The sequence below is a fragment of the Furipterus horrens genome, unplaced genomic scaffold, assembly GCF_987537825.1.
Source record: "Furipterus horrens unplaced genomic scaffold, mFurHor1.1.pri manual_scaffold_2, whole genome shotgun sequence".
Lineage (NCBI taxonomy): Eukaryota > Metazoa > Chordata > Mammalia > Chiroptera > Furipteridae > Furipterus > Furipterus horrens.
Genome location: NW_028327172.1, coordinates 6,084,734 through 6,148,773, shown reverse-complemented (window position 1 = coordinate 6,148,773; position 64,040 = coordinate 6,084,734). Strand labels below are relative to the sequence as shown.

The 64,040-nt window shown below is 53.7% G+C and overlaps 2 protein-coding genes and 1 long non-coding RNA gene across 6 annotated transcripts; 2 read left to right on the top strand and 1 right to left on the bottom strand.

Annotated features, from left to right (window-relative positions):
* Positions 1-3,312: 3,312 nt before the first annotated feature.
* Positions 3,313-14,265, bottom strand: LOC150017562 (uncharacterized). 2 transcript variants are annotated; one of them, XR_016507610.1, is made up of 4 exons: positions 14,097-14,265; positions 11,575-11,772; positions 3,549-3,663; positions 3,313-3,447 (listed from the first exon to the last, which is right to left on the bottom strand). It is a non-coding gene; the product is annotated as an uncharacterized LOC150017562 (long non-coding RNA). The 2 variants fall into 2 exon arrangements; XR_016507609.1 differs by lacking the exon at positions 14,097-14,265 and having other exon boundaries at positions 11,575-11,829.
* On the top strand, positions 11,901-25,819 carry CCDC88B (coiled-coil and HOOK domain protein 88B). The gene is made up of 27 exons (XM_090259255.1): positions 11,901-12,021; positions 12,312-12,454; positions 12,586-12,697; positions 12,783-12,852; positions 12,928-12,986; positions 13,075-13,158; positions 13,238-13,381; positions 13,604-13,749; positions 13,893-13,974; positions 14,109-14,267; positions 14,866-15,012; positions 15,159-15,267; positions 15,468-15,604; positions 15,688-16,809; positions 19,958-20,085; positions 20,164-20,281; positions 21,006-21,101; positions 21,182-21,322; positions 21,872-22,128; positions 22,377-22,520; positions 22,681-22,867; positions 22,997-23,142; positions 23,422-23,520; positions 23,703-23,869; positions 24,413-24,619; positions 24,778-24,846; positions 25,700-25,819. Exons 1-27 carry the CDS (start codon positions 11,962-11,964, stop codon positions 25,753-25,755), a joined length of 4,389 nt encoding a protein of 1,462 aa, XP_090115381.1. The 5' UTR covers positions 11,901-11,961; the 3' UTR covers positions 25,756-25,819.
* A 2,160-nt stretch (positions 25,820-27,979) lies between these two features.
* On the top strand, positions 27,980-38,521 carry RPS6KA4 (ribosomal protein S6 kinase A4). 3 transcript variants are annotated; one of them, XM_090259240.1, is made up of 17 exons: positions 27,980-28,128; positions 28,232-28,303; positions 28,976-29,194; positions 29,285-29,400; positions 29,931-30,038; positions 30,238-30,318; positions 30,401-30,504; positions 30,597-30,747; positions 33,012-33,176; positions 34,900-35,028; positions 35,224-35,357; positions 35,481-35,574; positions 36,014-36,187; positions 36,264-36,458; positions 36,820-36,958; positions 37,154-37,317; positions 37,609-38,521. In XM_090259240.1, the coding sequence occupies exons 1-17, from the start codon at positions 28,074-28,076 to the stop codon at positions 37,801-37,803; spliced, it is 2,295 nt and encodes a 764-aa protein (XP_090115366.1). In that variant the 5' UTR covers positions 27,980-28,073; the 3' UTR covers positions 37,804-38,521. The 3 variants fall into 3 exon arrangements, with proteins under 3 accessions (XP_090115366.1, XP_090115360.1, XP_090115374.1); XM_090259234.1 differs by having other exon boundaries at positions 36,799-36,958; XM_090259248.1 differs by lacking the exon at positions 27,980-28,128 and having other exon boundaries at positions 28,237-28,257; positions 36,799-36,958.
* The last annotated feature ends 25,519 nt before the right edge of the window (positions 38,522-64,040 follow it).

Sequence of the window (64,040 nt, the reverse complement as noted above, 5' to 3'; positions counted from 1 at the left end):
TGCTGGCCCCAAGGGAACACACTCTGCTGGTGGAGTTCGGGGTTTGGCCACACAGGCACCCCGGAGGGACAGCGGAGAGAGAGGATGTGTGTGTGGGGCCACACGTGTGTGTTTGTATAACAGCTTCTGGAGAAGAAGATAGGGCTGCATCTGTGTGAGTGCACAGGTTCTTGAGGTCGATGCCCGTCTCCCCCTTCCTACACATTTCCAGCTCCTGCAGCCGTTAGTCCTGCCGAGGCTGCCATTTATCAGCCCTCCCTGCTTTTGCACCCACGCGCACTGCAGCCATCATGGCCCGCTGCCCAGCAGGCACTCAGCGCTTTGTGAACGACACAGTGTGCTGTCCCCGTATGCAGCCGATGATGGACTTGGACACACAGATGCCCAGGCCAGGACTCTCCCCGAAGAATGGGTTTGCATTTAAGGGCCACACCAGTTAGACCAGCCTCAGAAAAGAAGTGTTTAAAAACAGTATGGCCATGCTGAAACCATCAGACACAGGACAACGTCTGGCAACGTCAGGGGAAGTTTGTCTACACTCAGGCTGCAGTATTTTCAGCAAACGTAATTGGACAGGGGGCTAGGGCACGCTCTTTTGGTGGCGTGGGACATTTGAGCCGCCGAAGCCAAATCCAACCTTCCATGCTATTCATATTTGCACCCACTCTCCTGCTTGAGCTGGGAAGCATATGTTTTTACTTCACATAGGTAAGATGCCCTACTCAGGATGGGGAACACAGGAAACACTCAACACATGCTTTGCGAAGGAGTAAAGAAGTGAAGGAGGCTCAATGGATTGATTGCCGGCCCGCGAATCAAAGGGTCGCTGGTTCGATTCCCAGTCAGGACACATGCCTGGGTTCTGGGCCTGGTCCCCAGTTGGGGGCGTGCGAGAGGCAACCACACAGTGATGTTTCTCCCTCTCCCTCCCTTCCCCCTCTCTAAAAATAAATTTAAAAAATCTTTTTAAAAAATGAGAGACTCTGGGTTCCTCGGAATGAAGAAACTACTCAGACACTCACCATCTGAGGAAGGAAGGGAGGGGGCTTTTTCTGAGGAAAATCACCCCCGTTTCTTTATTAGCCAGGGTTTTTATCTACTTTCTACCTGGGAAATGCATAAGAAAAATGTGCAGCCCTTCCCCAAATAGTTGGGAGTGATAACAGAGGGAAATGCAGACCAATACAGGGTTGAGGCGCCCGGGTATTTTACACAAGTTCAAAAACATTTACTCAATCATTCTGTTTTTCACACTCTACTGACAAGAATTTGGGGCTCTTCAGAGAAAAACAGAGCAGGTTCCCTTTTCCTTAAATGCCACTTTGTATTTCTATTCTGTCTTTCAAACCCCCGGAGGGTGGGATTCATAGCAAGCATGAAAAACAAAAACCAGCCAGTTAAGACCCAGGGCGGGCTCCACACAGCGGTCAGAGTCTTTTGAACCATGCCTGCCTGTCCCCCACAAAAAAAGAGTACAGTTCAGTGGTTTTTAGCCCCTCACCCGGTTATGCAACCACCACCACTACAAAGATGGATTTACTATCTCAGTGACTTCTCCCAAGTTGAAGCTGCTTATCTCTCCTGAGCGCTGTGCCGCACATCCTTATGTAGTTATGAAAGGCGCATTCAGAACTTTGGGGTTTCCGCTTGCCCCCCTGTACCCCTACAGTCACACCGGGTGTCTCGCATCCCACAGCTGTTTGCCGACGGTCATCTCTGTACCAGGCACTGTGTCTGGCTGGGCCCCGGGGACACAGTGGTGGATACGCCGGGCATAGGCCCTGCCAGCACCCATGCGGGGCCAGCCCCAGCGTGTGTTCTAATGTGCCGTGGTTTCCCGTTCCATGTGCTCACAGAGGCGGGCGGGCCCTCAGCCCAGGGCCGCTGTGACATGGAAGCCTGCGGAGGAAGGACCCTGCCCACACCCCTACACCCCATGGAGTACGGAGGGAGAAGACGACTCCTAGCTATGACTGAAAAGGGAGTAGTTGGTAACCAGCTAAGCAGAAGGGGGCTCCAGGTAGCAGGAACAGCCGGTGCCAAGTCCTAAAAGTCTGGACTGAGCAGCCCACACGCCACAGCTCATTCGGGTTCTCTTTGGTGGACGTCTGGGTGTCTCCAGTACAAGGGGTGGCTTCAGACACATTTCTGTTTGTGTTTCCTCTTGGATTTCTTCCTCGGGGCATGCTCCCAAGTGCCAGTATGCTGGGTCACAGGGCTGGGGCAGTGTTTTGGGGCTCTGGAAACTCTGAGGCCATTCTGAGGGCTGTCAGCATTGTGTGCGTGAGTGTCTCTCCCCATGGTCTGCCCACCTGAGTTTCACATTCTGGAATTTATGTATTTATTTTAAAATTTTTATTGATTGATTTTAGAGATAGACGGAATGGGCAGGGGGTGGGGAGTGGGGAGATTGATTTGTTGTTCCATTTTTTCATGCATTCGTTGGTTGCTTCTTGTACGTGCCCTGACCAGAGATCAAATAGGCAACCTTGGTGTATTGGGACAACGCTATAACCAACTGATCTACCTGGCCAGGGCCTGGGTTTAATTTTGCTAGTTTAATGGATACTTAATGATACCTTGGAGCTGTCTTTAATGTGTATCTTTAATTATAAGGGAGACTGGCAACCTCAGGTCTTGGTGCTGGGTCCAGCCTTGCTCTCCCACCAGATGGCAAGAAGGCAGTGGGAGGAGAAATGATGTAGCTCTCAGGGTCTGAGGACTGGTTTATCCCCAGGACCCTTTAAACTTCACTTTCCTTATCTCTGAAAGAGGACTTCATTTGTTCAAAACCAGTAATTGGCTACCTTCTGTATTTTGGTTCCACCTCTTCCAGGCTGTGTGGCCTCAAGCAAGTGACTTAACCTCTCTGTGTGTCAGTTTCTTCATCATAAAAGGGGGATGATAATAATAGCACCTGCATTTGATAGCTATGGAGGGAATGAAATGATTAATGTATGTGCAGAACAGATCTGGCACAGGTAAGAAGCCAGCAAAGGCTGGCACTCTCACAGTCTGGCTCAGCACTGTGCTTGTGCCTGGATTGTTCCGTGGGCCACCCCACAACATCCTTGCCCTCACGGGGCTTCCAGTCCAGTGGGGAGCAGATGAAGGGAACGAGGGAAGATGCAGCGTGGAATAAGGCTGCATTGTGTGAACTCAAAAAGAGTCTGGAGGCTTTGGCTAGAAATAAACAGTGAAGATTTTTTTAAAGGCCTTAGGGTTTGCAAATTGGAAACAACACAACTAGGTAATACCTAGAGTGTTTCAGGAAGAAAGAGAAGCTCAGGGTTCTAGTGCAAAGCACTTGTGAAGAATCAGTCCTGCATTCTTAGTCTCTGGATTGGTCCGAGATAGTGATCCTCTGGATCACCGGTGGTCTGGGTCAGGTGGTCTGGATAGGGAACATTCTTTCCTCAGTTCTTCAGGGGGTAACCAGAGGGTTATCTGGAGGTTTGATAATATATTCAGGTATTGGCGCAAGGCTGGAAATTTCAAGTTTACGTTCCTAGATCAGTTAAAACAAGAACAGAATTGTTTCCTCTTACCTCAACCTACTTGATTTTGGTAATCTAGCAGCTTGACTATAGTGACTCCATTTTATTTCTTCACTCCATTCCTCATTTCTTCCTTTGGATCGGGATTTTTCTCTCAGAAAACATCCTAGATCAAACAAAACACTTTTAAAAAGATTTTACTTCCTTATTTTTAGAAAGCGGAGAAAGGAGGGAGAAGGAGAGGGAGAGAAACATCAATGTGTGGTTGCCTCTCATGCACCCCCAACTTGGGACCTGGCCCACAGCATAGGCATGTGCCCTGACTGGGAATCGAACCAGCAACTTTTTGTTTCTTAGGCCAGCACTCAATCCACTGAGCCACAGCAGCCAGGGCAACCAAACATTTTAAAGTCCCTCAACACCAAGGTGGCAGTGTGTCCCTTGGGTCTGTCATATTCCTTGGAGGGAAGACATGGGCCAGAGACACACTTGCCAACTGTGGGTCTTATAACCAGCTCAATATTTGTGCCAACTTTTAGTCTGAAGCATGGGGAAAGGACCAATAAAGAAATTATTATTTTCCCAGTCAAGGCACATGCTTGGGCTGTGGGCCAGGTCCCTAGTTGGGGGCGTGTGAGAGGCAACCACACATTGATGTTTCTCTTCCTCTCTTTCTCCCTCCCTCCCTCTCTTTCTAAAAATAAATAAATAAAATCCTTTATAAAAAAAGAAGAACTTATTATTAATGGCCATCATTAATAAATCAACAAACAAGTGCTGGCGAGGATGTGGAGAAAAGGGAGCCCTAGCACACTGTTGGTGGGAATGCAGACTGGTGCAGCCACTGTGGGAAACAGTATGGAATTGCCTCAAAAAACTAAAAATGGAACTGCCTTTTGAACCAGCAATTTCGCTGCTAGGATTATACCCAAAGAATCCTGAAACCCCAATTCAAAAGAACCTATGCACCCCTATGTTCATAGCAGCGCTATTTACAATAGCCAAGTGCTGGAAACAGCCTAAGTGCCCATCTGTGCATGAGTGGATCAAAAAACTGTGGTACATTTACACAATGGAGTACCAGGCAGCAGAAAGAAAGAAGGAACTCCCACCATTAGCAACAATATGGATGGAACTGGAGAGTATTATGCTTAGTGAAATAAACCAGGTGGTGAAAGACAAATACCATATGATCTCACCTAATACAGGAACCTAATGAACAAAACAAACAAATGAGCAAAATAGAACCGGAGGCACAGAAACAAGGAACAGGCTGACAGTGACCAGAGGGGAGGGGTGGAGGGGGAGAAGGGGGGAAAGAAGGGGAAGGGTCTAGTCAAGGAACTAGTATGACTGACCCATTGACATGGACAACAGGGTGGGGATTGACTGTGGGAGAGGGAGTTGGTGGGCAGGACAGGGGAGAGCAATGGGGGAAAAATGGGACAACTGTACTAGAACAATAAATTAAAAAGAAAAAAGAAATTGTTATTATTACAGGTTTTACAAACCAGTCTCAGTCTCGAGAATAGATCAGTTCAATTAAACAATGGTCTCTCATTTCAGGTGGCCACGATGAAGAAGGCTCCCCAACTTAGGCCTATGGTACAAGCAATCAGGTATTTAATAAGAGACAGCTCTATGGAAACAAAAGAAAAACAATAATTCTTTTTATTTTAAAGATTTTATTTATTTATTTATTTTTAAGTATATTTTATTGATTATATTGTTACAGTAGTCCCAATTTTTTTCCCTTTGTTCCTCTCTGCCCAGTACCGCCCTTCTCCCAGCAATCCACCCCTGACCTTAGTTCATGTCCATGGGTCGTGCATATAAGTTCTTTGGCTTCACGTTTTCCTATATTATTTTTAACTTCCCTCTGTCTGTTTTGTATCAACCAATTATGCTTCTTAGTCCCTGCACCATTTCCCCATTTCTCCCCCTCCCCTCTCCCAGCTGATAATCCCCCAAATGATCCCCATACCTATGATTCTGTTCCTATTCTGGTTTGCTTAGTTGGATTTTGTTTTTATTTTTTAGACTCAGTTGTTGATAGTTGTGAGTTTGTTGTCATTTTAGTGTTCATAGTTTTGATCTTCTTTCTCTTAAATAAGTCCCTTTAACATTTTATATAATAATGGCTTGGTGATGATGAACTCCTTTAGCTTTACCTTGTCTGGCAAGCACTTTATCTACCCTTCCATTCTAAATGATAGCTTTGCTGGATAGAGTAATCATGGTTGTAAGTCCTTGCTTTTCATCACACTGAATACTTCTTGCCAGTTCCTTCTTGCCTGAAAAGTTTCTTTTTGAGAAGTCAGCTGATAGTCCTATAGGCGCCCCTTTGTAGGTAACTCTCTGCTTTTCTCTTGCTGCTTTTAAGATTCTCTCTTTATCTTTCACCTTTGGTATTTTAATTATGATGTGACTTGGTGTGGTCCTCTCTGGGTCCAGCTTCTTTGGGACTCTGTGTGCTTCCTGGACTTGTATGTCTATTTCCTTCACCGGAGTTGGGATGTTTCCCATCTTATTTTTTTACATAAGCTTTTGATTTCTTGCTCTTCCTCTTCTCCTTCTGGCACCCCTATGATTTGGATGTTGGTATGTTTAAAGTTGTCCCAGAGATTCCTAAGCTTCTCCTCATTTTCTTCAATTCTTGTTTCCTGATTCTGTACTGGTTGACTGTTTATTTCCGCCTTATGTTCCAAATTATTGATTTGAACACCAGTTTCCTTCCCTTCACCATTGGTTTTGTGTGGGTTTTCCTTCGTTTCACTTAGCATAGCCTTCACTTCTTCTTTTATGCATTTGTTGTACTCAAGCATATCTGTCAAGTCTGTGAGCATCTTTATCACCAGTGTTTTGAATTCTATGTCTGTTAGATTGGCTATCTCCTTGTTACTTAGTTCTCCCACTGGAACCTTAATCTGTTCCCTCTTCTGGGCCATACTTCTCTGTCTCTTCTTTCTGACAGGCTCCTGTGTTTGTTTGCCTCTGTGTCCCAGGTAGAGCTGTCACTCCTGTTACATTGTAAGGGGTGGCGCCTTAGATATTCGTCAGTACAGGATGACCTGTTTCACCAGGTTGTGGCGCTGTATGTGGGGGTGGGGTCCAAAAGGGAACAATGTCACTTGGCCAGCACTCGCCCCTTTTCCAGGCATCTCTCCCATCTCCGCATGGGACCGACACCCCTCTAGCTGTTGCCCTGGCCATTGTTCCCAGAGTGGATGGGTCTGCGGACATTCTAGGACCGTGGGGGCCCTTTGAAAAAGTGGACTCTGCTGAGAGACTGGAAGTTTCTGCCTCTGCCCCAACCTCCCCTGGTTTGCACAGTCAGAAGCAATGAGGCTTGATTTCCCTGGTGCTGGAACCGGGAGCTGCCGGGTCTGGTCTGGTGCTGGGAGTGCTCCCCAAGTGTCCCTCCCGACTTATAAATTGTGTGACTGTGCTTTCCACCGGCCTGCTGCTGCTGCAACTGCCACCATCACACCATGTCCTCTTCGCCCCGGCTCCACCCCTCCTACCTCTTTGGATGAGTATTTCTTCTTTATATCTTTGTTTGCTGGATTTTCATGCAGCTTGATTTTCTGGAACTTCTGACTGTCTCTAGTTTTGAGGTAGTTGTATTCCTTCTTAGTTGTGGAGGGAGACCCAGTGTGTCTGTCTAGGCCTCCATCTTGGCCGGAAGTCCTATTTCTTTATTTTTAGAGAGAGGGGAAGGGAGGGAGAAAGAGAGGGAGAGAAACATTGATGTGAGAGAGAAACATCGATTTGTTGCCTCTCAAACACCTCTAACCAGGGACCTGGCCCAAAACCCAGGCATGTGCCCTGACCAGGAATTGAACTGGTAACCTCCTGGTTTGTAGGACCACACTCAATGCACTGAGCCTCACCAATCAGGGCACTAGCTAATAATTATGGTTAATTATATTTGACTATAATTCTAGTTTCTGAGTTCTGAAGGCAGCCAGTCGAGATTTTTAGATGTCTGGCTCGAAGTATCTTCTGATGGAGGGAGGGCAGGCAGTGACAATCTGGTAGATGCTCTTGGTTTGCAGTTTGAATGTCTCTGGTGACTTTTCTGAAACAGGCATGAAGATTGTCCATGCATAAAGTTTTGTGGTGATTTCTCTGCTCTGAAGTTGATACTGCAGGTCATGGTGAGAGGCTGGAACTTGATTCAAAGTACAGGGAGAGGCCACTGGAGGGTTTAAGGAGGGAAGGGTCATGGGCCAGTTAATATTTTCAAATAACTCCTTGGGCACTGGGTGGAGGCTACTTAGGGAGGGCGGGTACCAGTGTCCCAGCTTTGGTAAGAGGCTCAGGGTGAGGCAGAGCAGGTGCCCCCCAGAGGTGTGGGAGTGGCCTGAGGAAAGCAGGAAGGGAGCGCTGGTCAAGTGCAGGGTAGTGGGGGCGGGACCTTTGCAGTTGCTAGAGCCCAGGCCTTGCAGGTCGCACCCTGAGTCCCTGGGCACCTGGCCTGGCACTGGGCACACGGCCCTGGCCCCGCCCTTCATGGCATTGGCTTCCCACTGCCTCCTCCTACCTGGGCAGCTCATTTGGGCTACTCGGCCAGCATATCTGCTCTTGTCCAACTTTGCCTCCACGCTTTGCACCCCCAATGGTAGGTGGGAAAACCCATCCTGTGTCAGACACTTAGGTGGGGAAGAAGGAGTCCTTCAGACTCAACACCAGAGACCTGGGAGCCAGAAGGCCCTGGAAGCTGTTTTTGTTTTCAGTTCTTAAACCAGCTGGTTCAGAAGCTGGGCCCCCAGGCTGCTGGCGGTGCCGGGCGGGGCTCTGGGCCTGCTGAGCCGGGGAGAAAAAGCCACTCTCTGACTCAGCCCTGGTTGGTCTGGACCTGGCCACCGCCTACACTGGCCTCCCTCCGGCCCTAGAGCCCTCCTTCTCTGGCCTTGGGGTTGGACCAGGGCTCTCCAGAGAACTCAAAACCAGAAGGGCACTGGAAGATAGAGTCCTTGCCATCTCCGTGCTGCGCAGATGGGAAGCTGAGCCCCCAGGGGAGGTCACTGTGGGGAGACAGCAGTAGCTGTCTGCTGTCCTTCTGTGCTCCTCACCCACCTTTGGGGCCCCATGCCACCAGCAGTGGGCACTGAGCTCCCTTAAAAACTGCCAGAAAGAGCTCTCCATGAAGGACAGTACTATGGCACTGTGGTAATAGCAAAGGATGCAAGTACGCAAAATATTTGTCAGCAGGAGACAGTTTAAATGATGATGGCATAGCAATGTGAGAGAAGACCATGTAGCCATTAAGAAGGCCAAGGCCAATGATCCTGTGCAGAGTGGAGGCAGATTGCAAAATATATTGCAGAGCAAGGAGGTGCACAGCTGTGGGTGTGGTTGCATCCCCGTTAGAGATGGACATGGGTAGCCGCATCTCAGAAGGACACAGAATGTGCTAAGAGGAGGATCGGGGACTGGGGGTTGGAGGTAATGAGGGGAAGACTTGATTTTTTTCCCCTATACCCTTATATACTCTTGACATTTTTGATCATGTATCTGAAAACTTCTTCAAAGGAAAAATGTATCCAAAGGGAAGGGCCCATGGCCAGCCTCTGGCGAACATCCCCCAACAGCCAATCCCAGGATCCCTGTGTCAGCGGGTGAGGGAGCCCTTCGCAGCCTCCATCCCTGCCCCCAGCCCAGGCGTCCTCTGCCCGACTCAGCTGAACCAAGTCAGAGAACCAGACGAGCTGCAGCCAGGCATGTCCGGAGTGACGGATGTGAGAGCAATTGCGACATGGTCCCTGCCTCTGAGGCCGCGCGGGGGGCTGTGACCCGGAGACGTGACAGGGGCCTCACGGGGAGATGAGGCCTGGTCCTCACACTTGGCCAACCCCAGCAGGTGCCCTGGGCTGGAATCCTCGGTGGTGCAGGCAGGGGGGCAAATGGGGATGGACCCTCAATATAATTAATAGTAAAGATGCCCCTGACCGGGTGGCTCAGTTGGGTGGGGCGTTGTTGTGCTGCGCCAGGGCTGTGGGTGGGTTCCATCCACAATCAGGGCACGACAGGAATCATGAATGGGTGGAACAGCAAGCCCACGTTTCTCTCTCTCTCCCTTCCTCTCTGTCTCTAAAAGTCAATTAAAACAAATAGTAAAGACAATCAACACCACAGGGACCATTTAATGAATGTATGAGCCAGGTACCAGCTCATGGAATCCCCGTAACAATGCTCTGAGGGGATTATGCTCATCTCGGAGGCCTCTCGGGAGGCTGAAACAGCGCTTGTGCTAACAACCCTGCGTGGCTTCCCATGGCCCGGGCAGACCGGGCTCACCTTCATCACGAACAACTCTGCACCCTGGCTCCACTGCCTTCTTTCGGTTTGTTCTACTATTCAGTAGACTACTAGGAAGTGTGACTTTGAGCAAGTAATTAACCTCTCTGAGCTCCAGTTTCCTCCTCTGTGAACTGGAGATAATCTATAGTCCTTATTTCATAAACTTGTCCAGAGCAAGTAAGTTAGTAAGCGGAAAGTACTGGTAACCATGACTGGTTCATGGTGTGCCACGCTTGTTCTTATAACCTCATATTTTATCAAATCTAAGATGTCATCGATTGTAAAAGATGCCACGAAGGAAAACAAGAACACAGTTAACTATGTCCCAAGGCCCTTTTATCACTAGAATCTTCATTTTACACTTCCCGGAGGAGCTCTTTTTGATCTAGATGTAGAGTCTCATCATACTCGTGTATAATTCTGATGCACACATAAAAAGGAAAACAGAAGCAAAATAAATTGTTTACGGTGTTCAGAAAACTCCTTCACATTTAGAGTCCGACCGAGGTGTGATGTCTGTGTGTTTCACAGCCATCTCCTCCCGTGAGTCCTCAAGAGTGCTGGAGACCAGCCCTGGCTGGTGTGGCTCAGTGGATAGAGTGCCAGCCTGAGAACCACAAGGTCGCCAGTTCGATTCCCAGTCTGGGCACATGCCTGGGTTGCAGGCCAGGCGGTCCCCAGTTGGGGGCATGTGAGAGGCAACCAATCAATGTGTTTCTCTATCAGTTTCTCTCCCTTCCCCTCTCCCTAAAAATAAATAAATAAAATCTTAAAAAAAAAAAAAAAAGAGTGCTGGAGACCAACACCCCTTCCAGCACCTCTTCCGACAATCTTCCGTGACTCAAGCATACGACCATCAGCAGCCATCTGTGTTGGCTCTTAAATCAGCTCTGCAATAGACCTCTGCTTTGGAAGTGTTACTGACAAGCCAGACAGCAGCTCTGCCATGTCGCTTGACTTCAGAGATTTCAGTGTGAGAAATAAAGTCTTGGAATTGATGAAACACGAATAATTTCTGAACTTTACATCGGCCCTACTTCCACCTGCTACAGAGCCCTGCACACTCTGTTCCTGCCGCTTGGAATGCCCTTCCTTTCTCTCCGCTTTATCTAGTTAACCCAGTCTTCCCTGATTTTAGCTCCATTGTCACTTTAAAAAATTATTTTTATTTGCTTTTCTAATTTATTTTTTATTTTTTTCCGCTCCATTGTTGAGCCCCCTCCTGATGCCCTTCCTGAAGTCATATCCCTTCCCTACCCATGCACCTAGTATCGCTGCAACGTTACACTTTGAGTGTGCGTGTGATTTTTGGGTGGCTGTTTTCCCAGTGTACTGTTCATCCCATTGGGGCAGGGACCATATGGCTTATTAGTATATCCCAGTACCCAGCACTGTGTCCTGAATGGAGTCGGTGAATGAAAGAATGAGTCCCCGTAATGAGCAGTGGGGGAAGGGGGTCCTGACCTGTTTGTCTAAGAGACAAATGCTGCTGGTCTCTGCACTGAACTGCTCCCCTCAGAGACCAAAGTCCCACCCACTTCTCTTACGTATGGGAAATAGGCTCGTGGGGTCATTTGTCCTTGGTCTAGATGTCCTGTCTCAGTTCGGTGTGCACAGAATATGGGGGTGGGTTCGAAAGGGGGCTTGCTGGTGGACGTGTCATCTGAGTCAGGCTTTACAGCTGGGGTAACAGGTTGGGTAATGTGGAGACACATTAAGGGTACGGGAAGCCAGCAAATGGGAAGATGCAGGTGTGGACACCCAGACTCACCCTGTAATGCCGGAAGTCCTCTCGGAAGTCCTGGAAGGTGCAAGGCCGAGGGTCACCCTCTCTCAGGTTTCAGGTTGGGAAATAGAGGCCCAGAGAGGCAGAGAGGCACCTGCCATTGTCCATCAAGCCCCGAGAGCTGTGGGCCTTCCCCCTGGGAGGCCCGCCTTCCCCTGTTCATCTCAGGCCCTGCAGGAGATGCTGTGAGGGATGCGGCTTGGTGAAGTGGGGGCTGAGGCAGAACCCTGGGGGTGCGCAGGCCAGCCTGTGCCGGAAGGAGGAAGTTGTACTGGGTGTCTGTGGCTGGGCCCGGGATCCCCCACCCGGGGACTTCCTCTTCCTTTCAGGGCAGGTGTAACTGCCACAGCGGGACCCACACCCTGACCTGTCATGGATGGGGGCAAGGGGCCCAGACTCAGAAACTTCCTGAGTGGCAGCCTGGCCACCTGGGTGAGGCAGCAGGTTGAAGAGCGTGGGGGAGGGGAAGTGAGAAGTAGTGAGGGGATGGTGATGGGGTGGGCAGAGTTGGGGTCTGAGGGGTGTGGACTCAAATGTGGGGCTGAATTCCAGGTAATGGTGAGGCAGGAAAAGGAATCCAGACCTCGGGTGCCAGAGACATTCAGGGATTTGGAGAGGAAGGGCTGTGCAGGCTCAGGGGGCAGGTCACAGGGACTCAAGAGTCAACTCTACTCATGGGGGTCTCCCACCTGGGCCAGCTGACCTGTCTCTGTTTCTCCCAGGTGCTAGGACTGGCTGGGCTGGTGGGAGAGGCAGAGGAACCAGAGGGGGAAGAGGAGGAGGAAGGAGAGGGGCCTCTTCATCCGGAGAAGAAGTTTCTGCGGCTCAGCGATGGGGCCCTGCTCCTCCGGGTGCTGGGCATCATGTAAGCGGTGTTGGGGGCCAGCCTAGGGGTCTGAGGGGAGGGGGCTGGGACAGAGCCTGAGGGCTGAGCTTGGTTGAGGGGAGGTGGGTCCTTGATTACCCCATCCAACCAATCACCCCCTGGGCCCACAGTGCCCCTAGTTCCCGAGGGGGCCCTCGGATGATCAGGGGCCCTGATGATCCCGCAGCCCGGAGGGTGCAGAACCTGAACCACCTGTGGGGACAACTGAGGGACTTCTACCAGGTGAGGGTTTGGGAGGGGGAGGCTGAGCCTGGGAGCCCCCTTCAAAGGTCTGTCTCATTATCTCCCGTCCCCTATATCCCCCCAGGAGGAGCTGCAGCTGCTTATCCTGTCCCCACCCCCAGATCTCCAGACATTGGGGTTTGACCCCTTCTCAGGTACTCTCTCTCTCACCACCCCTTCCTGTGTCTACCCCCACCCCCCGTTAACCCCTTGTGGCTTGTGCCCTGCAGAGGAGGCAGTGGAAGAGTTGGAAGGCATCCTTCGGCTGTTGCTGGGGGCGTCAGTGCAGGTGAGCACAAGAGGGAAGGGCAGGGTCCAGCTTTGGGTGCACTGGTGGGAGACACCCGTGCCAGCCTCCCCCACTTGTTCCCCCGCAGTGCGAGCACCGGGAACTCTTCATCCGGCACATCCAGGGCCTCAGCCTGGAGGTCCAGAGTGAGCTGGCTGCTGCCATCCAGGAGGTATGGCTTTGGACTGACACCGCCTGGGGACACCCTGCCCCCAACTTCCTAGGCTGAACTGCTCTCCCTCTCCACCCAGGTGACCCAGCCTGGGGCAGGCATGGTGCTGGCACGGACTGGGCCTGAGCCTGGAGAGCTGGCACCTCCAGAGCTGGAGATGCTGTCCCGGAACCTGATGGGGACACTATTGAGACTGGCACGGGAGCGTGATATGGGGGCCCAGGTAGGGGGCAGCAGGGGCTTTGGGGACCAGGTGGAGGAATGGGAGGACCACGGGGACCCAGGTGTGTGGGGGAGATGGGGGTTGAGGCCCAGATGTGGAGTTGGGGGTCTTGGGCCAGCAGGACTGCAAGAGCCACCCAGATTCAGCTTGTGGTGGTGGGGGGTAGATGTGGGGGGGCATAAGATGGGTTACTTCTGATCCCTGACCCTTGATCTCCCACAGCGGCTGGCTGAGCTGCTGCTAGAGCGACAGCCAGCCCCCTTGTTGCCTGAGGCTCCTGTTGGGGCTCCTCTGGAGGGTCCCTCCAACCACTTGGCCGTGCAGCTGGCCAACACCAAGGCCCAGCTGCGGCGCCTGCGCCAGGAGCTGTGAGTGGCAGGCTAGGAAGGGGATATGGGGGAGAGCTGCAGACTAGGCCTGGATCGGGGACCCAGCCCCATGGACGGGGTGGGGATCAGGCCTGGGAAGGGCTGGGGGTTCCCCAGAGCCCTCCAGTGTTTCTTTCCTCCAGGGAGGAGAAGGCTGAGCTGCTGCTAGACTCCCAGGAGGAGGTGCAGGGTTTAGAGGCCGAAATTCGAAGGCTCCGCCAGGAGGTGCGTTCAGATGCTGCCTGCCATTGTCGTATTTCCTAACCCTCTCCCTACACCTCCTACCTACTCCTACCCCGGCTCCTTCCCGTCCCCAATCCCTGTGGCCACGGGTCCCAGCTCCGCACCATCTGGCCCAGGCCCAGACGCTGTCGGGACAGGCCAAGAGGGCTGAGATGTACCGCGAGGAGGCAGAGGCGCTGCGGGAGCGGGTGGGTCGCCTGCCCCGTCTGCAGGAGGAGCTGAGACGCTGCCGTGAACGGCTGCAGACAGCCGAAGCCTGCAGGGGACAGTTGGAGGTGAGTCCGGAGGCAGTGCGGCGGGAGGGTGGGGCTAGTGGAGGGGCGGGGTCGGGGCGGGGCCTGCAGGGGAAGGGGTGGACCATGAGGAGGAGCAAATTTGGTCCTGGAGAAGAGTGTCAGGCCTTCCCCAGGGAACAGTCATGCTAGGAGAAATGGGCGAGGTGGTGTGTGGGTGGGGAAGGGCCCTCTGGAGGATGGGGCAGATGGAGCGAGGAAAGGTGGGGGCTGTAGGTAAGGATCCTTCCTAGGGAGGAGGGCTGGGCCAAGCGTAGGAGAGATGGTATCTGAAGAGAGGCCCTAGCAGTGGGGGCTGATAAGTAGAATCTAGAAAGATGCAACCTTGGAAGGCAGTTTCTGGGGAAAGGGGCGGGGCCCACATAGAAGGGGCGGGGCCTATGTGGGAGAAGGGCGGGGCCAGGTGCTCGGGAAGTGGTGCCTTGAGAGAGCCTGCGGAGGACCAGACAGATAGATGGAGGGGAGAGGTCGGGCCTAGAGAGCCCCAGGAGTGTGGAGTCTGGCGGGGATGGGGAGGCAGGATCTGCGGCCCTGGAGTGCTGGGGGCCAGAGCATTGGCTCTGTGTCCCCTTCCCCGCAGGAGGAGCGGGTGCTCTCTGAGACTCTGGAGGCCTCGAAGGCCCTGCTAGAGGAGCGGCTGGAGGCCGCTCAAGAGCGTTGTGCTCGGCTGCATGAAACCCAGCGGGAGAACCTGCTTCTGCGGACCCGGCTGGGCGAGGCTCATGCGGTGAGCTTGCCAGAGTGACCCCAGTGGTCCCCCAGGGTTCCCTAGTGACCCCTGGGACCCCTACTCCTAGTTTTCTCTAGTGACCCTCTAGCCCACACACTGGTCTTGGTGGAGAGGGCTTGTCTGACCCTGCCCCCTCCCCCCAGGAACTGGACTCTCTGCGGCATCAGGTGGACCAGCTGGCAGAGGAGAACGTGGAGCTGGAGCTGGAGCTTCAGCGGAGCCTGGAGCCACCCCCAGGCTCTCCTGGGGAGAGTGAGTGGTCCCCCAGTGGAGGGGCTGAGGCGGGGTGGGGGGGTGGCTGCTTATGTTTTCCTGCAGCTATGGTAGGGATGACTTCTGGCATCACCTCCTTCCCCCAGGTCTCTGGGGGTGTGGGGGTGGAGGTGAGGAGCCAGGGAGTGTGGCAGGACTAAGGATGGGGAGGGGTCCTGACCTCATCTCACATACCCCAGCACCCCTGCCAGTAGCAGCCCCCTCGATACATGATGAAGTGAGGGAGGCAGAGGCTGGACGGCTGCAGGTCCTGGAGCGAGAGAATCAGGAGCTTCGAGCCCTGCTACACGTGTTACAGGGGCAGCCAGGTGGCCAGGTGGGTCCCATCACCTAATTATCCTAGCAGGTCCTTCCTGGGGGCCTCCTCTGGGTTTGACCATCTCTGTCATGTGCCCTCAGCACCCCCTGCTGGAGGAGCAGAGCCAGAGCAAGGACTCCACGGTTCCAGAGCTGGCTGTGGCTCACCAGACTTGCCTGGCCTCAGCCCATGGCCCCCAGGGCTTGGTTGGCCAAGGGGGGAATGAAGACCCCCAGGCCTTGGACCTGGCTTCCCCAGCATCAGACTCAGCTCTCAAGAGGCTAGTGGAGTGTCCCCAGACATCTGATTTAGACACTCAAGTGATGGAGAGGTCTCTCCAGAAGGCTGCTATGGCCCCCCAGTCCTCAGACTTGACACCCCAGGAGTCAGATCCTGCTGTAGAGACACAGGAGTCCTTGGAGAAATCTGACCATGGAACCCCTCTCCAGACCTCTGCTGCTGTGGCCCCACCTCAGGACTCAGAGATCAAAATTCAGGCCCAGCTGTTGTTGGGAGGAGAGACTAGGGAGGCAGTGCTGGAAGCCCAGGGACAAAGACAGGAGATCCCTGAGAGCAAGCCCAGACCTGCAGAACCCAGCCTCCACATGCCGTTGGAGGAGCCGGAGTCCTCAGGCCAGAGGCTGGACCTACCCAAGGCCAGAGAGCAGGGCCAGGGGCTGCAGGGGACTATCTGGGATCCAGCGCAGAAGCCGGAAATGGCTCCTGATGCCCAGGCCTTGGAGGGTCCCATCCCAGGGGAGCTCCTGACTGGTGGTGACCCAGAGCAGGGGACCCTCAGAGAGGAGGTGGCTCGGCTGAGAAGAGAAGTGGAGGCCCTTAAAGCTGAGTTGGAGGTCCAGGCTCAGAGGCTGGAGGCCCGAGGCACGGAGGCTGCTCGCCTCTCCGAGGAGCTGGCACAGGCTCGGAGGGCAGAGGCTGAGGCCCACCGGGAGGCAGAGGCCCAGGCCCAGGAGCAGGTCCGGCTGCGGGAGGCAGTGAAGGCAGCCGAACGGGAGCTGGAGGCCGCATCGCGGGAGCGGGAGGCGCTGGCAGAGGCCCTGGCGGCCACAGGCCGAGAGCGGAGGCAGTGGGAGCGCGAGGGGCCCCGGCTGCGGGCCCGGGCTGAGGCCGCGGAGCAGCGGCTGCAAGTGCTGGAGAGCGAGAGCCGCCAGCACCGAGAGGAGGCTGAGAAGGAGCACGGGGAGAAGCAGGCCCTCAAAGAGGTATGCGGGTGTTCACGTTCATTCGTTCAGGGTCAGCAAATGGGGTTCCAAGCCAGTGGCTGGAGTTAGGTTATTAATTCCATCAGCAGCCACCAAGTGTACAGCATCAGGTTGGGACTGGAGATAAAAAGACGAAATCCATTCCTGCTTTCTGAAGGTACTCCTGTCCTGGGAAAGGGACACGTGCCCCCTACCTCTGATGGGGTGGCTTTGGAGGAGATAAGATTGTGGACAGGGAGCCAGAGTGCCTGGGTGCAAGTCCTTCCTCTCTGATGGCAGCAGTCACTCACCTGCACCGCAGTGCCTCCTTCGTGAAATGGAGGAACTCTTCATAGCTGCCCTGGCGGGTCTTCTGAAAGACCAAAGGAGACAGAGGTATAAGAGCCTAGTTCATGCTGGGCAGACAGTTATGAAGAGCAAAGCACTATGGGAGCCAGCAGGAGAGGGGGCTGATGCCAGGGTTATGGTAAGGAGGCTTTGGGGAAGCTTCTGACAAATGGTCCAGATTTCACTAGATGGGGAAGGACATCCCAAGGGAGCAGGCTGTGCAAAGACTTGAAGATATTAAAGATTTTCAGGGACCCATGAGGAGTTGGGGCATGGGGATCAGAGAGGTGTGTTGGGCCAGCTTTTCAGGTGTTTGTGCTCCATCCTGTCAGGGAGAGCCACCCTGGGGTGTGGCAGACCTGTGTGAGTCACCTTGGAGGGCAGGGGCCTGAGGCCATTAGGAGGCAGTGCCTGTGGTCCAAGTGGCAGGTGAGGCTGGCTGGAATGGGACAGAAGGTGGCAGAGAGAGAAAGCCTGGAAATTCCTTTATTCATTCACTTGAGCATGTTTGTGGGCATCTCCTTGGCTCCAGGCCCTGTACGAGGCAGTCAGCATGCCCACACTTGGGGAAGTGCTCCAGGTCTGGGGTGGAGGCATGACTCTGCAAGAAATTGTGGGGGTCCAGGAAGCACAGTGGACTCAGGCTGGGGCACATCAAGGAAGGGTTCCTGGAGGAGGGGAGAGAATGGCAGTGAGCAAGAAGGAGGTGTAACTGTGAGTTTGTAGGGGTGGAGCATAGACGTGAAGTGTGAGGTGGGGAGTGGAGGGAGGTGAGAATTCATTTAGCAGGGTTCCTATTGGGCAAGGCCTCATCTTCCTTCCAAGTGAAGAAAGAGTTGTGGCTTAAAAAAACAAACAAACTTCATTTATTTATTTTCAGAGAGAGGGGAAGGGAGGGAGAAAGAGAGGGAGAGAAACATCAACATGCAGTTGGTTGCCTCTCACACGCCCCCAACTGGGAACCTGAACCGCAACCCAGGATTGTGCCCTGACTGGGAATTGAACTGGCGACCCTTTGGTTCACAGGCTGGCGCTCAATCCACTGAGCCACACCAGCCAGGGCAGTTGTGGCTTTTTTCATGAGGGCAGTGGGCAGAGTGGACAGTGTGTGTTGAAAGGCTCCCCAGGGGAATGGGAGGAGACAGTGAGGCAATGGGACGGGTGTTCGGGTCAGCGGGGACCAGTGCTGTAGGGAGACTGGGCCTCAGACAGGAATCAGATCTCCCACCTGAGCAGTTCCCAGTTTCATCCTTGTTGTACTGAAGAGGATACTGAGGTTCAGAAAGGAGGAATCACTGGCCCCGGGACTCCTTCCAAGGGAGAGGAGTGGGAACATGCTGTTGGGTTGACCTGGGGTTGGGCATATGTAGGACAGTCCTGGGGAATGTAAGGGCTGGGGGATGAGGGTAAGAAGGTAAAGCTGAGAATCCGTTTCTGGGGTCCACTCTGTAGGATGTGACTGAGACGCTGTCAGGCAGACCTGGGTTATAGCCCGAATCCCCTACTTATCAGCTGTGTGGCTTGGGGCCAGTTACTTAATCTCTCTGAGTCTCGGTTTACTCACCTGTGAAACTGGAATAAAAACCCTGCTTCACAGGGTGCTGTGAGAGAATGAACATAGAGTTTGGGGCAGCCATGGGGAGGGAATGTCAGCAGGAAGGCAGGGAAGGTAAGGGTGGGGCCAGCTGGCTGGAAGAGCCAGCTCTGAGGACTGAGAGGGTGGAAGAGGCTGAGGACAGAGTGGGGAATTTTGTGATATTTCCTGGTCAGAGCACTTCCTGGTGATAACTGGCTGTGACGCAAGAGGAGGTGACCAGCCAGAGGAGGTCATGGAAGCAGGGGCTGAGGGCGTTGTCCACATGGGCCTCCTGGGCTGGGTGGAAGGCAGGAGGTGCAGTGGAGGGGGTACCGAGGGCTGTGGGCTGGGCCTTGAGCAGGACTTGGCAGGAGTCTGGGCTGATGTTCAGGTCTCCTTCACTGCACTTCAATTCTTATCCTCAGCCCTTGGCTGCCAGCAGCAGGGCATCATGGGACTTGTAGTTTTTTCAGTGAGAGGCAATGGGCAAGGGTATCTGGAAGTGCATTGATCCTGGGGGGAGGCCTGGGAGTGGGGGGGTTCACTAAGCCGGGAAGATCCGAGCAAAGGCTGTAAACTTGGTTCCCAGAAGCAGGATTTGGCATGCTGCCTGGCCAGAGTTGGCCCTTCGTTGTGGTTTTATGTTGTCAGGGCCCCCACCCCTCAGATTGGTTTGGTCTGCCTCCCTCTGGGGCTCACAGGTCACAATGGGCCTCCTGCCCCATTCTGCAATGGTGTGGCCCAACTGCCAGAGGCCGCCTGGCCCCAGCATCTTGTCCTCCCCCTCCCAGCCTGCACTGTGGTTAGGCCTGGTGTTCACCAAGTTCCTGTGGCTGAGGACGCTCTCCAGACCTGCTTCCGCTGAGCCCCTTCCCTTCTCATGGCTAGTGTGGCCGCAGCACGTAGGGCACGTCCAGCTGTCACTGGGTACATCAGAAACCGTGGGCTCAGAGAGGTGACGATGCCCAGCCAGTGTCCCTGACTCCCGGCCCCAGAGCCTCCCTCGCACCCTGCCAGGCTCACAGCCCCTGGTTCTTTCATACCCACTCTGCAAGGCGACCAGGCTTTGCTCCTGTTTTACAGGTTGGGGGGTAGAGGCCCAAAGGGTTAAGGATGTTTGTCTGGGTGACAGAGCAAGGACAGGAAGCCAGGTCTCCTGACTCTCAGGCCTCTGTACCTGTCCCTCCCCTGGGGGAAGGTGGTGGTCTGTCCTTCTGGCCCTGAGCCTGCTCTGTCTGACCTCAGGAGCTAGAGAAGGCGGCGGTGCGGGGCCAGGAGTTGGGGACCCGCCTGGAGCGTCTGCAGAGTGAGCTGGGGCAGGCGACTCTGGAGCGCCAGGAATTTCTGCAGGAACAAGCGTTGCAACACCAGAGGTGGGCACGTTGTCTGGGGGCCAGAGTGGGCCAGGCAGAGGCTTGAGATGGGGTAGATGCCAAGGCTTCTCCTGGCAGGTATCAGGACCTGGAGCAGCGACTGAAAACGGAGCTGCAGGCCGCGGCCACGAGCAAGGAAGAGGCGCTGAGGGAGCTGAAGAAGAGAGCCCTGCAGCTGGAAGAAGAGCTGTTCCAGGTGAGGCTTCGGCCCTGGGGGCTGGCGGCCTTGTCCTGCCCCTCCCTCCGTCCTGCACACAGAAGAGCAAGGCTGCAGGGGCTCCCATCCTCCAGGGCCCCTTCTGGTCTTGCCCCTCGATTCTTGGCCAGTTGTTCACCTTGTGTCCCCATTTGGGGCCTGTTGGAAGGAGCACTGTGCTGAGAGCCTGGCTGACCCTGCAAGGCCAGTGGTCTTCTGGGGCCTTGTTTCCCCATTCCTCAAACAAACAGAACCTAGTGACCTTGCTCTGAGGTGCCTGCTGCATCTTTCTTGTCCCCTCCCCCCCACCTCTAGTGAGCTTAATCACTGTCCTTGCCATAAGTCAGTTGTTATTTCTGACATTCCTGCAGCACGTGGGCTCGGTGCTCAGCTCTGTGGTGTGGCAGAGCTAATACCGGGCGCCGTGCTCAGGGAGCTCACAGTCCACCTGGGACAGAGGCAGGAACACAGGAGACCGTCACACGGTGTCAGCAGTCAGCGTGCGCCCAGCAGACTGCCTTGCTGGCACGTGTGGGGTTAGTCGAGGGAGGCTTTCTAGAGAAAGCGATGTTGGAACTGGGGCCCAGAGGAAGAGTAGGACATGCAGGAGAAGCGGCAGGGACAGGATGGAGAGCAATGGAGCTGCGGGAGCCAGGAGTGCAGGGTGTGGGGTAAGGGTCCACTGCCAGTCCCCTGCGTGACCTCCCATGGCCTCTCCTTGCAGCTGCGCCACGGCCCCGAGGGGCAGGGGCCTGAGGAACACGCTGAATCAAGGATCACGAAGGCCCAGAGCGGGCGGCTCATCGAGGTTGAGCGGAGTGTGAGTGGCGGATCGTGGTGGGCATGGGGGCTGGGAGGGCCGTGGCCTGGCTCCTGCTAAGTCCCCTCCCTGCTGAGCAGAATGCAACGCTGGTGGCTGAGAAGGCAGCTCTGCAGGGGCAGCTGCAGCACCTGGAGGGGCAGCTGGGGAGCCTGCAGGGCCGTGCCCAGGAGCTGCTGCTGCAGAGTCAGCGGGCACAGGAGCACAGCAGTCGCCTGCAGGTGGGTGGTGGCTGGGTGCCCTGTCCCCCATCCCATCCCTGCCCACTTATCCCTGCCCCCTGCCCCTTTCGTGTCATTTCCTGACCTTTTTCCCTGCCTTAGCTCCCAGCCAGCTGTTCCCTAGTCACATGTCTGTGCCCCCTGACTCCAGCCGCGTTGTTCTGCTCCCCTCCTTCCTACCCCTGCCCACCTCCACTTACCCCCTTACCTGCCTCCAGGACCCACGTCTGTGCCTATGTTGTTCTGGCTCCAGCCCTCTTTTCACCACCAGCCATTAGTTCCTACTGCTTTCCCGCACCCCCTGTCCCCCAGGCCCACCTGTCCCATCTCCTCCTTGTGCCCCTTCTGCTCCCCGCCATGGCCTGGCACCAGCCGTGACACCTCTCCCCTCTCCTTGCCCATTAACCTCTGCCTCTGGCTCCCTGCTGCCCCCACCCCAGCCCACTGCCTCCTCCACAGCTTTCTCTCCTGTCCTCTGCCCTGCCCCCTTCCTTACCCGCTTTCTGGCCTGGGGTCCCACCCCCACAGTCCCTGCTCCCTCTGCCCTAGGCTGAGAAGACCGTACTGGAGGTGCAGGGCCAAGAGCTGCACAGGAAGCTGGGGGTGCTGGAGGAGGAGGTGCGGGTGGCACGGCAGTCCCAGGAGGAAACCCGCAAACAGCAGCAGGCCCTGCTGCGGGACCACGAGGACCTGGCCCAGCTGCAGCGGCGGCAGGAGGCCGAGCTAGAGGGGCTGCTGGCCCGGCACCGAGACCTCAAGGCCAACATGCGGGCACTGGAGCTTGCCCACCGGGAGCTGCAGGGCAGGTAAGTCACACCCCACCCCCTCCTGCCCCAAACACCCAGCTCCTCTCTCCCCGAGGGAGACCCCACCACCTAGAACCCCACAGCTGTGCCCTCTTTGGCAGCGGTGGGCACCTGGCACACTATTCTGCGCTGTGGCTTTGCCTGGGGCCCAGGCTTAGGAGATGGCAGACCCCCAGCTCGGACAGTCCAGCTGCTTGCTTGCCCTGAGCCCAGGTCCCTGCAGCCCTCTCGGCCCTTGTCCATCCCAGGCACGAGCAGCTGCAGGCCCAGAGAGCCAACGTGGAGGCGCAGGAGTTGGCCCTGCTGGCCGAGCGCGAACGCCTGATGCAGGACGGGCATCGGCAGCGGGGCCTGGAGGAGGAACTGCGGAGGCTGCAAAGTGAGCACGACAGGTACCAGCCCCGGCGCACCTGTCTCCCTCGGGCCGGGTCTCCGTGTTTCCCTCTGCGAAGTGGGGCCCTGCTTTGCCTCTCTGCAGCTCACCTCCTCTGGGCCTCAGGAGGAGCCTGGGGGGCAAGTCCCCTGGGAGAGCAGCTCTTCCTGCCTCCACAGGGCTCAGAAGCTGCTGGCAGAGGTGTCCCGGGAGCGGGGGGAGCTGCAGGGTGAACGCGGGGAGCTGCGGAGCCGCCTGGCGCGGCTGGAGCTGGAGCGAGCACAGCTGGAGGCGCAGAGCCAACGGCTGCGAGAGTCCAACCAGCAGCTGGACCTGAGTGCCTGCCGGCTGACCACACAGTGCGAGGTGTGGCGCGGGGCAGGCGGTGGCCGGGTGGCGTCGGAGGGGGCTAGCAGGTGGGGACAGGAGCGCATGGCAGCTAGCCACCCTGAGCCCTACTAACCCCCTCCCTGCCTTGATGCCTGTCCCCAACAGCTGTTGACAGAGCTGCGGAGCGCCCAGGAAGAGGAGAACCGGCAGCTGCTGGCAGAGGTGCAGGCCCTGAGCCGGGAGAACCGGGAGCTCCTGGAGCGCAGCCTGGAGAGCCGGGACCACCTGCACCGGGAGCAGCGCGAGTACCTGTGAGCAGGCCGGGGCGGGGGCAGCGGGCTGCGGGGTGCCGCAGCTGCTCCTGGAGACCCCCTTGGTTGTTCAGGGGCAGATGCCCAGGAGGCCGGGGGAGAAGGGCTGGCGCCGACCCCCGGGGGTTTGGGATGGTGGCAGTTTATTGCCCCACACAGGAGTGTGTTAGTGTGCTACCAGCTGGCAGGGCCGTACCTGTCAGAACCTGAGCCCTGCTGCTGCCTGGGCCTCATGGGCCTCATGCTGCCTCCTTACTCCCTTTCTCCCCATCCCCCCAGAGACCAGCTCAATGCCCTGCGCCGTGAGAAGCAGAAGCTGGTGGAGAAGATCATGGACCAGTACCGCGTGCTGGAGCCTGGGCCCCTGCCCCGGACCAAGTGAGTGGCCCCTTCACCCCCGAGGCCGGGGTCCTCCCAACCTAGACCCTGCCTGCCCTCTGACCCTGGCCCAGCTCACGTCCAGGCCCAGTGAGGGTTTGCCTGGCCTTTGCATCCCTAACATGACTCTCTTGTCCTCTTCCTCTGTGGCCTTACTCCTTCTTGTGCCCTCTTGCTCCCAGGAAGGGCAGCTGGCTGGCAGACAAGGTGAAGAGGCTGATGCGGCCCCGGCGGGAGGGGGTCCTCCATGGGGGGCCGCGCCTGTGGGCCGATGGGGCTGGCAGCACTGAGAGCCTGGGGGGCCCCCCAGAGATGGAGCTCTCCGAGGGAAGGGAGGCAGATGGGACAGGTGGGTCTGGGGCAGGGGACCGGGATGGTGTCTACCCCATCTCCTTTATCCCCACCCTGGCTCCTGCCAAGGCCTCTGGCCTTTTCCTTCCGGTGTGTCTTATATGTGTTCCCCGATGACCTTCCCTGCTGACCCTCCCGCTCCCTAGATGGTTCCAGTGGTGCTTTGCTCTGCGTCCCTGCTGCGTCCCTCTCAGCTGGCGCCTCCGTCCCGCCTGTGCTGCCACCCACCCCGTCCTAGCCGTCTACAGCAGTGCCAGGACCTGGGCGCAGCAGGGGACTTTAGTGAGGGGTCATTTATTCCAGTCAGCAGCAGGGACATGGGGGCCTAGGGAAGGGAGACGCCTTGCCCGGGGTCACAGAGGGAGTTAGTGTCCGTGCCAGCACAGGGTGCACCCCGGTCCCTACCCGCATTCACCCAGACTCTCACCATCCTCTGCAGCCTCCTCTCCCGGCCCTGTGCTGCTTGACCCCGCTGCCCCTCCACTCCGCACGGCCCCTCCCCGCACTGCTCTGATACCCCCACTGCCTGGGCCTCTTACAGGGTCCCCTTCCCCCGCACCTATGCGCCGGGCCCAAAGCTCCCTCTCCCTGCGGGAGGAGACTCTGGCAGGCAGGCAGCGGCGAAAACTCAGCTCCCGATTCCCAGTGGGGCGAACCTCTGAGTCATTCAGCCCCGGGGACACCCCCCGGCAGCGATTCCGACAGCGCCGTCCGGGCCCTCTGGGGGCACCGAGCTCCCATGGCAAAGGTGAGGGACAAGGGTCCCTGCCTTCATTAGCCCCCAACTCAACTCCCTGTGGACCCACTGACTCCTTGGGGAAGGGGGGTTTCCCTGTGTCTCCCCACAAGCCCTACCCACCTCTGTTATGGTCCCTGTGGCCCAGTAGCTGCCTTGTGTCCCCTCAGGCCCTGGAATGGGATGGGATGGCTCCATTGAGACCCTGGCGGAACATGAAGCAGATGCCAGTGGAGAGGGTGAGTGGGGTATTTGCCCTGCGTGTGGCTCTGGCAGCACTCATTCATCCAGTCACTCATTCGACAATGAGCCTCTACTAAGTGCTGGGCGATGCGCGAGCCAGGGAAACAGCGGGGAACATTCTAGTGCAGAAGGCAGACAGTAAACAATGTGCGTAAAATAATAATTATCTACAACAGCCCAATAGAAATAAGATGGGAGCTACGTGTATAATTAAAAAATTTCTAGTAGCCTCATCAGAAAAAGTAGAGACAGATAAAATTAATTTTAATAACATATTTTATTTAACTCAAGAAGCCTGAATTATTACCATTTGAATATGTAGTCCATGCGAAAAACCAGTAATGATATATTTTATATATTTTTTTATACAAAGTCTTACAAGTTCAGTGGTATTTTATACTCAAGCACATTGCAGCTCAGACCGGCCGCCTCTCATGTGCTCAGTCTGTATTGGGCAACTGAGCCCTAGAATATTAATTAGGAGGTGTTAATGTTCTGGGACGAAAGGAGAGCAGGGTGAGGGAGGTCAGAAGCAATGAGTGGGTGGGTTGCAGTTTTAATTAGGGTGCTCAAAGTAGGCCACCGAGGGGAGGTGAAGTTGGAGCAAAGACTGGGAGGGGAGAGTTTGTCGTGTTGACATATCTGGGGAACGGCATTCCAGGCAGAAGGAACAGAGGAAGCAAAGACCTGGCATTCTGGAGGCCCGGCCAGGTGGGCGGTGCAGCTGGGATGGGATGGGGAGAGCTGAGAGAAGGTTAGAGGGGCGGAGGCTGGGTTGAAGATGTAGGGTCAAATCCAGTGCTGGGGGTCCCCTGAGGGAGCGGGTCTGAGCTGAGCCTTTCCCTCCAGGCCTCGAGGTGCAGGCACAGGAGAAGAAACCTCTCGCCCCCTCCCTCAGCCAGTGACACCAAGTGGACTGGGAGCCTGGGATTGCAGTGTTCTCACCACTGGAGTCCCAGTAGGGGCCCCAGGCAGCCCAAGCATCTGGGGAGGCAGGGCCTCCAGGGCAGGTCCTCGGACAGAGAGGCCTGGGCCCCTGGGTCCTCCGTGGCTGGCACTGGGACCCTGAGATGGAGCTGGGAGAAGCCTGTGAGCAGGAGGGACAGCAGGCCCCCACAAGCAGCTCTTTGCCGGTGCTCTGGCCCTGCCATGCGGCCCTGGCTGAGGAGGCGGTTTCTGCGGGACCCCGCAGGTGAAGGAGGCAGGCAGGAATGGACCAGAGAACCCCCTATCCGGCCCAGGCCGGGAACCAAGGACCATTCCCTGGGGACTGTGGCCTGGACCTATCTCTGAGCCTTCGCTGGGGCATGAGGAACATGAGAATAAAGCTGGGATGTGGTCACCGGATTCTGTGTGTTGTGTCTGCTGGCTGCATGCGGAGCCTCCAGAAGCCAAGGTCACCTGCGACCTGGAGTCTTCTCCCGGTGGGGTCTGTGGCCACTGGCTTCCTCACCTGGCACAGGGCAGCAAAGGGCTTCCTTCAGGGGCGAGACCAGTGGGGCTTGCCTGGATGTCCCAGAGGGGTGGGGAGGGGAAGGGGGGCCTGGGCAGCCAGAGTGGGTGGGACCTGAATTTGGGCTCAACCTTTGCTTGAAAGATGGGGCCTGGGCTCTGGGGTGGGGGCAGTGAACCCCAAAGGCCCTGCCCTCCCCTCCCTGGCACCCTCTTCTCTCACTTTCTCGTCTCCTTATCATTTCTCCCCCACGCCTTTGGGGTTGAGTCCCTCCCCAGGGAACTCACAGGCTGGCGAGTACCACCTAGTGCTGAGGACTGTCATGGGGGTATACAAGAAGTGGTAGGGACACAGCGTCTCTAGGATGACATCCCGGAAGGGGGCAATTAGGCTGTGTGGCAAGACGTGAGTCAAGGCCCCTGGGGCTGCCCAGGATAGGGCGGGGCTGTCCAGACTGGGGCGAGGCGGCCTGCATCTGGGGGTATACAGAGCTGGGAGGGGAGCCAGCCCAGCTCCCAGGGTGAGCTGCAGCACACAGATTCAGGGGTTCACTCCCACTCCGCCTGCCTCCTCTTAGCTCCAGTTTCAGAGGCTGATGGGGTGGGAGTGAACCCCCAGGCCCGCAGCTGAAAGACCTCTCCCATAGGCCTCAGGAGGAGGGTTTGATGGCTGCCCCACCCTGCTGGTGGCCCCTGTCAGCCGTCAGGGAGTGGGACGAAGCTTCGGGCCTGATGGTGAGAGGAGGGCGCCCCTGTGCGGCTCTGACACCCCTTTTTGAGGCCTCCTCTGGGCTCTGCATGGGTTCTGAGCCAGGCATGGGGATGAAGGGGGCAGCACTACGTGAGGGGTGTGAAGGGTGGCTGGGGCCTGAGGTGCTTTTATAGGTCAGCTCTAAAGAGATTCCGGCACCTCTCCCTGTCACCAGGTGGGGCTTGGCTCTAGCACCCTCTCAGCGCTCCCTGCAGGTGTTCCCTGGGTAGGGGGAGTCCAGAGACAGGGCTTTGGTCCCAAGGGCACCTGGCCTTCTAGACACCAGCCCCGTCCCCACACCTGTTGCAAAGGCTGGTTCCCAGGGGAGAGGGTCTCCGTTGGGCCCTGTGGTTTCTGGGACCCAGACACCCTCTTAGGCTGCCCAGCACCAGGTGGGCCACACTGAATGACAGGTGCTGGGCCGGCCATGCTGGCAGCAGCTACAGGGGCAGTGGTGTGGCCTCAGGCTGCTCATCTGTCAAGGGGACGTGAAACCCCCTTCCCTGTCAGCAGCCTTCAAGGAATGATCAAAAACAAAGTGGTGGACTCTGAACTTCATGAAACCCTTCACTTTCCCCGGTGGCTAAGAATGAGGTGGTGGGCTGCCCCTAGGGATGGCACCCCGGGTGGGAAGGCTCTAAGGCAGCTGTGTGGGCCCCCGCTGGGGCACAGGCTCCCGTGTCTCAGCACCGCTGGCTTCAGCAGGCACCTCCCCCGCCCCCCACGGGCAGACGCCTGGCTTGGGGGTGACGGCCCATCTGGGGCTCCAGGTGTTCCAAAGCCCTCGGGAGGGTCTTGCAGTCCACCCCGTGCCCCCGCGCGCGACCGCCCGCCCCTTCACAGCCGCGCTGTCACGTTCCAGCGCCTGACTCAGGCCGCGCGGGGCGGGGAGCTGGGAGGCGGTGCCGGCGCCCGACTCGACCCGGAGGCGGCACCAGGAAGCGCCCGCCCCGGCCGGAGCCGCCATGTAACCGGCGCCGCCCGGAGCCGAGCAGCGCGGGTCCCAGCGACCGGCCCGCCATGGGGGACGAGGACGAGGATGAGGGCTGCGCGGTGGAGCTGCAGATCACTGAAGGTGGGGCAGGGGCAGCCAGAGACTGCAGGGACGGCCGATGGCTGCGGGGGCCGCAGGGAGGGACGCGGCACTGGCTGTGCTCATTCGCCCCCTGTGCCTACAGCCAACCTGACCGGGCACGAGGAGAAGGTGAGCGTGGAGAACTTCGAGCTGCTCAAGGTGCTGGGCACGGGAGGTGAGGACCCCCACCCACCTGGCGATGTCCCATGCTCCGGGCCCTGGGCCTCCTGCCGGCACACCCGCCTGGTTCTGGGCAACAGGCAATGCCCCCCACCCTTTCCTGGTACAGTCTGCCTTGACAGCCCCGCCCTGCCCTGCCAGGGTTTGCGTGCCCACTCTCAGGGCTGCTCCTCCCTGCAAGGGCCTCCGGGATTCGTCAGCACCCATGGGGGCTTGCAGCCCTCCCAAGTGACTTGCACTGCTCGTCTCCTTGCTCCGATATGAAGGTCCTCTCCCCCGCTTTGCAAACTCTGAGCTCAGGTTTGCACATCCCTCCCCTGTCGGCAGCCACCTCTGCCTCCCTTCCTCGGATTTGCATCCCCTCAAACCTGTCCGATCTTCCGCAGGTTTGCACAGGCCCCGCCCCCACCTTGCACTGCAGGCCTCCTGGAGCTGCCCCCCCCCCGCCACCTGGTTTGCATATCCCCTCCACGGTTTTGCTGAGCACCCTCTCAGTGCTGTGCACACCTTTCCTCCGAAGGCTCTGCCAGCTTTTAGCACACTTTTCTCTCACCCCAGCTCCTTCCTCCAATGTGCACACCCTCCTGGGTTGGCGTCACTCCCACACCCACCAGTCTGTACCACCCTCCTGCTCACGGCCTACTCTGCCCACTCCTTGCTTCCGCAGCCTACGGGAAGGTGTTCCTGGTGCGGAAGGCGGGCGGGCACGACTCGGGGAAGCTGTATGCCATGAAGGTGCTGCGCAAGGCGGCGCTGGTGCAGCGCGCCAAGACGCGGGAGCACACGCGCACCGAGCGCTCAGTGCTGGAGCTGGTGCGCCAGGCACCCTTCCTGGTCACGCTGCACTATGCTTTCCAGACCGATGCCAAGCTGCACCTTATCCTGGGTAAGGGCAGGCACCTGCCAACCTTGGGGGCCAGGAAGCTGCCGGGGTCACCCATGGGGGCTGCTTCCCAACCTCCACTCTACCCCCCAGACTATGTGAATGGTGGCGAGATGTTCACCCACCTCTACCAGCGCCAGCATTTCAAGGAGGCTGAGGTGCGCGTGTACGCGGGCGAGATCGTGCTGGCTCTTGAACACCTGCACAAGGTGGGTGAGGGCCTGGCTACATGCCTGTTGCCATGGGCACTGGGTCTGGGCCTTCTTAAGGGCCTGCAAACACGACAGCCTTGGGGTCCTCTCCCCGGGCTTTCTGGGGATAGTGGGGACCGGAGCTGCTTCCCCAGGTCTCCTAGAAGGAAGGCCTCAGCAGTGCCCAGTGGGGTCTCCTCCCCTGGCGCCTCTCCAAGGGGCTTTCCTCTCAGAGGGACCTTGGGGTTGCTTCCTGGGGCCATGTTCACAGAACTTCCTCAAACAGAGACCCTGTGCCTTGGCTTCCAAAGCCTTTTTGAAATGGGGTTCTTCACACATGCGTTCCTCCCCCTGGGACCATGGAGCCCGGGAGTCCGGCACGGAGCCCTCTTTCCTTGCCTTTGCCTCTTCAATGGCCTTTCCTACCCAGTGGCTCAGTCCCGCTCCAGGCCCACTCCTCCACTGGGATCCCCCTTCTCCTGAGCAGCGACCCGGGGAGCTGAGGACATTGGGGGAGGGGTCCTCAGAGCCCCCCTTACTCCTGCCAGCTGGGCATCATCTACCGAGACCTGAAGCTGGAGAATGTGCTGCTTGACTCCGAGGGCCACATCGTCCTCACCGACTTCGGGCTTAGCAAGGAGTTCCTGACAGAGGAGGTGAGTGAAGGCAGCCTTGGCATCCTGCACCCCATGCAAGTCTTCTTTCTGTCTCCTCCTCCATGCCTGGCTCTGTGTGTTTCTCGGGGTGCCAAGGTAAATAGCCCCAGGCCCTGCGTTCAGGAAGTTTCCACGGTGAGTCCTACCCTGAGCCTTGGGAGCTGCTGGGTGACCAAAATGGGTCCTCTTGTCCCCCCAGAAAGAACGAACCTTCTCCTTCTGTGGTACTATCGAATACATGGCCCCCGAAATCATCCGCAGCAAGTCGGGGCATGGCAAGGTGGGTTGGCAGGGGAGTGGTGGGTGGTGGTGGGGTGAGGCCAAGGGGACTGTAGGCCTTCACCTTGGCTTGGCCCCAGCAGGCTGTGGACTGGTGGAGCCTGGGTATCCTTATCTTTGAGCTGCTGACGGGGGCCTCGCCCTTCACACTGGAGGGCGAGAGGAATACGCAGGCAGAGGTGTCCCGGTGAGTGGGGCTGGATGCAGAGGGCAGCTGAGGTGGCTGGGCAGGGCTGGGGGGGGGGCTCGCTGCCCCTGACACCCCACAAATCCTCCCAGACGGATCCTGAAGTGCTCCCCTCCCTTCCCCCCTCGGATCGGGCCCGTGGCTCAGGACCTGCTGCAGCGGCTACTTTGCAAGGACCCCAAGAAGCGGCTGGGTGCAGGGCCCCAGGGGGCACAGGAAGTCAAGAACCACCCCTTCTTCCAGGTGAGGCCTCTGAGCTGCCCCCACACCTGCCTGCACATTCCTGAGCTGGGCTGCTTCTCCCGGCTTGGGGACACTGGAGGAATGGTCTGGGACCGGCCAATGTCACTTGATTTAGAAAAATCCCCAGATGAAGAAAGCAGGCTTATCTTTTCATCCATCTCTAATGGAACTTGGAAGATGTGTTCCTGGCAGGGGAAATTCTAGGTTCATTGACTGGCTGGACTGCCAGGGACTTGAGAATGGGTTCATCAGTCCTCTCATTGGACAGGTTCAGAGAAGGGAGGTGACCCGCCCGAGTCTGTACAGTGAATGTGTAGAGCTGGACACAGACCCCAGGTCTCCTGTCAGCGCAAGTCAGTACTAAAAGCCACACTTATGCTCTTAGCATCCACGCAGGCATTCTGTTCTTCGTCCCTATGCAGCCTGTGTGTCTGTGATTCAGATGGATGGTCATTTAGCCCTGTGGGGTTTGTTTACTTGCTAAGAGCATTCACAGGTTAAAGTGCATTGCCGTGAATTTTGCCTCCTTGTGAGGCCTTGCTGGCTTGGGTGCTGTGCATTGCCTTGCAGGATCCTGTAACAGTGAACATCTCCTGTGTGTTGGCCCTTTGCTTGCATTGGTTCACGTAACCCTCAGAATCATCCTCATTACAGATGAGGAAACTGAGGTTCAGCAAGGTGATCCCAAATCACCCAGCCCGGAAGAGGTGGAGCTCAGATTCAAACCCCTGTCTGGGTGACTTGAAGGCCCATGCTCTTCACTGCTACGTTCCGTTTTCATGGGGCATCAGCTTTGCCACTTGTCTGGCAGGGTAATGAAAGCACCCATTTACAGGCATTTATTGTGGGCCCTCTTACGAGTATCATCTTGGGTCTTCCCTGCAGACAGGAATCTAAGTCTCTGTGGTGAAGAGGTCGCTTTGTGGGGGAAGTGGCTAAGCAGTGTCAGTTTCCTTCAGTGAATTCCTCAACCCGCCCTGAGCGCATGCTGGGCCCTGAGAGCTGGCGGTGGGTTGACCAGCAGTCTTACCAAAGGGACCTCTGCGCCCCCCCTTCCCCACCCCGGCCCCATGAGGTCTTCAAAGCTTGAAGCTCAGAAGGGGTGTTCCCCTCATTCTTCCTTCACTCAAGACAGCCTTTTTGGTGATAGCAATGCTGAGGCCCCTGGTGGCAGAACTGGGGCCTTCAAGTCTAGGTCAGGCTTCTTGGCTTCACGTGACAAAAAAATCCAACTCAAAATGGTGATATCCATGGAGTAGAGTTTGGCTGCTAACAAGTATGGACACGAACAGTGGTCTAAACAAGATAGAGGGTTATTTATTTATTTCTTTTCTTCCATAAAAGAAAGATATCTAGAGGTTGGCCGGCCAGGGCTGCTGTGGTCTCTTCAGGTGCTTTTCATTTTTTCTTTAAAAAAAAAAGAAAAGCTCCTCCATTTATATAGCACGTAGCTGCCATCTCCAGGGTTGCCTCATGGTCCAAGATGACTGCTGGAGCACTTGCCATCCAGGCTAATATCCAAGGGAAGAAGGAGGGGAAGGACCAAAAGGGCACTTGCCAACTGTTCACCTTCCTCTTAAAGATCTTTACCTTGATGCCTGTCTCACAATATTTGCTGGCAAGTTATGGGTCACCCCTAACTATAAGGAAGTTTGTAAAATACTGTCTTAGTTTGCACTTCGCTTCCTGGAATAAAATTGGGGCTGTGGAACTAAGGAAGGCAGGGAACATGAATGTTGGGTCCGCAATGACTGGGCTGTGCCGCACTAGCTTAAACATACAAGGGCGTGTTTTAGCTTCCGTAAGAGAAAAGTTGAAGGAAAAGTGCACTGACTTCAGGCAAGGCTGCATCCAGGTGCTGAACTTCTGACATTAGGAATCTCTTTCTTTGTCTCTTGGTTCTGCTTTTCTGCACAGGGACTTCATCATTAGACCCTGAGGTTGTCCCCAGCAATTCCAGCCCCATATCCTGTAAGATTTAAGTATAATAGGAAGAATATATTTGCTTGTTTTGTAAGCGAATTCTATTAGAAGTCCCAGAATTGACTGAGTGTGGTAGAGGGTGATTCTCCAAGGGAAATAGGGATTGGACTCTCAGAGGGAGGGATATAGAAGCTGGGGGGGGGGGGGCAAGAGGAACACCTTCCCCCCAAATGCAAGATATACTCATCTCACTGAGGAGCTGCCCAGTGAGGGTGACGTGAACAGAGAGGGGTTTCCACTGCCTGTCCTTTGACCCCCAATTTCTTATTTCTTTTTTCCAGAGTCTGGATTGGGCTGCTCTGGCTGCGAGGAAGATTCCAGCTCCATTCCGACCCCAGATCCGCTCAGAGCTGGATGTGGGCAACTTTGCAGAAGAGTTTACTCGGCTGGAGCCTGTCTACTCACCCGCGGGCAGCCCCCCATCTGGAGACTCTCGCATCTTCCAGGTGAGTGAGAGCTCATGGAACCCCAGATATGGGGGAGCCTGCCTGGGGCCTGGCTGACCCATGGGCACTGCATAGGTCCTGTATCCTGATCAGGACTCAGTATCTGCCCCCAGACCTCTCCGCTTGTGGGTACTTGGAGTTGTCAGTCATAGAGACCACCATGGCAGGACTCATCTTTGAGCTTCATGGTTTATCTTTAAATTTCCCATTAAGTTTCCTTCTACTCCATCATCTCCCCTTATTGCTATGTAAAAATATTGGTTTAACTTATTCACTTGCTTAAGTAGACACCTAGGAAGAGATGCCATGTTTTTACTGTGGCTTTGCATGCTCACTGGCACACCACATCACATTCCCGGGGGCATAGACCCCCTGCCTCCAACTTCAGAAGCTTAGGCCTGTTAGGCAAGACTAAACCCCTTTGCTCAGCATTTCAGGCCCTCCATGGTGTGGTCCTTGCTCCGAGTCCTAGCCTCAGTGCTCACTCTTGTTTCACTGGGGGCTCTACCTGCAACGAAGGGCTCCGAGGTTCCACAACATACTTCTGTACCTTTGCACACCCAGTTCCCTCCGCCTGGAGTGTCGCTCCCACTGATCTCTCTAGTCTCATTGTCCAGGGCTGACCCTGTGTGAAGTCTTCCCCACTCCTGTGGCCCTGGACTGCACTTCCCCAGTACACCCGCCCTCAGTAGACAGTACCTTCTGCTGAGCAGTTTGTCGGGTTGTGTCCTGACAGCTCAACTGAGATGGCCTCCTCTGGTCTGAAGCTCCCAGAGGGCGGGACCTGTGTGTGTAATTTGTGTCCCTGTGCCCAGTGTGGGGGCCTGGCCTGTAGGACATGGTCTGCAGCTATTAAATAAGAACAGGCCAATATCAAGTATGGATGGGTCAGTCCTCCTCTGTGAAGCTTTCACAAGTGACAGCTCTGTGCTTGAACATCTCTCGATCCACTGTCTCACAGTTCTGAGGAAGTTCTTCCTTGGGAATAGATGGTTATTCTCGTTCATTCATTCATTTCATGACTCAGAAATATGTGTTGAGTGCCTACAATGTGCCAGGCACAGATATGGGCACTGAGAATGTATCAATGAACCTAACAGACAAAAGTCCCACCTGTGTGGAGCTTCCATGCTAGCGTACGTGGACCTGCGGTTTTAGGAGAAAACACATTGTTTAAATTACCCTTGAGAGTCCCTTGAATTGATAGGACATGGATCCTTAGAAAAGGCGAAGTATGCTAGCTCTGGTTTCTGTTTACATTTCTGCAGTAGCCCCGTTTGCAGAGGAGACCAAAGTTTGATTTGAAAGGAAGGAGTAAAGGTTTTTTGATTCTCGGTAGGCACAGCTGAATTCTCATAAGCTAAGCAAGTGTGATGCCAGGTCACAGTCCTTTCATGCATTTGCCTGTTCCTTTTTGGGCCACTATATTGTGCCAGGCAATGCCCTTGGCACTTGGGGGGTGTAACTGTGATGAGAAAGGTGGAGTCACAGACTGGTGAGGGACAGACATGATCCCCAAGCGATCATAGAACAGGTTGGAATAAAATGACCACACATCCTGTGTGTACCAGGATGCAAAAGCAACATCTCCCACCGGCCCCTGGTCTGGGGTCTTCCCTCTGCCTGCCCTCATCCCTGCCAGGTCTGACCCTTCCAGGGACTCCACCTGCACCTCCAGCCTCTGATGCCCATCCACCCCTGACCCACCTCCCTCCCCAACCAGGGATACTCCTTCGTGGCCCCGTCCATCCTGTTTGACCACAATAACGCTGTGATGACCGATGTGCTGGAAGCACCTGGTGCTGGAGACCGACCAGGCAGAGCTTCGGTGGCCAGGAGCGCCATGATGCAGGTAGGTTGGGTCGGGGCGGGGAGAAGTTGACTTGGGGGTGCAGGGCCCCGGGATTCCTGACAGGACTGTACCAGGTGCCCTCGGTGTGACTTCAGTGAAATCTGGTGAAATCCGGAAACCTTATCTGGGAGATAGGGTGAGGTGTGGCCTCAAGTCTCCCAGGTAGGACCTCTGACGCGCCCTCATTACCCCCAGGACTCGCCCTTCTTCCAGCAGTATGAGCTGGACCTGCGGGAGCCTGCGCTCGGCCAGGGCAGCTTCTCCGTGTGTCGCCGTTGCCGCCAGCGCCAGGGCGGCCAGGAGTTCGCAGTCAAAATCCTCAGCCGCAGGTGGGCCAGCTGGGGTTTGGGTGGGCCCTGGGGTGGGCCCTGGGGTGGGCGGGCCGGAGAAGCAGACTCTGGGGGGGCGGGGCTAGAGGTCATCCATCCTGACCCCGTCTGCCCCGCCCCCAGGCTGGAGGCGAACACCCAGCGTGAAGTGGCCGCCCTGCGGCTGTGCCAGTTACACCCCAACGTGGTCAAGCTGCACGAGGTGCATCATGACCAGGTAGGTGATGCCCTCCTGGGCTGGGGTGGACGGCAGGGATGCGTGAAGCAGCGGGGTGTGGGGGGGGCGAGGGTAGAGAGGAAGACAGGGGGCGGGGTCTGATGAAGCTGTGGGCGGGGCCTGAGGGGATCTGGGAGGTCAGGGAGGCGGGGTTTGAGGGGAGTAGGGCGGGAGGACCGGAAGGCGGAGCTGAGGATGGCCTAGGGAACGGAATTTGAGGAGGGTGTGTGGGGGGGGGTTGTAGGATTTGAGGTGACCAAAGGGGCGGGGACCTGGAAGGCAGTAGGCGTGGTTCTTGTGGACTGTCCTGAGGTCAGCTCCAACCCTCGGAGGCCTGAGGCTAGGGGCGGGGCTTGTCGGGGCCCACGGGGCGGGGCTTGTAGGGGCCTGCGGGGCGGGGCCTGGCTGTGACGGTGGCCGCCCCCTCCGCTTCCCACAGCTGCACACGTACCTGGTGCTGGAGCTGTTGCAGGGTGGGGAGCTGCTGGAGCATATTCGCAAGAAGCGGCACTTCAGTGAGTCCGAGGCCAGCCAGATCCTGCGGAGCCTTGTGTCGGCCGTGAGCTTCATGCACGAGGAGGCGGGCGTGGTGCACCGCGACCTCAAGCCCGAGGTGGGCGCGGGGCCTGAGTGGCAGGGGGGCGCTGCTGCCCCGAGGGCCAGTCCCTGACGGCCGCCTGCCCTCACAGAACATCCTGTATGCCGATGACACGCCGGGAGCCCCGGTGAAGATCATCGACTTCGGGTTCGCGCGGCTACGCCCGCAAAGCCCCGCGGAGCCCATGCAGACGCCCTGCTTCACGTTGCAGTACGCGGCCCCTGAGCTGCTGGCGCAGCAGGGCTACGACGAGTCCTGCGACCTCTGGAGCCTTGGCGTCATTCTGGTATGGGACGGGGTCCCCAAGGAGGACTGAGCCTGAGGTCAGAGGTCTTCCTGATGAGGGACAACAGGGGTGCCAGAGTCAGGGGTCATCTTGGTGGGGAGGCAGCGTTTGGTGTGTGGCAGGCGTCGGAGGTCGTGGTAATGCAGAGAGGCAGGGTCGCTCTGGCGCTGGGGTCAGGGTATCCGAGGGTTCTGGGTGCGAGGTCAGGGTCATGGCCAACGGGCCTGAGGAGTTACTCCTGCGGAGGGTGAATGGCCCTGGGGGTGGGCAGAGAAGGCAGCCTCCTGGCCTCCCTTGGCCCGCAGCTTGGGCCGGTCTCACTGTTCCCCCCATCCCCCAGTACATGATGCTGTCGGGGCAGGTTCCCTTCCAGGGAGCCTCAGGCCAAGGCGGGCAGAGCCAGGCGGCCGAGATCATGCGCAAGATCCGCGAGGGGCGCTTCTCCCTTGACGGGGAGGCCTGGCAGAACGTGTCTGAGGAAGCCAAGGAGCTTGTCCGAGGTGGGGAGCCGGAGCTGGAGCCGCAGATCCTGTTTGGGGAGGGGGAGGCCACGGGGTCGTGCTGGGAACGGGATCGTCGCTGGGCCCAGCGTTCTGGTGAGGAGGGCGGCCCAGGAGGAGCGCACGGCTGTTGGGACCTTTCTGGGGGCAGCCTCCAGCCCGGCCCGGCCCGATACTTCCGCACCCCACCTCCAGGGCTCCTGACTGTGGACCCGGCCAAGAGGCTGAAGCTCGAGGGGCTGCGGGGCAGCTCGTGGCTGCAGGACGGCAGTGCGCGCTCCTCGCCCCCACTGCGGACGCCAGACGTGCTGGAGTCGTCCGGGCCGGCAGTGCGCTCCGGGCTCAACGCCACCTTCATGGTGAGGGGCGGGGCCTGTGGGGGTGCAGGGGGGCGCAGGGGCGTGCGGACAGAGCCTGGAGAGCTGGGGTCTCGGGGAGGCGGAATCCTCAAAGCGCAGGAAGGTGAGGTGAACCCAGTCCTGGTCCCTGGCACGTCGGGGGCCTGACCTTTCACAACGCGGGAGGCCGGAGGCCAGGGACCTGTTGGCCTTGACCTAGTGGGAGGGAGGGTCCAGGATGGGAGCTGAAGCCAGGACCTAGAAGTCGAGGCGGGCCGGCGTTGGGGGCACTCACGCCATATTTCCTGCCAGGCGTTTAACCGGGGCAAGCGCGAAGGCTTCTTCCTGAAGAGCGTGGAGAACGCGCCCCTGGCCAAGCGGCGGAAACAGAAGCTGCGGAGCGCCGCCGCCTCCCGCCTAGTCTCCCCCGTGCCTGCTGCCCCGGGCAGGGCCCCAGGCTCCAAGGGAGCCCCCCGCCGAGCCAACGGCCCCCTGCCCTCGTCCTAGCCCCGACTGTGATCCCCCTCCCCCCGTGGGGGCTGTGACCTGGCTTCCAGCATCATCAGCTCCGCCCCATCCCCCCGGGATTGCCCTTTCCTCCCCTCCCCCCACTCCCAGACAGAGCAGAAGTATTTTTATAAGCAGAGAATTTTTTATGTTTTACCAGATAGAGTTAGAGATGCAGGGAGGGAGTGGCCCCGCTGTGGAGTGGGGTGTTGGGGGCCCTTTGCTAAGACTGCCTCTCTTGGCGGAAGGAGCTTCTCCAGGGGGCTACTCCAGGGGGCTGCTCCAGCAGGGAAGGGCTCCTCCCCGTTTCTAAGCACTGAGTTGCCACAGGGAGAAACTGGGACCTCTCCCTGTGCTCCCCTGAGGCTCTGCTCTTGGGAGGGGGCTCCCCTCAAGCTGTCACTTTATGGATTGTCTGTGCAATTACATCCACCAAAGATTGTGTTGGGGGTTCAGGGAAAGGCCCTAAGGGACCCTCTGAAGCATTATTGCCTCAGTTTATGTCACCTGCTTCTCCCCTTTTGGGGCTAAGGAAGGAGGTAGGCGACTCCATAAAAGGGGAGGCCCCCTTATTACCCACCCCTCCCCTTTGGCACTGCCCCTTGGGGGATTGGAGTGGGGCCTTAGGGGTCTGGACTTGGCATCCACAGTCACTGCTTCAGTTCATCTGGGGGGGCTGTGCCTTTGACGTTAAAATAAAAATCCATCCAGTGCTGTCGGTGGCATGTGTGTATGTAAGTGGTGTGGGGGACAGAGATCTTGGGGCAGGTGGACTAACGGCCAGTGGGGCCTGGTTCCAACCCTTCTTGGTAAGAGGGTACCCTCTTTGGCGTTTGATGGGAGCAGTGGGGCGGGGGAGCAATCATCTTTGATGTGTATCTGACAGCTCTGCCATGAATCATTTACAATTCTCTTGGTTATAAGTAATAGAAAACCCAACCTAAACTTGCTTCAGCGGAACAGGAATTTTAGGTCCTTGTAACTACACAGTCCAGGGGCAGTTTCAGGTAAGGCCTGATCCAGGTGCAAACATGATCAGGACTTAGCTTCTCAGTCAGCTTTTTATTCTGTTTTTTGGGTGTTGTTACACTTTGGAAGATTCTTTTTTTGGCCATAAGATGGGTGTCAGGTGCTCCAGGGGCTACTGCGATGGTTTGTTTAAACCCTTGTTTCTGCCCTGGCTGGTGTGGCTCAGTGGATTGAGTACCAGCCTGTGAACCAAAGGGTCACTGGTTCAATTCCCTGTCAGGGCACATGTCTGGGTTGTGGGCCAGGTCTGCAGTTGGGGGCGTGCGAGAGGTGGCCGATTAGTGTTTCTCTTGCACATTGATGTTTGGTTTTCTCCCTCTCTTTCTCCCTCCCTTACCCTCTCTCTGAAAATAAATAAAATCTTTAAAGAAACAACTTTGTTTTTATCATAAATGATGTGGAGACAAACAAGTTTATACATAAATCTGTTATAATATAATTGAGCCCTGCCAGTGTGGCTCGGTTGGACATCATCCCATAAACTGAAAGGTCACCGGTTCGATTCCCAGTCAGGGCACATGCCTGGGTTGCAGATTTGGTCCCCAGTCTCCGGATGCATACAGAAGGTAGCCAATCAGTATTTCTCTCCCTCTCTTTCTCCTTTCCCATCTCTAAAAAAAAAAAAAGAAAAAAAAGAAATGGCATCAAAATATAAACAGCTTATTATAGCCTGTCTTAAACTCAGAAATGGATTGTGAATATGTATGTCAATGATGCTGTTAAAATTTTTTTGTACTGGCATATATTTCATTGTATGAATATATTAGGATTTATTTAGACTGCTCTCCATTTTTTGCCACTTGAGCTGTTTTCAATTCCTTGCTATTTTAAACAGTGCCGCAATGACCATTTTTGTGCCTACACCTTTGCTCACCTGTCCAAATATTTCTTTAGGATACATTTCCTAGAAGTGAAATTAATGGGCTACAGGATATGCCCATGCATGCACATTTCAAAGGCTTTGATATATATGATCAAACTGCCCATTAGAATGAGCCCATCTTTTTATATGACTTGCAGCAGCAAGGACGAGATCCAAGACGTGCTGTCTCCTTGAAAATGAAATGAGGCATCTCACCAGCTGAGTGTGCCCTTGCTCACCCATCACCCCAGTTTTTTCAGGGCAGAGCTCCTGGTGATCTCCAGAGGGCCTGTTTTCCTGAGCCTGGGGTCTGGCTGGGCTGTGATGGCGGGGGTAGGGGGAGAGTGTGGCCAATCATGGCGTGGGAAGGAAGCCCCCTCTCTCCCCTCTGTGCAGGGGTAGGCTGGGGCATCTGTGTGGAGGGGGTGGAGGGTGAAGCCCATACAGACCCCAGGGAGAGGGGTGCGGTGTGGGCAGGTGGGGCAGGATCAGGAACACCTGAGCCCAGCAGAACCTGGGAGCCGAGCAGCAGGGGGTCCAAATCCTGGCACTGCCCCTCTGAGACAGGCAATAGAGGCCAAGCCACTGGGTCCTGGGTCTCCTCTGCCTCTTGAATGGAGTGGGGATAGAACAGTACCCATCTCAGAGGGCTGGAGGGTGAGGCAGGGTCTTTGGCAAAGCACCCTGCACGCTGGAAGCCCTCCGCAAATCACAGTGTAAACTTAAAAAAAAGAAAATTAAGAGAAATGGGTTATCAGGATCAGCCCAGGTCTGCTCCTGACAGTGCAAGTCAGAGGGGACGCTCTTCCCACCCTCCCTGCAGCCTGCAGGGCCCTCCTTCCAGCTCCTCCTGAGTGGCCTGCATGCCAGGGGTGTGAGGACTAGATGGGCTCTCACCAGCCACTGTGAGTCTGTCTTTCAGCTCCCCCCGCCTGCCGTGGTGTCAGCAGCTCGGGAACAAACAGACCACCTGGGAGTGGGTGGTGGTGGGAACCCACCCTCGCGTGTGTGAGCGCATGAATGTGCGAGCGAGAGTGTGAGCATATGTGAGTGTGCATCGAGCAAAGTGTGTGTTGTGTGAGCGTGTTTATGTGTACGTGAGTGTGCGTATATGTGTGTGCGTGTGCATGAGTGTGAGCATGCTCTCTCCGGCACGCTGCAGGGGGAGGCACAGAGCGCAGGGGAGAAGCTTTGCCGCAACCCCCCTGTTCTCCCAGCCTCTCCCAGCCTCTCCCAGCCTCTCCCACCCACCAGGCCCAGACTCCAGCTGCACTTTGTTGACCGCAGGGATCTGTGGGACTCAGCCCCCGACTGGGTTGGATGGGCCCGGCCCCAGGGCGGCCCAGGTGAGAGAGACAGGCATCAGAGCTCGGCCTCCGGGAGCCTCTGCCAGGGTGCAAAGCCCCGCTCCTCCATTTCTCAGCTGGGACTGTTGTTCCTTTCGGATTTCTGAAAACAAGGTAGGCGCTTCTGAGCAGGAAAAGCAAGGAGACCAGTTTCCATGAGGTGCGTCTCCCAGCAGCCCCTGCACTTGGCAGCTGCCCTGCTGGGGCCGGGGAAGTTGGGTGGGCAGCGGCCAGCCGGGCCGTTGGGGTGGCAGGTTTCTGTGGAGGGAGTGCACACAGCAGCCACCAGGCCAGAGCTTCTGGGGCCCTGTGCCTCCCGCTGCTCCTCTCTTGGACCACCCCCACCCCAAACTCTTTGACTCCCTGGGGCTGGGGAGATAGTTATACTCAGAGCAAAACTCTGGGACACCTGAAACCACTGGCTGAGTGACAGCAGGGAAGAGGCACATTGGGTTCTTGAACCCTCTGGGTCCAGCTGAATCTGATTTCTGGGGGTCGGGTCGGGAACCTGCCTTTTTAAGAAGCTTCCCTGATGCGTGGTTTAGAGACACCTGTCTCACTGAGCCCCCGAACTTTCCTGGCGGGGAGACCAAGGCCCACGGAGGGGAGGAGACTCACCCACGGTCTCAGGGCTGCAGAATGGCAGCCAGGCCTCCTGATGCTCTGCTCATGCTCTCCAGTGCGCTGGGCCATGCCTTCTGCAATGTGGCATTTTCCACAGGGACCCAGTTCCAGTTTTATGGTAGGAGATCTCAGAAACCACTCTCTCTGCCAGAAAGTCAGGCCATCACCACTTTATTGGAAGGGGAGTATGCTGTGGAGTAAGGAGTGTCTGCCATGCCCCTCCCCCACGTGTGTTCTTTTCCTGCCCGTTGGGGGCCAACAGGTGCCTGGCAGAGCCTGCTCACTAACAGACGTCCATGCAAACCTGTCACAAGGCAGGCTGCAGGGAGGGCACAGGACACGGAGGGAGCTGGGCCCCTGACCCCGCGGCACTGGTGGGTCGGGGGGAAGGCATTTCTGTCTGAAAGGAATCGCAGCCTCTGCGGCTCAATGCTCTTCAAGCTTGTTCACAGGGGATTTCCATGGCCTGCTCCGCCCCTGTCTGAGGCTTGGGGGCTCACACAGAAGGCCAGGGGAGCCAGACCCAGAGGAAGTGTCTTTTGTTGCCTGTGGAAGCAGGAAACGATTTTAGGATATTTCCTTCACCAGCAACAAGAATAACAATGACATTGAACCCATTCAGCGAGTCTTGTTATGTGCCAGGCCCTGTGCTAACCCCCTCCTGTGCCACCCAGCCACAAATCAAAACCATTATTATCACTATTGTTGTCAGGCAATAATAGTAATCGCTAATGTTGTTGGGCACTTGCCCTGGGCCAGGAGCCAGGCACAGGGGCCAGGTGTTGTCCACAGGTGATTCCATTTCGCGAATAGGCTTTACATTATTATTCTGTGTTATTGTTCCATTTTATGGATGAAGGAAATGAACTCAAGAGAGGGAAATCGTCCAAGGCCACCCGATGGCATCCAGGCATACCAGCCCTGGAACCCAGGTCCCTCCTCTACTTCAGACAGTAAGCCGTGTTTTTTGTTTTTGTTTTTTAATTTTTTTAAATTTATTTTTTATTTTTAAGTATATTTTATTGATTATGTTGTTACAGTAGTTGCAATTTTTTTCCCCTTTGCTTCCCTCTGCCCAGTAACCCCCTTCCCTCCAGCAGTCCCACCGCCCTTAGTTCATGTCCATGGGTTGTGCATATAAGTTCAGTGGCTTCATCCTTTCCTGTGTTATTTCTTAACTTCCCCCAGTTTGTTTTGTTCCTACCAGTTATGCTTCTTATCCCTGCACCATTTCCCCATTTCTCCCCCTTCCCCCTCCCAGCTGATAGCCCTCCCAATGATCCCCATACCTATGATTCTGTTCCTATTCTGGTTTGCTTAGTTGGATTTTGTTTTTATTTTTTAGATTCAGTTGTTGATAGTTGTGAGTTTGTTGTCATTTTAGTGTTTATAGTTGTGATTTTCTTTTTCTTAAATAAGTCCCTTTGGCATTTCATATAATAATGGCTTGGTGATGATGAACTCCTTCAGCTTCACCTTGTCTGGGAAGCACTTCATCTGCCCTTCCATTCCAAATGATAGCTTTGCTGGATAGAGTAATCCTGGTTGCAGGTCGCCTCTCATCACATTGAATACTTCTTCCCCGTCCCTTCCTGCCTGCAAAGTGTCCCCTAAGAAATCAGCTGATAGTCCTATAGGCACCCCCTGTAGGCAACTCACTGCCTCTCTCTTGCTGCCCCCAGGACTATCTTTATTGTTCACCTTTGGCATCTCAGTCATGATGTGTCCTGGTGTGGTTCCCTCTGGGTCCAGCTTGTCTGGGACCATCCGTGCTTCCCGGACCTGTATATCCATCTCCTTCGCAAAAATTGGGAAGTTTTCCTCCTTTTTTTCAATTCTTGCTTCCTCATTCTGCACTGGTTGACTGTTTATTTCTTCCTTATGTTCCAAATCATTGATTTGAACCCCAGTTTCCTTCCCTTCACCGTTGGTTTTGTGTGAATTTTCCTTCGTTTCACTTAGCATAGCCTTCACTTCTTCCCTTCTGCATTTGCCATACTTAAGCATATCTGTCAAGCCTGGGAGCATCTTTGTCACCAGTATTTTGAATTCTGCTGCTGCCACACTGTTTCCTCTCTGTCCCTGCTCCGCCCCTCCTACCTGTCTGGATGAGTATTTCTTCTTTATATCTTTGTTTGCTGGACTTCCATGCAGCTTGATTTTCTGGAACGTCTGGTTCTGTCTCTCCGAGTTCTCTTTTACCTTTGAGACGGTTCCTTTGCTGTAAGTCTTAGCTTTCTTTGCACCTGGGGTCTGGTTCTCGCCTCAACTTGTAGTGCCTGAGGCACCCCGAACCCACGTCTGGGCTTTTGTTATTGGAGGCAGACACGCTGGCAGCATCTGGTGGAATGAATCGTACCAGCCGTCATGTGACATCGTGGTTCTTCCTCTGAGCTCGGTTTCCATGCTGATCAACAACTTGGTACCGCAGCGTGAGGACTGGTCCCGAACCACTAGAAATGGGGATTTAGAGTAAAGTGTTTCAAGGAGAAAAGCAAACAACACAAAAGATGGATGAGGAGGAATAAACTCTGTGAAAACTCAGGAGACAAAGACCCAGGGGTCCCAGCAGACCACCAGCTGAGCGTTAGTCAGGCAGCTACTCTTAAATAATGACTTAGCAGTGCAGTCTGGTCGTGGACTTGCTAAGGTGAGCACCACAGATCAGCAGAGTGGGCTGAGAGTACCCGACCCTCTGCCTCTCTCTATGATGCCATAATCACCGTTCCTGGTCTTGCATCATTTTCATCTCGTGACCCCACGAGAACCAGGTGAGAAATTAATTTGAGGTTCTATTTCCTTGCTTTTGTCCAACTCTCAAGCAAGTGTGTCAGAGGCTGCTTTTTGCTTAACCACTATCCACACCTTTGTCTGTTGGGTGTGTAAATGGGCTCTTTATAATGCCGTACTTCTTAGCCTTTCAGAAAGCGGCCAATAGGATGTAATAAAGAGTTACTGGGTGGGGCTTCTGGGAAAGCTCTTGGAAGGCGGCTGACTCAGTGGGGAGGCATGTCCTTTTGCCCTTGCTCCTTTCTACACCCTACTGCCTGCAATGTGGATGTGATGTCTGGAGCTGCAGTAACTATTTTGGGATCATGAGGTGACCTCAAGCACAGGACCTTAGGTTGATGATAGCAGAAGGCAGGATAGAGGAACCTGGGTCACTGGGGGCTGTCAGCTGCCGTATTCCCTTGACTGGCTGCCTCTAGACTTCTTTTAACATGAGAGCGAAATTGAACCTCTATCCTATCCTAGCCACTGTTATTTTGGTTCTGTTACTTATCACCAGGTGCAATTCTTTATCGCTACCAAAGGTTCTGAGCATAACTTTTCCCACCTGTATTCATGAATAAAGGGGGTTGGATGTAACAAGGTGTCCCTGAAGTCGCCATACTGGGAGGCAGAGCCAGTATGGCCTGGTCCCATTTTCAGGAATGGATAAACATGTGGTGTCATCTCTTAGGACTGCAGGAGGAGAACAAAACGGCTTGATGCAGAAGTGCCCGGGGAAAGGAAGGGGAGGGAGGGAGAGAGGGCTTGGGGCTAGAGACCGGCAGAGCTGTTTCTGTGAGAAGTGCTCAGCCTCTGATGCTCAGTGTCCCTTCCTGGCCTGGGTGGCAAACGACAGCACAGTTACGGGGCGGCCACAGAGCCTTGCATTTCTGCCCCAACCCCAGCCTGACCCTGATTCTCTAGGACTGGCAGCCTGGGGACACTAGGCGCAGACTTGATGGCTGGTAGGGGGTGTGGCGGAGGGGGTGCCAGTGAGGGCCTGCTTTCCCAGAGGGCAGGTCAGTGGAAGCTGGGAACAGGTGCATGAGGCCGGGGAGGAAGGCAGGTTTGGGCTTGTCTGAGTGAGCGTGAACACGGCAGAGGCTCTGAGGTGGGCCGTGGCCCCGGGGTGCGCAGCTGGGTGCTGGGGAGCTTGGTAATTTAGACGCAGATACGGACAACGCCGCATCTGTAGCTGCAGGGAGCCGAGCGGGTGATACAGGGGGTGGGGATCTGATGAACTTAATTAATATCATAAATTCTGCCCAGCTCCCTCCAACGCTGTAGCTTTTTAATTACCTGGTGAGACTGCCCCCTTTGCAAAGCTTGTTTCAGCAACTTCTCCACAAACATCCTAGAAGTTCACAGCCCTCTTTGCTGTCTTGGACGCACATCAGATTTTCTCAGGCTAGTCAATATTTGCTTATTGAATCAGTAACTCATCCATATGGATTTAAAGGGATATGCAATATTTATTTGTTTGCTTGTTTGTTTGCTTATTTATTTATTTTTAAAGCAAGAACTTCTATCCCAGTCTAAGTGGCTCTGTCTGGCCTACCATTTGCCAAAGGACTTCATTCCCAGAAATGTCCCTTCGCCAGTTGATACTCATGATAAAGATGCGAAACACGCAGGTGGGATCAGAAGGGCACCAGCCAACATCTCCGCGGTCTGTAAGGCATGGTCTCTCCTCCAAGTTAGGTGGAGGGGTAGTTTAACCCTCATTTTACAGACTGAGAATCCAAGGTAGGGTCCGGCTTGTGTTGATGTGGCCAGGGGAGCACCCAGAGGCTGTTCCCCAACCCCCCAACTATTAGCCCCAAAGGTGAAGGGGCTCATTATTGGCTAAAATGTTTGCTTAAGTGGAATAAAAGTGCTAGATAAAATATGTTGAGCATCAACTCTGAGTCTGGCCCAGTACCAAGTGCCTTCAATATGTGATTTTGTTTAATCACATTGGTCCCTCCCACTTACATTTTTTTTAAACTCCTGATTTTCTTGCAAGTGTCTGCAATGTCCCTCCATGACCCAAGCACATCCTAGGCCACACTTTGGCCAAAGTCACTGACTGGTATGTGTGAAATGCACACTTCCTCATCTCTGCCGGTCATGGACAATGAAGCACAGTCCCCACCCCAAAGTCACCTGCCCATCAGCTCAGGACAACGTTATATCGATTAACATGAAGTTCCCTCTGAGCAGATGTGTGTAGCTGGCAGGGGGACTGGGCACAGTGCTGGCGGGTCTTCCAGGGAAGTCTGGCCTGGCTGCAGGATGGACAGAGGCACACAGGCGCAGGGCTCGGGCAGAGGGGATGCGCAGGGAGCTGGAGGGTCGCAGCGGGCCGTGGTCCCTCCACAGGCCCTGCCTGTCTGCAGCTGCCGTGAGCAGGTCTGGGAAAGGTTGTGGAGGCCTCTGAGGGGGCTGAGGTTCTTCCTGATCTACTGGCTTCAGTGGGAATTTCCGAGGGTCTTCCTGTGTCCCTGCATGGGGCAGGGCAAGGATGGAAGCACAGACCTGGCCGGGAGGAGGGGGAATGTCAGCGGGTGGCTTTGCAGCCTGAGGCCCTGTGCCTTGCTGGCCTCACTGGAGCTAAGGGGGTATCAAGGAGAGGGACTCCCAGGGAGGAGGCAGAGCATCACTTTACACTCTAGGTGTGCACTGTGGCTCAGAGGAGAGGCCTTAGGAGCTCCATGCCATGGAGAGCCCCAGCGCGGGGCCAACGGGCGGGCTCCCCGCTGCTGCTGGGAAGCGGTAGGGAACTTCCCTGAATGAGCATTTTGTAAATTGTGTTCCTTGGAGCTCAAGGTGTTTGTAAGGTATACTAGATGCTCTGTAAAAAGGTTTTGTAATCAGCTGTCCACTTCGTCACCTTTGGGCAGGGCTTAAAGCCCATTTGTGTATCAAAGGTTCTGAGAAGTCCTGCATCACAAGGCCTGTCTGACGCAGAGTTGCCCACTGCCTGCCCAGGAGCAGCAGTGGAGGCAGACCAGGGTTCCCTGGAGTGTGGTTTGGGGAACTGCCCTGGATATGGCCCACTGTGAGGCTGGATGTTCTCTTGGAAACTGGCCAGGCTTGTCATGGGTGGTGATGTACGAGCTGGAGGCCCAATTCATTAATCAGCAGGGAAGCCAGCTCTGCCTCCTAATCCTGCAATGGCAGCAACTTGCACAAGGCTCTCCGTCCTGGCAGAGAATTGGAAGTGGACGCTCAGAAGTTGGATGGGGGAGTCTGAGGAGGAGAAAAAGGGTCGATAGCCTTGAGAAAGTTACTTTTGCCCCAAAGAGGCACAGTCTCTTTTTGTTCTTCCTGCATACCTTTCCTTATGTGGCACCACTCAGGAACCTCCTGGTGACCTGCTGGCAAAAGCAGTAAGAACACCTACTGTGTGGAGCACCTCATAGGTGTCATTTTCTTTAAGCCTGTGGAGGGTTTTATGAGAGCCCCATTTACAGATGAGAAGACTGAGGATGGGGAGGTAGGGTGTCTTGCAGTGTGGGTCAGGGCTGAGGCTGAAGCCGGGTCAGTTGGAGCCCAGGGCCCGTGTGCACCACCATCCTGTGCTCCCCCCACAAGCCTGGGAGACCAGCCTTCCCTTTCAAAGCAGGTGCCACAGTCCTGCTCCTTAGATTTCTATTCAGGAAGAGACTGTCAACCCAGAACTCTTGCTTTTCTGTAGTTCTTGTAGGTCATTGGATGATGGGGGAGGGGACAGGGGACCTGAATCTCAGACAGGTCTTGGAAATTCCATCCCTAATCTTGTCCTTGAATTCGTTTTGGGAGCTGTTTCCTGAGTCAAATCTCTGCTGTGCTGGGCACTGTTGGGTCTGGGGAATTCTCTAACCCTGCTCCTTCTCTCTTGAGGCTCCTGCGGGTGCAGCCTTTGGGTCATCTCCTTCTCCCAGATTGTTTCTGTTTCCAAAATCAGACATTCATTCAACAACAGAAGCCTTTCTACATCTAAGGCTTGAGCTGGGGTCTAGGGTAGAGAGGTGGACAGATGGACATGGTCCTTGTCTCACGGGACTGCCAGTCTGGTGGGGTGACAAAGATATCAGCTGAGAAGTCAGGGAAGGAGGTGATGCCAATGAACACTAAGAGGCTGGCACCTGACCTCATCCTGGGCTGAAGGGGATTCTTCTGGGTGTAAGTACAGGGAAGCAGGAGAACCAAGCTCAGAAATGAGCAGAAATGGGGTTGCAACCTCTGGTACCTAAAATCATGTACAAGACCTGGCTGCTGCTTCTACCACTGAACACTGGACACCACATCTGGCCTCCAGCTCTGTGGCCCAGGTGCCACCCTGACTCGACAGCCCCTAATGTCTGTGAAGTTGGACACTGCGGCTGGAATAAACTCTCTACTGTCTCTGACTCTTGGTTCCGCCTGGGACAGGCATGCGCACCAGTCAAGCCTGGGCCATGTGTCTGCTCTCGTGCAGCAAGGGAGGCTGAGAAAGTGAGGGGCTGCTTTTCTGCTTCTAGAGAGGGAGGTGGTCTCTGCCTCCTACCAAAACTTTATGGTGAGCGGTGCCCCAGAGATACAAAGGGATTGGTCAACATGACCAGCGTCGGTCCGCTGCTGCCAGAGTAACTCATCAGAACGGCCTCCCAGGAGACACCTGCCACACAGGGAGAAATCCTGGAAGCTGCATTCTCTTGCACCCTTATGATGGGTCCTCACGCATCCTCCTGAATTCGGTGTCACCTTGATACTGATACCACCTCAATCTGCATCTCCAGCCCAGTCTCTATAAATGGACTCCAACCTGGGTGTCTACCTTCCTACTGGACACCTCCCTCAGGATGTCCCATAGACATCTTCACTTCCTCCTGCCTAAAACAGAATCAGCACCTCCATGAATCCCCATTCCTGTCTTTACAAATGGCATTGATCTCCCCCAAGTTGTTCAGAAAAAAGGTAAGAATCATTCCCACAACCCACCTTTAAGAGGTCCCCAAGATGTGGCTGCAGTTCTAGCTATATGTTCATGTTTAGGGCAAGAAGAAGAGGAAAGGGTAAACTTTGGCAGAAGCAGTGCCAAGGCTGAGGTTCAGAAAGCACTTTCTGTATAGTCCCCAGGGTGCTATGAAATTGACATTCACCTGACCAGTTGGTAAAGAGCTGCTGCCCCTATGCTCCCTAGGGCATAGGGTTAATGCTGGGCACAGCTGGGGCTCAAGGACTCTGCCCTCAAGTGATGGGTCAGTGGCTAGACCCTGTATATTATGGATCTCTATGCATCATGGTCCAGTTGGGCCACATGGCCACCCTAGCTGCAAGGGAGTCTGGGAAGGCCAATATTTAGCTTTCTAGGCTCTTTAGTAGAGGAAGTTGGGGAAAAGAAAGGTTGAGAGAGCCAACTCCACTATCTGTCTCCTTTCCTTGACAGATTCATCTCTTGTCACTCTCCCATTCATTCCTTGATTGCTCCCTTCCACCTCTGACCAGTGGAGACCAGACAGGAAGCACCAGATGGGGATCAGAGTTTTATTCAAATAATTCCCAGAGAACAGGGCCTCCTGGTAAATCTCATTTGGAGATCCCACCTCAAGGCCTAAAAGGATCTTCGTAGCTGCCTCTGTGGACTAATGGTGGTGGTTCAGATTTTGTCTTCATAAGTATTATTTTTATTAATGAGATATAATCTCATGCCATAAAAGTCACCCTTTAAAAGTGTACAATTAGCCCTGGCTGGTGTGGCTCAGTGGATTGAGTCCCAGCTTGCAAGCCAAAGGGTCTCTGGTTTGATTCCCAGTCAGGGCACATGCCTGGGTTGTGGGCCAGGTCCCCGGTTGGGGGCATGAGAGAGGCAACGACACCTTGATGCTTCTCGCCCTCTCTGTCTCTCTTCCTTCTCCTCTCTCTAAAAAAACAAAAACAAAAACAAAAAAACACTCAACAGAGTGAAAAGCCACCTCACAGGATGGGAGACAATATTTGCAACCCATATAGCTGGTAAGAGGTAAATATCCAGAGTATATAAAAAATTCCTGTAACTTAACAACAACAAAACTAACAACCCAATTAAAAAATAAACAAAGGACTTGAATAGAGATTTTTCTGAAGATATACAAATGGCTAATAAGCACATGAAAAGATGCTCAATATCACTAATCACTGGGAAACTAGAAATGAAAACCACAATGAGATACCACTTCACACCCACAGGATGCCTATTATTTTAATAAAGCACACAGACAATAACACGCATAGGCAAGGACATGGAGAAATAGGAACTCTTGTGTGCTGCTGACGCCAAAGTTAAATGATGCAGCCACTGTGGAAAATGGTTTAGTGGTTCCTCAAAAATTTAAATGTAGAATTACCATATGATCCTAGAATTCCACTTCTGGGTGTTTGTATACCCAGAAGAATTGAAATCAGGGCCTTGAAGAGACAATTGTACATCCATCTTTGTCTATTCACAATAGCCAAAATGCGAAGGAAGCACCAATGTCCATCAGTAGATGAGTGGGTGACAGAATGCGGCGCGTGCGCACAGCGGAATATTAGCGTTGAAGAGGAAGAAAATTCTGACATAAGGATGAACCTGGAGGACACTGTACTAAGTGGAATAAAGCAGTCACAAAAGGACAGACACTGTATTAATTTGTCATATGGGAGATACCTAGAGTAGTCAATTTCATGAAGCTATAAAGCAGAACGGCAGGTCTTCGGGGGGAGGGGAGGGGATAATGGGGAGTTAGTGTTTAATGGGGACACAGTTTCACTTTGGGGTGATGAAGAAGTGCTGGAGATGGATGACGGGGATGATTAAACAAGTGTGAATTTACTTAGTGCTACTGAACTGTACAGTTCAAAATAGTTAAAATGACACATTTACTGTTATATATTTTACCATTAAAAAGTAAAACGAACCCATCAAAGTCAACTGTTTCCAAAATCCTGGGCGGCTCTGGTCTTCGCTAAGGTCTCCAGATGGAGCATGCTCTGTGACAGAGCCATCTCTTCCGGGGTCTATGTGCCCACCCACGGTTTGTGGGGACGTTTGCTGCTCCATCACCACCTCTCCTGAGGGGAGATGAGACTCCCTTGCGCCTCCCTGGAGGGAATGGGGTGCAGGAACACCTGGGGCACCTCTCTGCCCCTCCTCAGGTCAGGAGAAGATGGGAGTCAGGTGATCACCAAGGCTGGAAGGAGCGTCTGGGGCAGGGTCACCAGCCTCTCGTCTCTGTGTCTCTTGGGCTCCACTGTGTGCAGGTGGCACCTGGTCTCCTCTCCCCATGGGACAGTGCCGGGGTGGGAGGCCCCTCACTGGGGGGTCTGCAGTTGTCCAGAACTTCTGCCTGGGCCTTGACTGGCAAGTTCACTGCAGGGGGATGAGAGTTACCTTGTCTGGCTTTCCCAGAATGAAATGTTTGCACTGGTCCTGTCTATGTGGCCCAGGTGTTTCAGCCCCCCTGTCTCAGTGAGCGGCCCCGAGAGAGCCCAGGCCTGTCTGGGCCCAGGTGAGGCGGTGCTGGGGTCCGTCCTGCTGGCCAAGCTGGGGCGAGAACAGTAAGGGGCCAGCCTGTTCAACGAAGGCCCTCGCCGAGGTGGGGATGGTTTTCCTGGTTCCCCTGGGCTCTCAGGTGGCCCCTCCCCCCCCCCGCCCCCCCCCCCGCCCCCTGCACCCTGTTCTTCAGATAAGTCTCCTGCAACCCTTGTGTCTCTCCCTTCCAACTGTGTTTTTGTCCCCCCTGTACCCACAAACAATGCCAAGGTCAAAATCAGCACCAGAAGCTACCATTCATAGAGCATCTACTATTATATATGCGCATTTGAATCCTTACTGACAAGCTGGTGACTTTTGGTAAGTTCCTATATGAGCCTCAGTTCCCTGTCCTATAAAATGGGCACATTAATTCCAATCCTGCAGAGTGGCTGAGAGTTGGATCCTGCCTGACACCAGCTGTCCCTCGGCGTCCATCCTTTCCTTCCTTGGCCCCGCCCCCTGGCCTCCTATGCTGATTTAGCTCTAGTTTGCCCCTTTGGACCTGCTGTGGGCTTGACCACCTATCACCAAGTTCGTTAGATCATAAGTTAATGAGTTTAATTAGGCTCTAAGGAGGTCAGAAGGCTGTCCTAAGGGGTCAAGTTCCCAAGCCTCAGAGTGTGGACTCATGACATCTTTTTGGTCCCCAGGGACATTCTTCTCTGGTGACGGACGTGGGAGGTCTCTGTGTTGCAGACTGTGAGGTTGCCAGGGAGCAGAGATCCCCACACCTCAGGAAGAGATGGTGTGACTCCCAGATCTGGGAGGGAAGAGGCCACTGCACCCTGGGCTGCTGTCTCTGTTGTTTGAGCCCTGGAAGCCACATTTTGAGGAACGGTGATGAGCCAGGAAACTTTCCTACAGCTGAGAAAGCTCAGCAAACAGCTCCCTGCAAGGCCGAAAAGCAGTGTGCCTGCGTCAGGCAGCCTTTGCTGAATAACAAACCACCACTGCAATCTAGTGGTTATTGCTCAGGGTACCTGCTGCCGGTCCTCCTCCTTCCAGGATTCCGGCTGGAGGACGAGCGAGGGAAGTGCTATGTGTGAGGGAGAGGGAGCGAGTGATGGCGGAGCCATGAAAAGGCTCTGGAGTCTCTGCTCAGAGGGACATGTATCCCTTTCGTTCACACTTTCATTGTCAAAGCTAGTCACGTGACCACGTCTGCCCTCAGTGAGGGGCGGGGAGATATCACACTCCCACACAGAGGGGTGGTGGCTATTTGATCAGCTACTCAATAACTTTGTTGAGTGAATGAATAAAGGAATCCTCTGATCCTGGCAGGATTTAAACATTTGTCTGTTACTGCATGACAAATGACCCACAAACTTAGTGGCTGAAGGCAACAATAAACACATAGTTTCTGTAGATCAGGAATGTGGGAGTGGCTTAGCTGGATGGCTGAGATTCGAGATTTCTGGTTAAGGTGTCACCAAGATGCTGGCGAGGGCTTGACTGGGCTGGAGGCTCTGCTTCCCAGAGGAGTCACGACCACAGGCAGTGAACTGGGGCTGGCTGTTGGCCCGAGTTTTCAGCTCCTCACCAGGAGGGAGAGAATGAAAGAGAGAGGGAAGCCACCATGTCTTTTATGATCCAGATGCATTTCTACAACATTCCATTGGTTACCCAGGTCTTCCCATTAATGTGGGAGCAAGTGTGAACACCTGGAGGGGGAACATATGGGGGCATCTGCCCTAGTCTGCCCTCTGGCCCCTAGCAAGTCATGTCCCTCCCCCAGGTGAGCACCCTTACCTCCTCCCAAGGTCCCCAAGTCTCAGAGTCCCAAATCTCATCATCTAAATCAGTTAGAGAGGAGGCTTCTTGGGTGAATTTGCTCAGGTATAGTTCTCTGGGTCCAGTTCCTCTTGATCTGAAGACGTGCGAATGAAGGGGCCCGTTATCGGCCCCCCAGCTCACCCACTCACCCACTCAACCTGCAAGCTACTTATTATGAACACTCCTAGTTCAAAAAAAGGAGGCGCACAGGTCAATAGCAATCCAGAAATGTATCAGAACTTCCAACGTTGGAAGTTCCTTCCTTAGGGCTTATGGGGTAGAAGTAATTCCCTGTTGCTTTTGGCTCTGCCCTATGGGATCTTGGTTTCACCTCTGAGCTTCTTTGCTTTTCCATGAAAGGTAGCTTATGTGAGCACCTGACTGATCTTCTCTGCCTTCTTCCTGCCTGTCGAAGCTTGGGCATCTGAAGACTGCCTCTCATTTTATACCGTCTCTGTCTCTTATCAGTTCAAGTTGGCGGTGTTTCTGCCGATATAATTTTCTTAAGACCTTTTTGGATCTCCTGTTGGTTAGCTCCAGTGAGCAGGTGAAGCTCCAGGTTAGCTATCGGAGCAGCCATGGGTCGGTCCGTGGCTCCGCCGTGCCCCCATTTCCCGGCCTTTTTTCAGGGCGTTGGGATCTGCTTTTCTGTCTTTCTGTCTGTACCGCTCTTCCTCCAGGCTCCTCACGGCCCGCTCTCTCACTTAATTCAGTTCGCCGCTTCAGAGAGGCTGTCTGGGGCGGCTCTATCTCAGATAGCGTCTCCATCCTCTCTTTGTATACCCTTACCCGGCCTTAGTTTCCTCCACAGGACGTTTCACCACCTGAAATTATATTATACACCTACTTAGTTGGTTATTATCTGTCATCCTCAATTAGAGTGCAAGCTCAAGAGGAAAGGGGCCTTGTCTGTTACGTTCACTGTTAAGACTCTAGTGCCTGGCACGGTGCGTGGCGGGAGCAGGTATCCAATGCATACAAGTAAGGTAGGCTCATATGGGGACTGGGAGGCCAATTCTCTAAAGGCCAGTCTGAGCAGGAGGGTCACCGGACACAGGCAACGGGGAGCACTCACAGGTTCTGGAGCAGGGGTGTTGGTGGCAGGTCCAAGACTCAAAACAGGGTCTGCTCTGCTAAATCTGGCCTCCCTGCCCCCTGCCCCCCGAAGAAACGAAACCTTGAGTGGGGCAGGGGATTTGAACCTTTATTTCTGAGGTGGGGAGCAAAGGAATATTTCCTTTTTCAAAATATCACACTGCTGCCCATGGGGTCCATGGCGTGGCATGAGTAGGGTTTGTCCACATGAAGGGTTTTCTGAGGCAGGGGCCGGACGGAAGGTTAGGGATGGACTTTAAGCACCAAACTTCTTTAGTCCCCCAGGGCTGGGCACAGAGGTTGGGGTCACGGAATATGGCCAAGGCAGGCTTTTGTCTGGAAAGATGGAAGAGGGAAATGGACGTGGTTGAAGATTCAAGAGCAAGCGTAGGCAGGGGTGCGTGGAGGGGGTGGGGGCAGAGGCCTCAAAGCAGACAGACCTGGTTAACGCTTGACTCTGCAAATCGCGACCTGAGCTGATGAAAGACTATTTATAGTTTTAATTTCACTCAGTGTGAATATTCATATATCTGGCTGTGGAAGTCTTAACGTATTTGATGACAGGGAGCTGCCCCGGGCCCACTGGGGCTGTTACATAATACACCTTCCTAAACCGTGGAGAAATCTGATTTCTGCAGTACCTCTGGCCTCAGGGCTCTTGGAGAAAGCCTGTGGATTTATAACAACACTCACCTCCCAGGGTTACTGCGGGAGTACACAAGAAAACAGACATCAGGTGCCAAGCGCAGGCAAAGAGCACAGGGAGACGGCCCGGCTGGGTGGGGTGGAAGGGAAATTGGAATCAGTCTCAGGAGGAGTCTGTGAGGTTAATGGCTCCGGCAGCAAGGAGTTCTCTCTCTCTCTCTGGTTTAATCTTTATTGTATTTTTTTTTTTTCATTACAATTTAGTCTCCTTATAGCCCCTTCCCCACAAGGGAGTTATTTCTCAACGAATGGATGTTATCCTCTGAAAGCCAACGAGAGAAGACCTGGCGTGTCCTTGGAAATGCCAGTCTCTTCCTAGTCACAGGTCTAAGTTAGCCCTGTTAGGTCTCTGGCCTTTGAGGGGTTTGGGGCGGGATGGCTGTATCTCAGAATCGGGGTACCAGGACGGGTGGTGTTACCCTCTGAGAAGGAAGCTGATTAATGTGGATGTATGCTTTCATTTCTTTTGAGTATATATCTAGTAGTGGAATTGCGGGATTAGGTGGTACCTCTATGTTTAGCCTTTTGAGGAACTGCCAGACTGTTTCTGGAAGGGGCTGTGCTGTTTTACATTCCCACCAGCAGGGTGTGAAGGCTCCAGTTTCTCCATATCTTTGCCAACACTTGTTGTCATGTGTGTTTTTGATTATAGCCACCCTACTGGTCATGACGTGGTATCTCATGGTGATTCTGTTAGCATTTCCCTAATGGCTAATGATGTTGAGTATTTTTAAATTTATTTTAAAGATTTTATATATTTATTTTTAGAGAGAGGGGGAGGGAGGGAGAAAGAGAGGGAGAAAAACATCAATGTGCGAGAGAAACATCAATTGACTGCCTCTTACATGCCCCCAACAGGGGACCTGGCTCAAACCCAGGCATGTGCCCTGACAGGGAATCGAACCAGTGACCTTTCAGTTCGCAGGCTGGTGCCCAATCCACTGAGCCACACCAGCCATGGCTGAGTGTTTTTTATATGTTCATTGGCCATTTACATATCTTCTTTGGAGAAATGTACATTGAGAGCCTTTCCCCATTTTTCAGTTGAGTTATCTTCTTATTAAGTTGTAGGAATTCTTTGCATATTCTGGATACCAGCCCTTTCAGATACAGATCTGCAGACATTTCTCCCATTATGTGGATTGTCTTTTTACTTGCTTGATGGTGTCCTTTGAAGCACAGAAGTTTTTAATTTTGATCATGTCTAATGTATCTATTTTTCCTTTTGTTGCTTGTACTCTTGTGTCATATCTAAGAAATCATTGCCTAATCCAAGGTCGTGAAGACTTATGCCTATGTTTTCTTCTAAGAGTTTAATAGTTTTAACTCATGTTTAGGTCTTTGATCGATTTTGGTACATTTTTGTATACGGTGTGAGGTAGGGTTCCTCCGTACTTCCTTTGCCTGTGGATGTCCAGTTGTCTCAGCACCATTTGTTGAAAAGATTATTCTTTTCCCCATTGGACTGGACTGGCACCCTTGTTGAACACCAGGTAATCATAAGTGTGAGGATTTATTTCTGGGCTCTTAATTCTATTCCATTGCTTGATATGTCCATCCTTATACCAGCACCTCACTGTCTTGATTACTGTGCTTTTGTCATCAGTTTTTTTTTTTAAAGTATATTTTATTGATGATGTTATTACCGTTGTCCCAATTTTTCCCCCTTTGCTCCCCTCTTCCCAGTACCCTCTTCCCTCTAGCAACCTCAACTCCCTTAGTTCACGTCCATGAGTCATGCATATAAGTTCTTTGGCTTCTCCTTTTCCTATATTATTAACTTCCCTCTGTCTATTTTGTACCAACCAATTATGCTTCTTAGTCCCTGAACCATTTCCCCATTTCTTCTCCTTCTCCTTCCCGGCTGATAACCCTCCAAATGATCCCCATACATATGATTCTATCCCTGTTCTGGTTGTTTGTTTAGTTTATTTATTTATTTATTTATTTTTTAGATTCAGTTGATAGTTCTGAGTTTGTTGTCATTTTAATGTTCATAGTTTTGGTCTTCTTTTTCTTAAATAAATGCCTTTAACATTTCATATAATAAGGGCTTGGTGATGATGAACTCCTTTAGCTTTACCTGGTCTGGGAAGCACTTCATCTGCCCTTCCATTCTAAGTGATTGTTTTGCTGGATAGAGTAGTCTTAGTTGTAAGTCCTTACTTTTCATCACATTGATTACTGCTTGCCAATCCCTTCTTGACTGCAAAGTTTCTTTTGAGAAATCAGTTGATAGTCTTACAGGCACCCCTTTGTAGGTAACTCTCTGCTTTTCTCTTGCTGCTTTTAGGATTCTCTCTCTATCATTCACCCTTGACATTTTAATTACGATGTGTCTTGGTGTGGTCCTCTTTGGGTCTAGCTTCTTTGGGACTCTGTGTGCTTCCTGGTCCTTACTTTTCATCACATTGATTACTGCTTGCCAATCCCTTCTTGACTGCAAAGTTTCTTTTGAGAAATCAGTTGATAGTCTTACAGGCACCCCTTTGTAGGTAACTCTCTGCTTTTCTCTTGCTGCTTTTAGGATTCTCTCTCTATCATTCACCCTTGACATTTTAATTACGATGTGTCTTGGTGTGGTCCTCTTTGGGTCTAGCTTCTTTGGGACTCTGTGTGCTTCCTGGACTTGTATGTCTATTTCCTTTGCCAAATTTGGGGCGTTTTTCTTCATTATTTTTTTACATAAGCTTTTGATTTCTTGCTCTTCCTCTTCTCCTTCTGGCACCCCTATGATTCGGATGTAAGCACATTTCAAGTTGTCCCAGAGATTTCTAAGTCTCTCCTTGTTTTTTTCAATTCTCATTTCCTCATTCTGTACTGGTTGACTGTTTATTTCTTCCTTATGTTCCAAATCATTGATTTGAACCCTGGTTTCCTTCTCTTCATCATTGGTTTGGTGTGGATTTTCCTTTGTTTCATTTAGCATAAACTTCACCTCTTTCCTTATGTTTTTGCCATACTCAAGCATATCTGTCAAGTCTGTGAGCATCTTTATCACCAGTGTTTTTGAGCTCTTTGTCTGTTAGGTTGGCTATCTCGTTGTCGCTTAGTTCTCCCACTGGAACCTTGATCCATTCCCTCTTTTGGGCCATACTTTTCCGTCTCCTCATCTTGACAAGCTCCAGTGTTTGTTTGCCTCTGTGTCTTAGGTAGAACTGTTGCACCTGTGACATTGTAAGGGGCGGAGCCTTAGGTATTCATCAGTATGGGTGACCCATTTAACCACGTCATGGCGCTGTGTGAGGGAAAGGGGTCTGAGAGGTAATGATGCTGTTGCTTATCATTCAATCCTTTTCCAGGCACTTCTCCCATTTCCATATGGACCTGATGCCTCTCTAGCTATTGCCCTGGCCATTGTTCCCAGAGTGGGTGTGTCTGCAGCCATTGTAGGATCGTGGGGACCCTGTCTGGATGACTTTTTTGTATTTATATCTTCATTTGTTGGACTCCATTTCAGCTCAATTTTCTGGAACTTCTGGTTGCCTCCAGTTTTGAGGTAGTTGTATTCCTTCTTAGTTGTGGAGGGAGACGCAGCATGTCTGTCTAAGCCTCCATCTTGGCTGGAAGTCTCTTGTCATAAGTTTTTAAATTGCGAAGTGTGAGTCCTCTGATTATTCTTCTTGTTTTAAAAGATTGTTTTGGCTATTCTGAATCCTTTGAGTTAACATATGAATTTTAGGTTCAACTTATTGATTATTATAAATATACCAGCTGGGATTTTGGTAGAGATTGTATTGAATTTGTAGAACATTTGGGGAGTACTGCCATCTTAACAACAGTAAGTCTTCCAGTCCATGCATATGGATGTCTTTCTAGTTAGTTCTTCTTTCAACAATATTTGATAGTTTTCAGGGTATAAAATTTTGCACTTGCTTTGCTAAATTTATTACAAAGTATTTTTTAATTAAATTTATTTTTGGATTGTTTATTGCAAATGTATAAAAATACTATTGATTAAAAAAAATCCTCATACAAGGACATTTTTTCATTGCTTTTAGAGAGAGAAGAAGGGGGTGGGGGAGAGAGGGAACCATCAATGTGAGAAAGAAACATCAACAGGTTTCCTCCCATACACGCCCTGACTGGGGATTGAACCCACAACCTAGATATGTGCCCTGACCAAGAAGTGAATCTTTCAGTTTATTGGACAACGATCCAACCAACTGAACCACACTGGCCAGGGCACCATTGATTTTTATGTATGATCATGTATCCTGCAACTTTGTTGAACTCATTTATTAGTTCTAATAGTTTTTATTAGTGGATTTCCTAGAATTCTTTTAACATAAAAGATCATGTTACCCTCAAATAAAAATAGTTCTATTTATTTCTGTTTCATATAGATGCCTTTTATTTCATTTTTCTGCCTGAATGCCCTTGCTAAAACTCCAGTACAATGTGTAATAGAAGTGGTGAGAGCAGACAGCCTTGTCTTGTTCCTGATCTTAGGAAAAAGCTCCAGCATTTCACTATTAGGTATGGAGTTAGCAGTGGAATTTTTATAGATGTCCTTTGTTAGGTTGTGAGAACTCCCTTTTATTCCTTGTTGGTTGAATATTTTCATCATGAATTTTCTGCATTACTTAGATTATCGTGTGCTCTTTGTCCTTTATTCTACTGATAGGACATATTGTATTAACTGATTTTCAGATTAAAACAGGCTTGCATTCCTGGACCAGATCTCGCTTGGTCATGGTGTATAATCCTTTTTATATGTTGCTGGATTCGGTTTGCTAGTATAGTAGGTCCTTGACTAGCATCGTTTCATTCAATGTCATTTTGCTAAAATGATGAGAAGAAAAACCGATTCCCAGCTGGGGCCACTGTCTGCGTGGAGTTTGCATGTTCTCTCCATGTCTGCGTGGGTTTTCACCAGGGACTCCCCTTTCCTCCCACATCCCCAAATATGCACATCAGGTGTGCTAGCATGCCTCCACGGCCCCAGCCTGAGTGAGTGTGGGTGTGGCTGTGAGTGGCCCTACAGTGGGACGGTGTCCTGTCCAGGATGGGTGTCTGCCTCGCACCCTGAGCTGCTAGGAGGGGCTCCCCGGCCACCCTCAACCCTGAATAGCAATAGGCAGGTTGGGAAAAAAACCCATCTTATTTGTTTTTATGCATCTTTCTTAAATGTATATATAGCTGACATTTATTTCAATGTTTAATATTGGAAGTGTTTGCGGTCTTTATTTAGAAGCTTGGTGATGTTTTTGTGACCAGAAATATGATGTAAGAACTTAACTCTTGTTTAGATCAGTTGGCCTGTGGTGAAACTGGTATCGTTATATGTCATTTCACTTAGAATTACAGTTCCTAAGATGCTACCTACAGACGTTGAGTGAGGACCCTTAAGGGTTTTTGTGTTTGTGTTCATAGGAGACACTGTTCTGTAGTTTTATTTTCGTGTGACAGTATCAGGGTAATACTGGTCTCATCAAGTGGGTTTTGACTGTCCTCTTCTATGTTTTGCAAGAATTTATGAAGAGCTGGTATTAATTGTCTAAATGTTTGGTAGGATTCACCAGTGAAGACCTCTAAGCCTGGACTTTTCTTTGAGGATAGTTTTCTGGTGACTAATTCAATCTCTTTACTTGTTGTTGGTATATGTAGATTTTCTATATGTTCTAGAGTCAGCTTTAGTAGCTTGTCTTTCTAGGAGTTTGTCCATTTCACCCGAGTTATCTTGTTGATGTACCACCGGGCACCTGGCCCCGTAACCCAGGCATGTGCCCTCACCAGGGATTGAACCGGCGACATTTATGTTCGCAGGCTGGCACTCAATCACTGAACCACACCAGCCAGGGCGCACTTACACACATTTGAAAGAGTACTTTCCATCTCAAGGCTGATGGCTCCTTTCTTGAAACTCTTCCCTCTTGGTTTTCATGACATACTCTCTCAGTAACTATGGGACTTGGGACAGCTCATTCAGCCTCACTGGAATGGGGATGATCATGAGGCCTTCTCACTGAGTTCTCATGAGGGTCAGGGAGCTGCCGCCACCTGGTAGTTGTGGCGCGTGGCCCCCGGCATGTGGGCAGCACTGAGAACCTGCTCATTATTGTCCTTCCTCTGTCCCGGTCTTCCTTCATCTCTCTGACTGCCCATCCTCAGCCTTAGCAAGTGTATGTTAGGGCAAGGGTTCTCAGCTGGGGGTGGTTTTGCCTGCGAGGGGACAGTTGGCGATGTCTATAGACATTTTTCATTGTCACAATTGGGGGGATGCTACTGGCAACTAGTGGGTAGACCCCAGGGATCCAGTCAGACATCCTGCAATGCACAGGACACCCCCCCAGCACCAGAGTATTATCTGGCCCCATGTGGTAACAGCGTTGAAGTCTGTGGAAACAGTTCTACATGAGTATTGTAAAAAGAGTTGGATGTACAGGTAAGAAAAAAAAAAAAAACCAACCTGCTATAATCCTGCCACATCAAAAGATCTTTAGTTAAAAAAGAATATTTAAAAAAATAGGAATGTTTGTATAGTGAGAACACTCTGGCTCTTCTGAGTTTTTCCCCAGCCATACTGCCTACTTGGTTATGTGACCTAATGTCTTTAGTGCCATTTCAGTGCCCAGCAGGTCCTGGTCAGTCTGTGATGTGCCTTCTCGTCCTTCCTGATGGGGGAGGAAGCACCCAACATCCATGGCGGGGTCCTTAGAAGGTGGGCTTAGTCAGGTGAGGGTAGGCAGGGTATGTGGTTTGTCTGCAGGTGGGACCTACAAAAATTCATTCTCTGGTGGCCTGGTGTCTTTCCATTAAGCTCTGTGTGCCTGAGTGTGTGTGCTCAAGTGTGTTCCCGCGCCATCGTCCAGCTGGAAGGTAGACAGGCGTGTTAGAGGCTCTATAACCTCATTAGTTATAGGAAAGAAGAAAACCTGAGTTGATTTTGGCATACTCATTTGGGTTGAGTTCTTCAATTATGTAGAGGTTCTGCGGAGCTTTTCTGGGGCCGTGGGCTGCCCAGGCTGGGCATGTGGCCTCCCTCTGGGACTGTCACACCTTGAACCCACGTGCCTTCTTTGTAAAGCTTCATCTCTCAGGAGCTCAGCTGAGATCCAGGGCTCAGATGATGTTTACCATGGGAGACACTGGCCTGGCCTGGGTTCTCTCTGGAAAGAAAGTGGATGTAAGATTCAGACCCGTCTGTGAAAAATCAAACCCACTCACAGTTGCTGTGCATTGCTGCTCGTGAAACAAGCTGTCAGCCTTGGCCGAGGGAACAGGTGAACAGGTCCTCAGTTTCACTCCCCATCGTTTTACAGTTCGCAGAATCTCAGCAGGGTGGGTCTTGGCCCAGCATCAGGCGCTGCTCCCTGCTTACAGACAAGGCCCAAAGAAGCGGTCACCCTCCCAGTGGCGCTCAGCTGGGGTTGAGCCCGGGGCTTCTGACCCCCAGGCCATCAATCCCCCCTCCGAAATCCTTTCCCTCCCAGGAGGCCTGAGTCAGCCCACCTGACCCCATAGGGCCTGTATGCTCAGGTCCTGATCTGAGGACCATGACCTTGAGATCTGTAGGGAATTTCAAAAACAGGCAGATTCTAGATCTCTGGAAGAAACTTCTCTTGGGCGTTGGGTGAGCCAGAAGAGGTGACCACATACCTCTCCCTCTCTCTCTCTTTCTTTCTTATTGTTGGGACATGGTGCCATGTAATGGCTTCCTTCCCCTTGTCTGCTTCAAACCTTCCCTGATGCAGCATGTAGCCCACAGGATCCATTCGATGCCCATTTCACCCCCACTAAAGGGGCAGAGCACTGGGGAAGGTTATCCTCAGGTGGGGGCCACCGTTCTTCAGGAGTGAAAACCTATCGTCTGGCTGAGCTGAGCAGAGCCCCCACTTAGCAATGAGAGGGGCAAAGGCAACAGCTTAGAGACTGGGCCTCGGGCTCCCCGAAAGGTGACTTTGAAAGGCTGCGTTGGTTCTTGACGAGGCCTGGGCAGCTGAGCGGCCTGTGACAGATGATTCCAGGGTGAGGCGGTGCTGTCAGGAGCCATGGGGAATAATAAATGCCTGCTTCTCAGCGGCGCCCCTGTAAATGTATTTGTTTTTATTATCAACTATGTATTTCCAACAGACACACACACACGGAAAAAATGGCGTAATAAAGCTCATACGCCCGTCAGCCCCCCTAGGTTCGATAATTAGCCAGATTTCGCCACATTTGCTTCATTTGCTCCTCTCCCTCTCTCTTTATACTTCTTTCTTTCTGTTGAAGTATTTAAAATTAAATCCTAATCATACTGTGACTTCACATCTATATATTTCCCTAAATGTGCACACACACACACACACGTTTTCTTATATAAATGCAAAGCCAAGATTACACCTAACAAAATAAATAGTAAGGCCTGGGAATCATCTAACACCCACCCCATAATCAGATTCCTCTGTTTGCCTCCAAAAGGTCTTTTTATACTACAGTCAGTTTGTTGGAATCTGGATCCAGAAAAAGGCCTGTGTGCAGGGTTTTGCCTTCAGGTCCCTTAAGGCCTTTCTAAGGTAGGGCTGGTCCCCTCCCCTCTCTCTTTAAT

Coding starts and splice junctions, on each gene's coding strand:
- RPS6KA4 (XM_090259234.1), top strand. CDS start 28,074: ATGGGGGACGAGGACGAGGATGAGGGCTGCGCGGTGGAGCTGCAGATC. Junction 30,505..30,596: donor ACGCAGGCAGAGGTGTCCCG/GTGAGTGGGGCT, acceptor AAATCCTCCCAG/ACGGATCCTGAAGTGCTCCC. Junction 36,459..36,798: donor GGAGCCTTGGCGTCATTCTG/GTATGGGACGGG, acceptor CCCATCCCCCAG/TACATGATGCTGTCGGGGCA.
- CCDC88B (XM_090259255.1), top strand. CDS start 11,962: ATGGATGGGGGCAAGGGGCCCAGACTCAGAAACTTCCTGAGTGGCAGC. Junction 12,987..13,074: donor TGCTGGGGGCGTCAGTGCAG/GTGAGCACAAGA, acceptor GTTCCCCCGCAG/TGCGAGCACCGGGAACTCTT. Junction 13,382..13,603: donor AGCGTGATATGGGGGCCCAG/GTAGGGGGCAGC, acceptor GATCTCCCACAG/CGGCTGGCTGAGCTGCTGCT.